Consider the following 67531-nt stretch of genomic DNA (forward strand, 5'->3'; position numbering starts at 1 on the left):
GGCAGTGTCTTCAATCCATCATGGAGAATTAATCTTCTCATTACAGCCTGCCACAAATTTAGCTGCATGGGTATTGTCTGCAACCTAGCTGGTCAATTATTTTCCTCTACTTCTACACCAGAAGAATGCAGGACCCAAGCCATTTTGGTTTTAAAGTACTTACAAGCTTTTGGTTAAGTGTACCTAAAGTTCATCAACATGCAAGACCCTGCTTTTCCTCTCCATTTTGACCATTGAGCAAATATCTGTTTCCTATATGATCAACAACATTAAATGAATATATTTGCCTAGCAGCTAGTAAGGGAAACATTCTGGTTACCCACCTCTGTAGCTTTAGATTGGACCTGAAGGCTGAAGAGAAGCTTTTGCCACATTTCAGCCCTTTGAGTGATGCTTTGTGATGCAAAGTTCCTCTTATGTCACTTTTAGGAAGTCTCTCAGGACATAATACAGAGAAGGCAGAGTGAAAGGTAACTGGAACTGTTCATTAGAACACATTCTTTTATTAATCAAGAAAGATCAGAAAAATAGCTAGAGGGATGGCAGGTGAATAGATGACACTAAACCGCACATTGTCAAAAATTGTTCAAAAGAGCTGAGCTGTTCAACAATCCAACTATAGCTGGTTACTTTGTTCTGCCAGTGTAAAGCAGCCTCAGATGTGGACATGGACCCCTAAAGAGCTTTGATCTTCTCATCAAGAAGTAGCTAAGAGGCCATTCTGTACCATCCCCATCCCAGAATTGGAGGCCAAGCAAGAGTATCACCACTTGCAAGTCTTGCAACGGTAACTAAGCACCAGACCCATTGGTCAGAGCCTCATCGTGCTACTTATCAGCCATAACCACAGAAAGACTTTCTCTGGCTTACAGAATTGTAGTCTCCTATTTTCTGATTCACAGAGCCTGTATCAGACTGAAGGAAGCAGAACATTAACCAGAGCAGTGCAAGAGCTGGACAGCCTCAGCTTATAGAACATGTGGGTGCTAGGTTCCTCCTAACTCATTCAGTTTCTCCAGGGATATTCCCCCTGGATTGTTCAAGGGAAACAAGCTACTATTTCATGACCAGCTAGGTTTCAAGAAGACTTCAAACTGAGAGATTACATTTTGCAAACTTTCTCAATCCATCAGACAAAATTTATGAAATCAAACTTCCTTGATAATCTCAAGGTGACTTCCAAGGTCTCCTCTTCAGAGAGAAAACGAGCTTTACCATTCTTGCTGTCTACCTGGTAGGGGAGATGCAGCAGCAGCTTCCTGTAAAAGAGGGCACAGAGACTTTCAGTGTCTCAGACCAGGTGAGCAATTGAGGTGGCACTGCAAGTTACTCTTACAATTTGCCAATCAGTACACCAAGGAACATTCTTTCAGTATATTTCATTCTTGTGGCAGGTTGTGGGGTTCCTGCAATACCTGGTGCATAGCCCTGGTGTACAGGCCCTGGAATATTTCCAACGCTATTCCTTTCTTTTGGCTGTGGCTATGACAACGGTTTCCAATGATAGATTGTGGGCTCTCTCCACTGTTCTTGCTTTTGCACAGTGCTGCATTTTAAATGCAGAGAAAGGGGGAGCTGCATTGATAATGATCTGGTGGTAAAAATCTGAATAATGCCTACAGCCTGAACGTGTCTTCAGGAGTTTGTCTTCTCTAGTAAAAAGAAATAAGTGTTGCAGCCTGATTAGAGATTCTGGCCAGTCCAGCTTCACAAAGGATATGTCTACACTGCAAAGCACAGTTCAGGTATGAGAATGGACTTCGAGTTATGGAGTTGCTGGGATTTTAACCTACACTGAAGATTAATGATCCCCTACCTGTGGCTCAGGCACATTATACACAAAGAAAGGCTGAATCTTGGGTTCCGGAACTATTCCACAGTCCCTTATGTTAGACATACAGCTTTTCTGGGATGGCTGACAAGACTTCCGGTTTATTTCCTCACCAGGATGTCACAGACTGGACCCATTCAACTCTTCTCATTGATGACAGTTCTAACTTAGTTGCTCATGCAGGGTCTGGACTCCTTCCCCTCTTATCCCAGGCTTATATGTTAGCAGTATGAATGATGGGCCAGTCTTGGACCTCCACTCCATTGACAGTGCAAATGGAATCAAGGGCACTGTAGAATCAAGGGATCTGCCCAGCCAAACTACATAAAGCCCAACAAGGCAACATGGTAGCATAGATGGGAATTACTTTAAACTGGGGTTTAAATCATGTTGATTCTTTTCAGCTGTCTTGTAGGAGCCGTGGCTGAAAGAGGTACAGTCAAAACACCTTTGCACCACACCTACTGAAGGCAGCCATTTGCTATAATTTGGAGAAGACCCTAAAATCAGCTTGGCTTAGAATCAGCCCCAGGACTACAGAGTTGGAAACACTTCCTTTGAGCTCTCCTGCACATCTGTGAGACTAAAGTGTTTTTCAGTATGTAGAACTTGAAATCTTGTTTGGTCCTTTCATACTGAGAAGGCTTGCACTTATATTTGTGAAGGCAGCACTGGCTTAGGCTGTACCCAAGCAACCATTAGATTTATGGCAAAATTTTTATTTGCTAGGCTTGTGACTAGAGGCAGCTGGATACTAAGAAGATTATGGCATATCTGAGGTACCAAAAAGACAGAACTGCAAAAGAAAAAGGATGCTGAGGTTTTCCTACATCTGCACCATTGCATTAAGCTACCTCTTTTACTACCTATAGGTTCTGCAAGTCATTAGCTGAATAATTATTCCTCCTGATTTTCCAGTTTCAGAGCTAGCCCTTCCAAACATTCTTCCACCTCTATAGCATCTTTGGGTTAAATCCAAGCAGGTGGTAACCGACTCAGCCTGGTTTTGTCTGTGAGAAAGGTGGCTTTTCTATAGTTAGTCCACTAGGGACAGAACTTATTCAGGCCTTAATCCATGGCCTGCGCCTTGAATTTATTTGCAGGAAGCTATTCGCATATGGATCTTCCCACATCCCATTCAATGCAGCAAGTCAGCCCAGAGAGGATTAAGCTTTCTTCTGCAAGCACTCTATTGTGAAGAAGGACTTAAAGCAAAACAGACATGGGAATTATCTGGAAATCTCATGCAAAGCAATTGCACACAGAGGGAAATATGGAGGAAGACTGAGAAGTCTGAGATTATATCAGTTAGTTTATTATCTTTGTAGGTTTGAAATAGACTTATAAAAAAGAACTCAAAGGAAATCTTTTTAGGGAAACCTGGTAACATTTTCATCTCTGCATTCATGCCTGGATATGTCCTCAATTTGGCTTTCGACTTCTGAAAATGTATCTGCACATTTTTTACCATCTTCAGTTATATATTTGTACAAATTAGTATTTAGAAAACAAACTCCCAATAAGTCCTTCAAGACCATGGGCAGTTTTTTGCCAGACATTTTGAGCCCTTGAAGCCTTGCTGTTTAAGTAGCTAAAATCTGTCTTAAAGCTGTTTTTGCTAGAACAGTATCACAGATTCAAAGCGAGCACACTATACACCTACAGATGGTCTATAGTTGTTTTTGTCTATATACCTATTTCTCATGTGCAATTAATAATCTGATCTGCATCTTTAGCTTTGCTTTCCACACAGCATTCAGTTGGAGGCTTGCTTAAATCTCCTTTCAAACAAGATATTAACTGTACTTCTATCAGTTGTGTTTCACTTACTTTTTCGGAGTTCGAAGGTCAAGAACCTTGTCCTGGATATCTAATATGATGTCCGAGTACTTTGTCTCTGGCAGCTTGATTTTAATCTGAAATGATGGGCAGAGGGAAAGCTGTGATTATTAGATATGTAGCCCTACAAGCCACAAAAGATCTCATCTTCATGTATATTTTGATGCTAGTGTCAAAGACCAACATTCTGAGTAGGTAATTTGTATCATAGAAAATATGACAGTAATAATGATTGCTTTCAATAGCTTAGTGATGTGTATTGATATCATATTTTCTTCAAAATCCTGAGCTCATAATGTACTTGACAGGTATTTTACATACAGTAAAACCTCCTGGCTTTGTGTATTCCAAGGACAGCTTGCTTCTACTAGAAAAATTGCACAGCAGTTCTACCTGTCTTGAAGTTCAGAAAGCAGGGAGGTCTTTGATCACATAATAATGGGACAAGATCTGATACCTGTAACTTTAAAGACTGTCAGTATTGTAGCATTCTGCTAACTCACATACCTTGTAATAAATGCAGGCAGATGAAAGCCATCTCCTTCCCAGCCCATCTCCCCTCCAAAATTGTGTCCAAGATGAAACTTCATCTCGGAGCTACTTTTTAGTTCCCTCAAGTCTGTATGTGGCGTATGCATTTGCATAGATTCTTTTGAGTACACTAGGTCCTTGAGGAGATACACGAGTTCCTCAGATTGGCAAGTGTAAATATCACAAATTTTGTCAATCAATTTTTGATCACAAATCACATCTACAAATACTTGAAGAACTATAAGAAATTCCTACAAGGGGCCAAAGGCAGCAATACAGCTTGGTGTTTACATTCTGTCCCTCAAGAAGGTGGCAAGATTGAAAAGGGTGGAGAAAGAGCACAAAGAAGGGATGGGAGATACAGGTTCAGCTCACCACCATATCTTCACAGCAGGCTGTGGAGGGATCTTTCCTGCTCATCCCAAAGAAGACGTCCTCTGTTCCCACACACTGTTTGAATAAAATCTGATACCTGAGGAAGAGAAGTAGTTGTCTAATAATACTGGAGAAGGGACAGGAGACTAAAGGTGACTGTATTTCTCAGAGGACAGTAAATATCCACATCGCATTGTCTCTCCCCCTTTTCAGTCTCCCTTCAAGTCTTCAACCCATCTGCACTGGGTTTCTGTTCAGAGCCATGACTGAAATAGCTAGAAGACAAGTGAAGATCATTCACTGCACCTTCCAAGGCACTCAGTTTTCTGCCTTTACTTCACTAAACAGCCTTTGCAGGATCAGGAAATGCATCCTAAGTGAACATGACAGTTATCAACTAGTCAAACACCACAAACTCTTGGGAAATGGATTTGAAAAGGATGCGGTCACAATTATATGTGTTATGTTCTGTCATTCAACAGTCTTGTAGCCTGAGCATAACTCTCTTTTGGTTAAGTTTTAATTCTTTTGCTTTTGGCAAACATTTATTTTCTACCCCTCTACATCTACAAAATGCAGAATCACATACTCCCTTGCTCTTAATACTTAATGAACTAGGAAATACAAACTAAAGATTGTATTTAGAACATACATTACTCCTACTAAATTAAGCAAAATAAGTGCAGCGAGTCACTTTAAGCTGTTGGAAAGAGTGTATGGGAAGTCTTTTTCACATCTTCACTGTTCATACGTGTATGTAAAAATTCCTAAGTCAATGAGAAATCTGTCTAATAGCTCTAGATGCACCTCTCTAGCCATCTGTTTTCCTTTTGGGCCATTTTCCTTGTTCAATTTGATGAACTGTTACAAATACTCTCTTTTCATCTGTGCAACAGAGGTCATAATTGCTTGAGGCTAGAGAAGCACTGCATTTTACCCAGCATGGACAGGAAGGGTCAAAAAATGGCATGAGAAAAGCTTTTGTTCTGCCCACAATACAAAGAGAGCTTGTTTTATACCTCACAGGTGATAGTTTCAAGAACGGCTGTATGTAAGTCTACGGGTGAATGCCAAATCATTTTCAGAATGCTGTCAAAGTTCAGGCGGGTCTCAGTCCTGTGTTTAGATCAGGAAATTGAACACCTAATGGCATGACTTATATGCAGAGAAAAATGAGAATTCTGGACTACAAACTAGTGTACAATATGCAGCTTCATGGGCTTCAGTCCATCTGCTCCAGCACTTAGCACTCCAGGATATGGTGTCAGAACACAAAGATTAGAAATGCAAAGGCTGCTTTGTGGATTGTCCCTGAAGGCTTACTGACCTCTACCAACTACAACTAACATGTGTGGTTGTATCTATTTCAATAACTTTTTGGTTTTGTTTTTCTATGAGCAAGGGAAATGGTTTTAGGCTGTCCCTTGACAGACTAAGATTGAATTACAAAATTTAAAAGTAGAAAACTGCCTGCACGTAGCCTTCCTTCCTGTAGCACTATTTGTCTCTAAAGAGCTTAATTCTTTGACATGCAAATATAAGTTGGAGTAATTTATGAATTTGTGAGTATGAAAAATGAATGTTGCAGTGGGAAAAGACAGGTATTTCACACTAATGGCATATTTGAAAGCTAGTAAATTGTTTTGCTGGCCTACTGCCCCATCTAATCTCATTTAATACAAGTATCTGACACTGCAGATAATCTTACGATGGAAAAAAACATCTCTATGTTTCTGTCATGAAATCAGAAGGTTTCCAAGGGAGAGGTTAAAATCACTCCTCACATGTTGCTTTAGATGCAACATCGATATCCTTCCTTTCTCCTTCCATGACACAAGCTTTTCAGATGGCTGTTTCACTCAAATGCAGTAGATGCTATTTAACTCATATTTCCGTTAACGCTATGTAAAGCCCATGCAGGTAATCTCAGCTCACTTACTCTGGCTGTTCTCTAGGGTCCCAGGTATCATCAAATTCAGATTCTTCTGGGACCTCCTCTGTATTCCAAATAGTTTTCCCATTTTCAGATTTCACTTGAAAAGCACCTGTAAGTGATGAGAAAAATCACTGTCATATTTTGGAACATCTATGTTCCTCTAGGTTTGCTGAAAACTTAGATTTTTCTAGGCTTTAGAAAAATCTTTGTATTAACAGCATTTTAGTTAATGACTAGAGCCTCCTTCACCTCAGTATCTTAATGAATGAAAATTTGCAGAGGGAGGACGTTTTCTCTTCACTTCCCTTAAATCTCCTTTACCCAACCTCTGTGTCAAGGAAATCCTCCTTTCAGGCATAAAATATCTTGCACTTCAAAATGGGTAACGTCTAGAAGTATGAAATATTAATCTTCCCCAAGCCCCCTGACATGAGATTTTTAAGTGAGCAGAGTAATTTACAAAAGGACCTCCTCCTCACATAGAAATCCAGTTTTTCCCATTAATTATTGAATATAGCCCAGGTAAGGTATTGAAGACACATGAAAGTTCACAGGCAGAATACTATGGTTTCTGCCTGCACTACATGGAAAAATGTATTTTCTAGTAAGCTGGTAAATCTACAGCTTGAAGGTTTTTATAGTAGAACATTTGGTTATTGTTGGAATCCCAAGCAAAAATACTCTATTTGTTATATTTGCCATGTTCCTTTCCTGCTATACTCATCCTGGTCCTTGTTGACCTTTCTTATGGCTCATAACTAAGCTACCCAATAACATGACCGCATTAGCTCCAGGAATAACTTTTCATTAACTTTGCCAAGCTTAAACTTGTCTTCCTTTCTTTCCTGAGTAGAATCCAGGGTGTTGAGACAAATCTAGCAACACTCAAGGTATTTGTTCTCACTGTCTGACAGTCTGCCTTTTTATATGATGCCAGAACACCTGGAGTCAGGTAAAGCATGTAAATGTCCAGGGTTTCCAGGCAAAGAATTAGGTGCAGGAAGGAGAATAACTGAAAAATGACTCTCATTCTGTTGAGGGCAGCACTGAAAAAAGCTTCTATTTCTTCCCATGTGTAGTCTAAATAGGGTTGTGAAACTTTTGGCGCGAATATGGTATGACTGCATTTCACGGTATACTTCATAGCTCTTCCTCCTCATAGGCACAGCCTCAGTTCCATGGTTTACTCCATGATGAGCCTTTCAGGGGATTACTTAGAAGTCCATCTTCCTTGTTTGCTCTAAGTGAGCATTAACAATTCAACGAGAGTACTTCTATGGAGCTTTTTGCTGCTCAGTTATGATTCCCATCAGCCTGTGACCAGGCTATGCTCTGTATCCTCTTTATCATCACCACTTGAGGCTGCTGTGCTCTGGAGTTACCCTTTCTGCTTCTCTTTGTGTATTCTGCAGTACAACTTTCAGGAAAAGAATTTTACAGTGTAATTATAAAAATGTAATGCTATTTCCATCTCAAAGGTCAGCGACCACTCTTTCTGAAGCAAACCCCATCATCAGTGGTTACTTACTACAGGTGTTACAGTCTGCTAACACAGGACTGAACGCCAAAACATAAAAACACTCCTCCTTACCAGTGGTCTCTTTCTTTACTGGTCCAATGCTACCAGGAGTCATGGCGCTAAAAGAACAGTGTGGCTGCAAAAAAGACAAATGGAACTTCAATAAATTTTCATAGAGCACAACTCAGTAACAACGATACTGTCAATAAATATAAAATGTTATCTGAGGTCAAACAAATCCCTGCTAGAATCCAAAAAATATTATTCCACACTTTCATGACCGAACAACTGAACATTCGCTGTTCTTCACTCTTACCCAGCAGAAAGTGACCATGACACACTGGGTTTAAGCATGACTCCCAGAAGCACAGTATTAAGACAGATGTGCTTTTTGAGTATTAGTTCCCGTGGCATTTTGGCAAAATTTCTATGCTTTGCCTGCCATGAAAATATTGCAGGAAACCAAAGGTGCTACACGAAAACCCCATCACAGCATTTGGATTCCTTTTGACAGTAGAGATCATATGAGGCAACAACATTTTCCTCTAATTATGAATCAATTTAGTGCTAATAGGCCAATGCGAGGCATTTCTCTGTATATGAAGACTCCTTGGTTTGACAGAAGTGCCTCATATGCACAGAACATTAAATTAAATCAAAATAAAGATTTCAATTTACCCAGATTGACTCAGACTTAATTGACATCCCTTGTGGCAATTTTCCATTTCTGTCTCTGGTGTCATTCCTTTTATTAATAAGATGTACACAAATTCTTTTAAAATCAGGATGTTTACTGCAAAGATATGTAGCAATAATGCTAGCTTTAAAAGGCAGGCATTAAACAGCTGAAGGGCAGTTAGAGTGTGAAGGACCACATCTACCACCTACTGAAAGTAAATTTCAAGGGATACAGACCCCTTTTACTCCAAATATTACTACCATTGCCACTACTAGTACCGAAGTGCTGGGTCAGCCAGCTGACTATTTATTGAGGAGTGATTTGGAGGAACACTAAGCATTTACCATTTTTGTTATCCATGTCGTAACATGACTTGTTCAAGATCCTAAGAGACTTGGCAAAGTTTTGAGCCTTCACAGAGGCCTTCCACATTGTGATTGTTGGCATCTGTGTCCCTCCTGGGATATTTCCCCCCAGCACACATGTGTGCCTAGATGAAAGCAACAGTTGCATTTTGCAGGAACAATGTATGTTTATCTGGTCCTGAGATGAACTGATATAGAAGAATGAAAAGATATTTCTCTCCTTAATCGTTCTACAGTCACCAACACATCTATTGTACTTTGATGATCAATTATCTCTACAGTTCTTCAACAGTACACTCAACTGCCTCTGGCTAGTTTAGTTTTTACTCAGAAGCTGAGCAGCAACTTTTTTTCCTTCATATAAAGTATTAAGATGTAACTGTCTTCATCTCTGGCACACTTCAGGGAAAAGTAGGGGGAAGTGTAAAGTATCTGAAGGTCTTCTAAATACATGTTCTCATTTCCTTCAGGCTGAAAAATTAAATCTCCCTCCCACTTTGTGGTCACAATCTCTCCTTGTTTTCCTGGGACATTTTCCTTATTCTCTCCTTCAAGTGCTAGTTACCCTAAAAGTATCTGCTAGCTGTTTCAATCAGTCCAAAACCTTCTAAGGTTTTAATTCTCTTTTTACTCACTCTGGGAAAAAGGACCTTGCTTCTCCTCAGTTAACAAGGATAGGCTATAGTAAAACGTGTAAAAGAAGCAGCATTTCACATGTAAGACTCACCACATGTTCATTATCATCATCATCATCTTCTTCTTGAGGATCACGAAGTAGTTTGGCAAGGAACTGCAGAGAAGAGCCTGAGGAAACACTGTCCATAGCAATACCCACTGCTTACCTCTGCAGAAAAAGCAAGTGACAGATGAAGACAGAGCAAAATGTGCTCTGTACAGACTGTAAAGCATAATTTTCCTGCTGCATGTATATATAACAGAAAATAATCAACCCTTCATCTCCATACCTACAGACTTGCTCCACAGGCATTAATTGCAATCACTGCCCATCCTTAGAGCGACTATTAGCTCTGGTAAACAAAGGGTGAACAAGGATTTACAGAAGCCGCAGCCAGGGCGAGGGCGGCAGAACACCTTGGCTCAGCGCTCGCCCTGAGGCGCCAGGAAGGGTCCTCGTGCAGGGTGCCTGCCCACCCGCCGTGCTCCAGGCGGGTTTAGAACAGCTCTGGCTCCGGGCCCAAGCTCGGGGCCGGCGGAAACCCGCCCTCACCGTGGCTCCCGACCCCGCGGTGGGGGCACCGGGGCGGCCGCGCCGCAGCGGCAGCGCACAGCCGCCCTGACCCGCCCGAAGGCCGCGGTGCCGCCTCACGGCCCGGAGCCGCCCGCCGGCACCGGACGCGTCCCCCGTCACCGCGGCAACGGGGCGCCGCTGCCCCGCCCCTCCTCCTGCCGCCTCGCGGGCCAATGCGGCCGCGCCGGCCGCGAGCGGCGGCGGGAGGGGCCAATAGCTGTTGAGGGCGGGAAGCCCCGGCCGGTGGCTGGGCGGTGGCGGAGAGGGGCGGGCGCGGAGCGGCGGCGGCGGCAACGTGCGTCATCGGGGAGCGCCGCGGTTCCGTGCGGTGCGGCGCGGCGGGGCCGGTCGGGGTTGGGCTGGGCCGCCGCCGTCGTCCCCTCCCGCGCCCGGGTGTCCCGGCGGTGGCCGTGCGTGCTCCTGCAGGCCGCAGCCGCCATGAACCAGTTCAGCCTCGGGTCGGGTGCGGCGGGAGGCGGCTTCACTTTCGGCACGCCGAAGACGGCCGCCACGACGGCCACGACCGGCTTCTCCTTCTCCACGCCTGCCGCGTCGGGGGGCTTCAGCTTCGGGAGCGCGGCCCAGCCGCCCGCCAGCAGCCAGCCCGCCGGGCTCTTCTCTTTCAGCACGCCGGGCGCTGCCGCGCAGCCCGCCAGCTTCAGCTTCGGGACGCCGGCCACGGGCACGGGCACGGCGGCGCCGGCAGCGAACGTGTTCCCGCTGGGGTGAGCGGCGCGGGGGCCGGCCGGGCCCGTGGTGGGGGCGCTGGCTTTCCGGAGCGGCCCTGGCCGCTGCGGGCGGGCGGGCGGGTGGGTGATGCCCCCTCGTTGCTTCGGAAGCGCTTTGCGAGAAATTCTCCAGCGAGCAAAGCTGTTGGTGTTATGCCTTAGGGTTCCCGCTGCGCTATAGCACTTTGGGAAAAGCGTTCGGTGAGACCCGTTGCTGGTCGGTGCTGACGTTTTCGGATGGGTGTTAAGAAGAAGCAGTTCCACAGTTCGGTCTGCAGTTGGGGTACAGGCGCTGGCTTGAAGAAATGATAAAGCTTTGCATCCGAGCATAAAATGTCTTGCCCTTTCCAATGGGAGCGTGGAGAGCTCGGGATGTTTCTTCAGCCGAGTGAGACCATTCTGCCCTTAGGAAAGGCTGTAGTCTCTGAAGTGATTCTTCTGAACTGCTGCTATTGAAGCTTGCCAGGTGGGAGCAGTGGGAAGGGAGCTCAGATTGGGGCTAGCAGTAGAAGTTAGTTGAAAAAAAAAAAAAAAAAGCATCTTGTGTAGAGGAAGTGAAAAGGGTGTTTAGGGGCTGAGAGAATAAGCACCTTTGCTTACGCTGCCTTGAGGGTCTTCTGGTGGCTGGATGGGTGGAGGGAATGAAGAGGGAGTCATTATCAAGAGACTTGACAGAGGGCTGCCCATGACAGGAGTTGGGGTACAGTCTTTGCCAAAACTGAGACACAAACCTGGTCAAGTGCGTCCCTTTTTGCAAGGTGGTTTCTGCTGTCAGCAAACGGTCTGCGAGAAAGGTGACTCAGTACTTGACTGGGCGTACGTCTCAAACAGATTGGCTTTTTTCTTTTCTTCTCTAGGGCAAATGCACCAAAACTGAACTTTGGAGGCAGCACTGCAACTCAAGCTACTGGAATGACAGGGGGCTTTGGATTTAGTAGCTCTGTACCGAGCAGCGTGCCCTCAAGTCAAGGAGCAGCCCCTTCTGGCTTTGTATTTGGATCTGCGGGCACCACCACCGCCGCCACCACCGCCACCACCACCTCCGCTCAGTCTGGGACAACTGGCGGGTTTACGTTCTCCAGTGGTACCACAACTCAGGCCGGAACAAACAGCTTCAACATTGGCACGGCGGCTCCACAAGCAGCGTCCACAGGGTTGACCTTTGGAACGGCACCCGCGGCTGCTGCCACCACTGCTGCCAGCTTAGGAGCTGCCACCCAGTCAGCAGCCCCCTTCAGCCTAGGGGGGCAGTCCACAGGTGGGTGCCTGGGCTTGAAATGGGAGCTGTGTTGAGGACGCTTGTCAGAGGGGAGGGAGGGCAGCCAGGGATGGTGTGGAGGTTCTGCAGCCTCCTGCTTCCGCTGGTGTGAAACAAAGCGAGTGGCTGGAGTCAGTGGTTTTTCTGACATGCTTACCCAGGCCCTTCAGTGGTGAGTTATAGTTGCTCTTTAGCCTTCAGCACGCTGCTTTCCTGGGAAGTAGATGTCTCCAACCTCATGTCTTACTGGACTTGTACCGATCATTTGTTTTTTGAGGCCAGCAGGTAACGCAGACAGAAAACCCCATCCATTAGGATCCCAGAAGGTGTGCCTGAATCCATTTGTTTCTTCACATTACAGTACTTGGCAGAGTTTGAACATGTGTTTAACTGAGCTAGAGAGTTTGTCTCTTGCCTAGGGCAGTCTGGCCAAGCAAAGCATGTGTTTGGGGAAGTGTTTCAGGACAGCACCTTGGTCTGGCTGATTTTTGTGCTAAACCACTGTTTCACTTTCCCGTGGCAAGAACCTGCCTGCCGTGGCAGAGTCTGGCAAAAGTTAGGTTTGCAGCTTTTGATTTACTTGTTGGTGTGATAGCGCTGTCCTCAGAGAGAAGGTCGTCAGCTCTGGGGTGGGTGTGATGTTCATCTGTGATAGAATCATTCTTGAAAGCCCTTGTAGGTAGTGAGCTCATCAGCCCTGGTTCATTTCCTGGGCAGCAGTTGCGGTTTAGCCCCCGTTGGCAAGTAAGCCCCACATAGCCACTTGCTCGCTCCCCCCCATTGGGATGGGGGAGAGAATCAGAAGACTACAAGTGAGAAGGCTCGTGGGTTGACATAAAGACAGTTTAATAAGTAAAGCAAAAGAAGGAATTAATTCACTGCTTCCCATGGGCAGGCAGGTGTTCAGCCATCTCCAGGAAAGCAGGGCTCCATCAAGGGTAATGGTTATTTGGGAAGACAAAGGCCATCACCCCGAATGTCCCCCTTCCTCCATCTTCCCCCAGCTTTATATGCTGAGCATGATGTCACATGGTGTGGGGTATCCTTGGGTCAGTTTGGGACAGCTGTCCTGGCTGTGTCCGCTCCCCTCACAGCTTCTTGGCCCGCGGCAGAGCATGGGAAGCTGCAAAAGTCCCTGGCTGGTGTAAGCGCAACTTAGCAGCAACTAACGCGTCTCTGCGTTATCGACACCATTTTCAACACAAATCCAAAACGTAGCCCCATACTAGCTACTGTGAAGAAAATTAACTCTATCCCAGCTGAAACCCGGCCAGTAGCGCAGAGTATTTGTTACGCTGACTATGAATGTTTTTTCTTGTTATTGCTTCTAACTTGACTGTTGCTGTGATCAGTGGAAACTACAGTAGTAGATCAGTGGAAACTCTGTAGTAGAAGGTTGGTCTTTTATTTTACTTATGTGACTCGTTCCAGGTCTAAACTTTGGGTCATTGCCTTCAACGGCAGCCACTAGTGCACCCACGGCAACACTGACTACTAGTACCAGCCAGGGACCTGCTCTGTCCTTTGGAACCAAACTGGGAGGTAGGATGTGATTTTATGCGAATTGCAGTGAATTACTCAAGACTCTGTGAGTCTGCTGTCCTTCTGGGAATAGTTTTCTAAACTGGAGTCTGGAAATGGGCTAGAAGTGTTTGTTACTGTGAATTTGCAACGGCATCGGTAATCTGTGACAGTCCATACAGCCCTTGAACTTAGTATCCTATATTTTTTATTGCGCCCCACGAGCCAGGTTCTGTTCTGTACTTCTTGCTAGAGCTCAAGGTTAAAGGGTACGTTGGGAAGGAGATAGCGTTGAGGTAGAATAAGAGGAAAAATAGTTTAAAATTCCTACATCCATATAGACCCGGTGTAGATAGGCAAATTTGTATCCCATTCTGAGCTTGACTGTACAAGATCTATGCTTTTTCTGTTTGTAGTACCATCCACAGCTGCTACAACAGCCTCCACCACCACAACCTCCGTTCTTGGTTCAGGGGGGCCTACGTTGTTTGCGTCTGTAGCGAGTTCTTCAGCATCGACGTCTTCTACCACCACGGGCCTCTCACGTAAGTCAGAATGTACGGCTTTTACCCACTGGGGGACTAAACGAGCAGCGTGGTTGGTGCTACCTGTCAGTAATGGAGCCGCAGATGCTGGGGTGATATGGGAGGGTTTTGTTCCAACCAAAGGTCGCTTTAGATTCAGAGTGGGCAAGCAGCAGTTTGAGCTGTACGTGGATTTTTTTATTTCTCTGCCTGGGTAGTATCGCCGCAGCTGAGCCTTCCAGTGATGTTTAGCTGCTGTCTTCCAGACCCCAGTGCCCTGAGTGTGGTTACGTCCGCCTTTGCCTCTTGCATTAGGTGTTCACACTTCTTTAGGAACAGTGGCCTGTGACAGTGGAGATGCAGTGTGGTTAGAGAGTAGTATTGACACAGCTGTATGTTTACAAGTTCCTCTGGTAATACCTGGCCAGTTTCTTCCTGTGAAATGATTTTTATAGTGGGAAACAGTGTCTGTTTTCTGAGCACCTACAGTTTGCAGGTACCTTGCATACCAGCCTAACAACTTGTATTTTTAGAAGCTCTACAGTGCTTGCGTTGCTACTGTAGTTCCAGAGGTGACCCTAATCTTAGTGTTTAAGAATGCTTTTAAGCTAACGGGCGTTCTCTGTTCATCACGATGTCTGAAACCTTGTCCTTAGCTGATAATAGGTGGGTTGTTTCCAGGCAACCGAGATGTATGTGAGCAGCGTTTTCCCTGTAGTATGTGCAACTGTATTGCTTTAGCAAGTAGACTCCTGCAGAGATTGCATTTCCTGCCTGCCAGCGTCCAGTACCCTTTGCTTATTTTGGCGTTTGATGGCAGTTCTATTTTGAATTATCTAACACTGGTAAGGAGGAGCGACGGTAGCTTGGCACCTGTGTTGATAACTTTCCTGGGAGAATCGCAGAGCATTCTGGCTGTTTGGTAGCTTCAGCCTGCCTTTTTTCCTGTTGTGTCTGGGTGATCCTTCCACTGAGCGGTGACCCTGCCTAATAGAAATAAAGACCAGTTGGAGGTGGGTGAGCGGGCAGGGTGGAGCTTTTCAAAGGGGCACTGTATTTAATGGGTTACACAAACTCTTTGTGTTGTCTTCTGTTTACAGTTGGTGCCCCTTCCACGGGGACGTCCAGTCTTGGAACGCTTGGATTTGGCTTAAAAGTTCCTGGAACAACAGCTGCTGCAACAAGCACTGCCACCAGTAAGAACTGGATGCTAGAAGTAGCTGAAGAGAAGGAAGCCTGACTTCATTGCTCTGTAGTAGCGTAAAGGGCCATGCTGGTGTGGTAGCACAGCAGTTCTGATTTCTGATGCCCTCCAGCAACTGAAAATAACACAGTATTTCTTTCTGTGATCCTCCTTTTCCGTCTCTCCAAATGCACAGTTCCTTGTGACTCCTGAGAGCCTGTGCACAGCAAAGGCACTTTGGCTTTGATGTTCTGGATTGGAGCAAGCGAAGTAAATGGGTTAGCTGCTCCTTCTCCAGCCTGCCTGTGCAGGTGCAGAACTGGTCTAAGAGGTGAGGGAGAGGTGTCCCGATGGGGGAAGGGAGAGGGCAAAGACTTGCAGGGAGTGTTAGGGAGAGGTGTTTTGTGTTTCATTTCTGCCCCATTAATCTGTTTCTTCCACAATCTCTTCTTTCAGGCACTACTTCTGCTTCTGGCTTTGCTTTGAATCTGAAGCCGTTAACTTCCGCTGGCGCCATTGGAGCTGGGACTTCTACAGCGGCCATAACCACAACAACCACCAGGTGGGTATTTTGTAACAACCGACTGTTTTCTCTCTGAGGCGAGAGGCAGTATTAATGCTGGTATCTGGTGGAGGAGGGGGAAATGAGTGGTGTCATGCCTATAGTTTGGTTTTTGATCTTGTGTTCTGTACTGTCTCGCACTTCCTCTCAGCGCGCCTCCAGTGATGACCTATGCCCAGCTGGAGAGTTTGATAAACAAGTGGAGCCTGGAACTGGAAGACCAAGAGAAACATTTTCTCCATCAAGCCACGCAAGTTAATGCCTGGGATCGGACGCTGATAGAGAACGGTGAGAAGGTAAGGTGACATCCAGTGTAACCTGATCTTGCTTGCTTAGCTCCTTAAAGGCCTTAACTGTTACAGAGGCAACAAGCCATCTAGCGGGACTTTCTACTTGTGAAAATCCAGATGAGAATTATGTCTGGATGCTTGTGAAAGACTCCCTGTATGCTGTGTAGGCACTGGAGCTTGGAAGTCTGTGAGTTTTCACTGTGATAACAAGTTATCTTAGGGTGTAGCTTTGAAAGCCAAACCTCCATTGTTGAATTTTTGGTCTGTAAATCCCGACGTAACTGTTCCTTGTTTCTAGTAGACGTTTGCGTGGTGCTGCTTTCTCAGTTCTACCGCTGCTCTTTTATGAGTGGACTTTTGAGTTTTCACAGTTTGACTAAGTGTCTTCTGTTTCCAGATTACTTCATTACACAGAGAAGTAGAGAAAGTGAAGCTTGATCAGAAGAGGTATGGAGCCATGAACACCTGGGATGATTTTGTTTCTTTTTGTGCATCTTGTTGCATTGTGGTATGGCCAATCTAGAATGTATGTAATCTCTAAGTGGAGGCTGTAACGTTTTCTCTTCTCAGACTGGATCAGGAGCTAGACTTCATTCTGTCCCAGCAGAAAGAGCTTGAAGACTTGTTGACCCCCCTGGAGGAGTCTGTGAAGGAACAGAGTGGGACTATCTACTTGCAGCATGCGGATGAAGAACGGGAGAGGACGTAAGAGGGAAAAATCTGCTTTGGACTTGTGATGAGCAGACTGATGTGGCGATGATCAGTCAGCAAGAAGTAGAGTTGGGATGCGTGACAGTATTGATCTACGAATGGCCCTTGTCAAACACATAGTCCTGTTTTATACACGGCAGCTTAGATTTTACGCATTAGAAATAGGGGAATTGCAACTGGAAGCCCTTGAATCAGCATGAAAACCTGTTTGGGTGTCGGTCTAATCAGCTGCCTGGGCAAAGGTTACTAATTCTGGCATAACCTCTGAAAACTAGTGACGATGTAGTGACAGAAGTGATGAGAGCAGAACGCATTATGTGTGGCTCAAGGTGTCCTTGTAAGCCTTACGTGTTGATTTGTAGCAGGGTAATTAAAATAAGTGTTTGTCTGGTTCAGGAGAGAGAAACCTTGAAGAGTCTGGACTAGCTGGTTCCCTCAGTTCTGACAAAACCTTCCAGAAGGCCCTCCATACTGTTGCTTGTCTGTCTCCCTCTGTCTGTCAAGAGAAGGAGGTTAAGGAGTTCCTTCATCTGTGTGATAGAATGCCTCTCGTGGTGCTGTTCCCACGTATCTGCCAGCCGTGGTTGAAAGGCATGGAAGCTAGTTCTGATGGCCCAAACGGGTGACTGGGAGGAGGTGTTCTGAAGTTCACGTGAAATATTCTGAGCTTGGTTCCCGTGTGTTTTGCAGCTATAAACTGGCTGAAAACATAGATGCTCAGTTGAAGCGTATGGCCCAAGATCTGAAGGACATCACTGAACACTTGAATACATCAAGAGGCCCAGCAGATACGAGTGACCCGGTAAATCCAAACTTTATTTTTTATATGTTGGTAAGAGACAAAGGTTATTTAACAGCTGTACCTCTTTGTTTGTCCGCTCGTGGATACTCTGCTGCTTGTGGTTCCAAGCTTGGAAGGGTATTATGTTTCGTCTTTGGGTTGGTTCTCTTTGTTAAACCTGCATTATAGCACAGCACGAGCCAGCCTGACTCGCATACTTACTCTGCAGTTCTGTTAATAATTTTCAGGGTATCTCATCCTGGTACGTACTCTGGATGTTTGTTATTGTCTACTTTTTGCCTAGATTACAGCTTTGTTTCAGCAGCTTTGTTTAACGTTGATCCAGCTACATGCTCCACCACTCACATCCTCCTTGTGACAAATCTAGATTTTGTTCCGAGCGCCCTCCGTAGCTGCTTTTTCCTTTTACTACTTTGGTATCCTCATGAAAACAAGATCTGAATTGTCAGCTGTTCCTGATATGTATTAAATGGATCTTCAGTACTCCTTGTGGCTTTACTTGAGAAGCTTTTTCTGAGTAAACATTTCCTTTCAGTATTGCAGACTGAGTTTTTTCCCATTCCTTTTTACTTTTGCCACCCCAGGGCTAAGGTGCTGAACGTTGCAGTGGTTCCTAGGTCTAAATTGGAATAAGCCTAAGACACAAGCGTATGTACACTCTAAACCTGTCAGTTTTGTTGATGGTAAAGAGAAGCAAAGCAACAGAGGCGCTGTGCAGGCTTCCCTGGGAAAGTGGCTGCTAAGTTAGTGGAGCTGTACGTATGAGAAATTTGACCGCATCCGTGTTCCAAAGGCAGGGACGGGCAGGCTGTTGTCTTCTGCTCTTGGTTTTTATGTAATGTAACAACTGACCTGCACCTTCTCTTTGTGCTCAGCTTCAGCAGATCTGTAAGATTTTGAATGCACACATGGATTCATTGCAGTGGATTGACCAGAACTCAGGTGAGGGTCGTCTTGCAGCTTTTGGGGAATGTAAGTTGGAAGCATGTGGCATGTGTGCAAGTGTTTCTTGATCATAAATGAGTCGCTGGAGATCCCTGAGGAAGTTTCTCCTCCGCATCTTCAATTACAGTGGTCCCTTCTGTGCTTGAATTCTCCTCATGCGCATTGAAGGCCTCTGCTGAGAAGTAATTCCCGGGAACTGCTAGTGTTCGACCAAAAAGCACTGACTGAAAAGCATCAGTGCAAAGCAGAGGACTTGAAAACGTTATGCTTTGTTCTGTCAAGCTAAGGTTAAATCTGTCAACTTCTAAACTGTTGTGGGGTTTCCCTTTGGAACGGGAGGACTGGGGGGGTTGTGCGTGTGTTTAATGTGACCATCCTCCCGCCGCCCCCAACAGGAAAGCCATATCCGGGTAAGACTGAGCAGCATGCATTTATCTACGTGCGTGGTAACTCTGGAGTGTGGGAATTTCACAGGAGCAATAACGTGAGCTGTAGTGCGGAGCGGAAGATGCACTCGGTAGTGAAAACTCGATGGCGAAGTTACTGTTGTTCTTGTCGCAGATCATCACCCTTCACTAGTATATCGTGGTAGCATACTAAAAGCAAACAGGAAAAGGAACTTTTCTCACAGGGAGTGCCTCCTTGTGAGGGGTTCAGGAATTCTACGCAGTTTTGATTTTAACTGATGTTAGCAGCCACACGGGGGCATGGCAGAATAAAGCAGTGCTCTTCTCACCAGCACCACATTGCAGTGTCTGGCTGTTGTGCTGAGAAAGTGCCCGCAGCTGGTGTCGTTGCTGGGTGAGAGCAGGCATAGTACTGTCCATGTTTTAGTAGTATATTACCGGCTTAGGTCAGGATTTAATTTGGCTTTTTGTCCCAGAACATATATGCTAATTTCTGCCTTCCAAACTTGCCTGTATCGGGAAATCGGGTGCAGCTCCTGAGGCGTCAGAAGTCTGACTTTAGAGAAGGTGTGTGAAAACAGCAGCCTGTTTCCTTTGAATTTTCCTAGACAGGAGACCCATTTGTTCCTCTGTCATTCAGTACCGATGAAACTGTCTTATCAGTTCATCACGATTCATTCTCTGTGCTGGGAAATGTACATCTGAAGAAACGGTTCATCTTCATTTCACTTTCAGACAAGAAAGAAGCAATAAGCCTAGGAAATTGCCAGTTTTAAAGCAGGTTAACGTATCTCTCTGTTTCTGTGGGGTTCTTGGTGAGGAGGAGAATTCCTGCTACTGTGTGCACTGAAGTGGTAGGGTGGTCAAATGGTGCCGTTTTGAAGTAGCCCTTCAAGTAGCCCTTGCCATTAGTAAATTGAGTAGGCCTGGGAAGGACACGTTCCTTAACATCCTTTCTGTATGGACAAAAAATAATTAACCACTCCTCCCCCCAAAACCAGAAGTAGGACGTTCGTGCTGCAGGTGATGTTATCAACTTTTGTTTCCTGTGGAACACCTCCATGACTGTTTCCCACAGCCAGTGGTCTTTTCTAGGCATACTCATGCCCAGTGGCTCTTAACTTGTCTGACTTGTTAAACAGTTATGTGCCGCTGTGGCCCTTGATTCAAATGGCTGTTAACCTACGCTGCCGCAATTAAATGGACTTGCTGAAGGTGGACGCAGGGTGGTGCTGGTTCCACAAGTGGAAGGAGCGTTTGGGCAAAGCCTTGCTCTGAGCTTCTGCCTCTTCCTGAGAGGCCAGGAAGTCTTCTCTTTTGTAGTCAGAGCCGAATTGTGAGTTGAGCGAGAGGTATCTGTGAGACAGTGAAGCAGACTGCCATTTTATGCCGTAATAATTTTTGTATGGAGGATTTTTGAAAAGTGACAAACTGAAACGTGTTGCTTAATATGTTACTGGGAGATTCTGGGTTTGGCGTGCTGTGCGAAATAAAAGCTAACCTGGAGTCTCTCTCATGAAGCCACAGGCTGACATAATGCCGCAGCCCTGTTGAATAGCTTCTGATAAGCTTCCGTGGAATGAAATGAGAAACTGCTTTGGCTTGTGCCAGGACTTTTTGTATATTGCGATGCCTGCTGCATTTAAAGTTGATGATCAATCAGTGGCTTACGTACTTCCAGATCAGTGGTCTGCAAATAACAGATGATCTGTGTTGTGGCTGCAAGTGCTCTGCAGCTCTTTATGTGCTTGTACTGTCTTTTCTGTGTTTACGTCAAAAGCTTGTAATGGCTGTGTGAGATGCTGCAGGAAAGCACGTATATACTTCTAACGGGTTGTGTGGTTTGCCTGTAACTTGCGCAGTTCAGAGCGAGTTTAGCGGGAGGTGGGTAGGGAGAGCTGGTTTCTAGAGCAATTGCTTTTTCTCCAGCTGCAGACCAGCTTGCAGTTCCTGTTCAGGGAGGGTTTGCTCTGCCCTCTGACGCAGTGCCCGGGAACTACGACAAACCGGCATGGCCAACAGTGTCAACAGCGTGTCCCAGGACTCTCCCGATCCTGGCTGCCTTTTCCCTGAATGCCTCCGAATACTTTTTCGACAGTCGTCTTTGCCTTGGAGGGTTAGCAGGGCTTTGTGTTGGGTTTTTGTCCTTCTTTGTGCACTGTCAAACCTGAGTGACTGTCAAAGTCAAAATGTTTTTCTTTCTCATTCTGCAGGCTAAGCAGTGCAGGTTTGTGTTTTAGGGTGATGGTAAGATTAATCGCTTGTTTCTCCCACAGCCGTGCTGCAGAGAAAGGTAGAAGAGGTGACAAAGGTTTGCGAGAGCCGCCGCAAGGAGCAAGAGCGCAGTTTTCGGATCACATTTGATTGAAAGACGCAAAGCTTGAAGGGTTAACCTAAAGCGTCCACAGAAAACAGAGGTGGCTGGGGACCTCGGTCTCCCAGTTGCGATCTGGGTTTGTTTCTTTTCTTTCAATAAAATTTGTTGTTTGTTCCAAAGCCTATCTTTCCAGTGTCTGACTGGAATTCAGCCCACTCCAGTCTGAGAGACCACGTGAAGTTGTGCTGGAAGCGTGCGCTCCTTGTCTCTGTTCTTTGTAACTGCATGCGGACCGGCGAGATACACAAATGCTGCCCTTGAGGGATTTAAGCAGCGTGTGACTCCATGGCTGAGCTCTCCAGTACTGAAATGTATCTTGAATATGTTGAAGCGGGACTTCATAAGCTTTTATTCAGGTCCTTACAGAGATGGTTTGATGAAGAGCTGTCCCTCAGAGGAGCTGCAGCAGCATGAGAGACTCAGATTCCTCATATCACCAGCTAGAGTTTGTGTTTAAACTAGGTAGGCTTCCACTTGTGAAAGCGGGCCTTGTCTCCTGTACTTTTGGCAATAAACTGCTTTTGTGCTGGTACCTGGAAGCAGAATTTCTACGCAATTAAAAATGAATAGATGTGCCAGTAGAAAAATGGTGTTCGTGTGGTGATTTGGGGTAGCGTTGCTTGTTCAGGTGTAAGGTTGTGGGAAAGAACGTGGTCAGGAAGGCTGCTGCGCAGAGCGCTCGAGAGAAGAGGCAGCGTTGTATCAGTGCTTTCTGATAAAGTGTGATTTGCATGTGCATTATATAATGTACCTTTACTAACGGGGCAGTGAATGATCACCTGCTTAGCAGACCGCCCCTCATGCTCCATTCTCCTTGGCCCTTTATGCTTCTATTCTGCAAAATGCTGAAGGGGTGCAGATAATGCGTAGTGGGCTTTGTCTTCCCTTCGGCTGCCTGCACCCCTCTGCCTTGTTGTGTATATTGTCCTCTGGGAAAAGGGAAGGGCCTGCTTATGGGAGTAGTTTAATGTTTTTAAAGGATGGTCTTGTTACCTTGGCTCAGCGCTCGCCCTGAGGCGCCAGGAAGGGTCCTCGTGCAGGGTGCCTGCCCACCCGCCGTGCTCCAGGCGGGTTTAGAACAGCTCTGGCTCCGGGCCCAAGCTCGGGGCCGGCGGAAACCCGCCCTCACCGTGGCTCCCGACCCCGCGGTGGGGGCACCGGGGCGGCCGCGCCGCAGCGGCAGCGCACAGCCGCCCTGACCCGCCCGAAGGCCGCGGTGCCGCCTCACGGCCCGGAGCCGCCCGCCGGCACCGGACGCGTCCCCCGTCACCGCGGCAACGGGGCGCCGCTGCCCCGCCCCTCCTCCTGCCGCCTCGCGGGCCAATGCGGCCGCGCCGGCCGCGAGCGGCGGCGGGAGGGGCCAATAGCTGTTGAGGGCGGGAAGCCCCGGCCGGTGGCTGGGCGGTGGCGGAGAGGGGCGGGCGCGGAGCGGCGGCGGCGGCAACGTGCGTCATCGGGGAGCGCCGCGGTTCCGTGCGGTGCGGCGCGGCGGGGCCGGTCGGGGTTGGGCTGGGCCGCCGCCGTCGTCCCCTCCCGCGCCCGGGTGTCCCGGCGGTGGCCGTGCGTGCTCCTGCAGGCCGCAGCCGCCATGAACCAGTTCAGCCTCGGGTCGGGTGCGGCGGGAGGCGGCTTCACTTTCGGCACGCCGAAGACGGCCGCCACGACGGCCACGACCGGCTTCTCCTTCTCCACGCCTGCCGCGTCGGGGGGCTTCAGCTTCGGGAGCGCGGCCCAGCCGCCCGCCAGCAGCCAGCCCGCCGGGCTCTTCTCTTTCAGCACGCCGGGCGCTGCCGCGCAGCCCGCCAGCTTCAGCTTCGGGACGCCGGCCACGGGCACGGGCACGGCGGCGCCGGCAGCGAACGTGTTCCCGCTGGGGTGAGCGGCGCGGGGGCCGGCCGGGCCCGTGGTGGGGGCGCTGGCTTTCCGGAGCGGCCCTGGCCGCTGCGGGCGGGCGGGCGGGTGGGTGATGCCCCCTCGTTGCTTCGGAAGCGCTTTGCGAGAAATTCTCCAGCGAGCAAAGCTGTTGGTGTTATGCCTTAGGGTTCCCGCTGCGCTATAGCACTTTGGGAAAAGCGTTCGGTGAGACCCGTTGCTGGTCGGTGCTGACGTTTTCGGATGGGTGTTAAGAAGAAGCAGTTCCACAGTTCGGTCTGCAGTTGGGGTACAGGCGCTGGCTTGAAGAAATGATAAAGCTTTGCATCCGAGCATAAAATGTCTTGCCCTTTCCAATGGGAGCGTGGAGAGCTCGGGATGTTTCTTCAGCCGAGTGAGACCATTCTGCCCTTAGGAAAGGCTGTAGTCTCTGAAGTGATTCTTCTGAACTGCTGCTATTGAAGCTTGCCAGGTGGGAGCAGTGGGAAGGGAGCTCAGATTGGGGCTAGCAGTAGAAGTTAGTTGAAAAAAAAAAAAAAAGCATCTTGTGTAGAGGAAGTGAAAAGGGTGTTTAGGGGCTGAGAGAATAAGCACCTTTGCTTACGCTGCCTTGAGGGTCTTCTGGTGGCTGGATGGGTGGAGGGAATGAAGAGGGAGTCATTATCAAGAGACTTGACAGAGGGCTGCCCATGACAGGAGTTGGGGTACAGTCTTTGCCAAAACTGAGACACAAACCTGGTCAAGTGCGTCCCTTTTTGCAAGGTGGTTTCTGCTGTCAGCAAACGGTCTGTGAGAAAGGTGACTCAGTACTTGACTGGGCGTACGTCTCAAACAGATTGGCTTTTTTCTTTTCTTCTCTAGGGCAAATGCACCAAAACTGAACTTTGGAGGCAGCACTGCAACTCAAGCTACTGGAATGACAGGGGGCTTTGGATTTAGTAGCTCTGTACCGAGCAGCGTGCCCTCAAGTCAAGGAGCAGCCCCTTCTGGCTTTGTATTTGGATCTGCGGGCACCACCACCACCGCCACCACCACCTCCGCTCAGTCTGGGACAACTGGCGGGTTTACGTTCTCCAGTGGTACCACAACTCAGGCCGGAACAAACAGCTTCAACATCGGCACGGCGGCTCCACAAGCAGCGTCCACAGGGTTGACCTTTGGAACGGCACCCGCGGCTGCTGCCACCACTGCTGCCAGCTTAGGAGCTGCCACCCAGTCAGCAGCCCCCTTCAGCCTAGGGGGGCAGTCCACAGGTGGGTGCCTGGGCTTGAAATGGGAGCTGTGTTGAGGACGCTTGTCAGAGGGGAGGGAGGGCAGCCAGGGATGGTGTGGAGGTTCTGCAGCCTCCTGCTTCCGCTGGTGTGAAACAAAGCGAGTGGCTGGAGTCAGTGGTTTTTCTGACATGCTTACCCAGGCCCTTCAGTGGTGAGTTATAGTTGCTCTTTAGCCTTCAGCACGCTGCTTTCCTGGGAAGTAGATGTCTCCAACCTCATGTCTTACTGGACTTGTACCGATCATTTGTTTTTTGAGGCCAGCAGGTAACGCAGACAGAAAACCCCATCCATTAGGATCCCAGAAGGTGTGCCTGAATCCATTTGTTTCTTCACATTACAGTACTTGGCAGAGTTTGAACATGTGTTTAACTGAGCTAGAGAGTTTGTCTCTTGCCTAGGGCAGTCTGGCCAAGCAAAGCATGTGTTTGGGGAAGTGTTTCAGGACAGCACCTTGGTCTGGCTGATTTTTGTGCTAAACCACTGTTTCACTTTCCCGTGGCAAGAACCTGCCTGCCGTGGCAGAGTCTGGCAAAAGTTAGGTTTGCAGCTTTTGATTTACTTGTTGGTGTGATAGCGCTGTCCTCAGAGAGAAGGTCGTCAGCTCTGGGGTGGGTGTGATGTTCATCTGTGATAGAATCATTCTTGAAAGCCCTTGTAGGTAGTGAGCTCATCAGCCCTGGTTCATTTCCTGGGCAGCAGTTGTGGTTTAGCCCCCGTTGGCAAGTAAGCCCCACATAGCCACTTGCTCGCTCCCCCCCATTGGGATGGGGGAGAGAATCAGAAGACTACAAGTGAGAAGGCTCGTGGGTTGACATAAAGACAGTTTAATAAGTAAAGCAAAAGAAGGAATTAATTCACTGCTTCCCATGGGCAGGCAGGTGTTCAGCCATCTCCAGGAAAGCAGGGCTCCATCAAGGGTAATGGTTATTTGGGAAGACAAAGGCCATCACCCCGAATGTCCCCCTTCCTCCATCTTCCCCCAGCTTTATATGCTGAGCATGATGTCACATGGTGTGGGGTATCCTTGGGTCAGTTTGGGACAGCTGTCCTGGCTGTGTCCGCTCCCCTCACAGCTTCTTGGCCCGCGGCAGAGCATGGGAAGCTGCAAAAGTCCCTGGCTGGTGTAAGCGCAACTTAGCAGCAACTAACGCGTCTCTGCGTTATCGACACCATTTTCAACACAAATCCAAAACGTAGCCCCATACTAGCTACTGTGAAGAAAATTAACTCTATCCCAGCTGAAACCCGGCCAGTAGCGCAGAGTATTTGTTACGCTGACTATGAATGTTTTTTCTTGTTATTGCTTCTAACTTGACTGTTGCTGTGATCAGTGGAAACTACAGTAGTAGATCAGTGGAAACTCTGTAGTAGAAGGTTGGTCTTTTATTTTACTTATGTGACTCGTTCCAGGTCTAAACTTTGGGTCATTGCCTTCAACGGCAGCCACTAGTGCACCCACGGCAACGCTGACTACTAGTACCAGCCAGGGACCTGCTCTGTCCTTTGGAACCAAACTGGGAGGTAGGATGTGATTTTATGCGAATTGCAGTGAATTACTCAAGACTCTGTGAGTCTGCTGTCCTTCTGGGAATAGTTTTCTAAACTGGAGTCTGGAAATGGGCTAGAAGTGTTTGTTACTGTGAATTTGCAACGGCATCGGTAATCTGTGACAGTCCATACAGCCCTTGAACTTAGTATCCTATATTTTTTATTGCGCCCCACGAGCCAGGTTCTGTTCTGTACTTCTTGCTAGAGCTCAAGGTTAAAGGGTACGTTGGGAAGGAGATAGCGTTGAGGTAGAATAAGAGGAAAAATAGTTTAAAATTCCTACATCCATAAAGACCCGGTGTAGATAGGCAAATTTGTATCCCATTCTGAGCTTGACTGTACAAGATCTATGCTTTTTCTGTTTGTAGTACCATCCACAGCTGCTACAACAGCCTCCACCACCACAACCTCCGTTCTTGGTTCAGGGGGGCCTACGTTGTTTGCGTCTGTAGCGAGTTCTTCAGCATCGACGTCTTCTACCACCACGGGCCTCTCACGTAAGTCAGAATGTACGGCTTTTACCCACTGGGGGACTAAACGAGCAGCGTGGTTGGTGCTACCTGTCAGTAATGGAGCCGCAGATGCTGGGGTGATATGGGAGGGTTTTGTTCCAACCAAAGGTCGCTTTAGATTCAGAGTGGGCAAGCAGCAGTTTGAGCTGTACGTGGATTTTTTTATTTCTCTGCCTGGGTAGTATCGCCGCAGCTGAGCCTTCCAGTGATGTTTAGCTGCTGTCTTCCAGACCCCAGTGCCCTGAGTGTGGTTACGTCCGCCTTTGCCTCTTGCATTAGGTGTTCACACTTCTTTAGGAACAGTGGCCTGTGACAGTGGAGATGCAGTGTGGTTAGAGAGTAGTATTGACACAGCTGTATGTTTACAAGTTCCTCTGGTAATACCTGGCCAGTTTCTTCCTGTGAAATGATTTTTATAGTGGGAAACAGTGTCTGTTTTCTGAGCACCTACAGTTTGCAGGTACCTTGCATACCAGCCTAACAACTTGTATTTTTAGAAGCTCTACAGTGCTTGCGTTGCTACTGTAGTTCCAGAGGTGACCCTAATCTTAGTGTTTAAGAATGCTTTTAAGCTAACGGGCGTTCTCTGTTCATCACGATGTCTGAAACCTTGTCCTTAGCTGATAATAGGTGGGTTGTTTCCAGGCAACCGAGATGTATGTGAGCAGCGTTTTCCCTGTAGTATGTGCAACTGTATTGCTTTAGCAAGTAGACTCCTGCAGAGATTGCATTTCCTGCCTGCCAGCGTCCAGTACCCTTTGCTTATTTTGGCGTTTGATGGCAGTTCTATTTTGAATTATCTAACACTGGTAAGGAGGAGCGACGGTAGCTTGGCACCTGTGTTGATAACTTTCCTGGGAGAATCGCAGAGCATTCTGGCTGTTTGGTAGCTTCAGCCTGCCTTTTTTCCTGTTGTGTCTGGGTGATCCTTCCACTGAGCGGTGACCCTGCCTAATAGAAATAAAGACCAGTTGGAGGTGGGTGAGCGGGCAGGGTGGAGCTTTTCAAAGGGGCACTGTATTTAATGGGTTACGCAAACTCTTTGTGTTGTCTTCTGTTTACAGTTGGTGCCCCTTCCACGGGGACGTCCAGTCTTGGAACGCTTGGATTTGGCTTAAAAGTTCCTGGAACAACAGCTGCTGCAACAAGCACTGCCACCAGTAAGAACTGGATGCTGGAAGTAGCTGAAGAGAAGGAAGCCTGACTTCATTGCTCTGTAGTAGTGTAAAGGGCCACGCTGGTGTGGTAGCACAGCAGTTCTGATTTCTGATGCCCTCCAGCAACTGAAAATAACACAGTATTTCTTTCTGTGATCCTCCTTTTCCGTCTCTCCAAATGCACAGTTCCTTGTGACTCCTGAGAGCCTGTGCACAGCAAAGGCACTTTGGCTTTGATGTTCTGGATTGGAGCAAGCGAAGTAAATGGGTTAGCTGCTCCTTCTCCAGCCTGCCTGTGCAGGTGCCGAACTGGTCTAAGAGGTGAGGGAGAGGTGTCCCGATGGGGGAAGGGAGAGGGCAAAGACTTGCAGGGAGTGTTAGGGAGAGGTGTTTTGTGTTTCATTTCTGCCCCATCAATCTGTTTCTTCCACAATCTCTTCTTTCAGGCACTACTACTGCTTCTGGCTTTGCTTTGAATCTGAAGCCGTTAACTTCCGCTGGCGCCATTGGAGCTGGGACTTCTACAGCGGCCATAACCACAACAACCACCAGGTGGGTATTTTGTAACAACCGACTGTTTTCTCTCTGAGGCGAGAGGCAGTATTAATGCTGGTATCTGGTGGAGGAGGGGGAAATGAGTGGTGTCATGCCTATAGTTTGGTTTTTGATCTTGTGTTCTGTACTGTCTCGCACTTCCTCTCAGCGCGCCTCCAGTGATGACCTATGCCCAGCTGGAGAGTTTGATAAACAAGTGGAGCCTGGAACTGGAAGACCAAGAGAAACATTTTCTCCATCAAGCCACGCAAGTTAATGCCTGGGATCGGATGCTGATAGAGAACGGTGAGAAGGTAAGGTGACATCCAGTGTAACCTGATCTTGCTTGCTTAGCTCCTTAAAGGCCTTAACTGTTACAGAGGCAACAAGCCATCTAGCGGGACTTTCTACTTGTGAAAATCCAGATGAGAATTATGTCTGGATGCTTGTGAAAGACTCCCTGTATGCTGTGTAGGCACTGGAGCTTGGAAATCTGTGAGTTTTCACTGTGATAACAAGTTATCTTAGGGTGTAGCTTTGAAAGCCAAACCTCCATTGTTGAATTTTTGGTCTGTAAATCCCGACGTAACTGTTCCTTGTTTCTAGTAGACGTTTGCGTGGTGCTGCTTTCTCAGTTCTACCGCTGCTCTTTTATGAGTGGACTTTTGAGTTTTCACAGTTTGACTAAGTGTCTTCTGTTTCCAGATTACTTCATTACACAGAGAAGTAGAGAAAGTGAAGCTTGATCAGAAGAGGTATGGAGCCATGAACACCTGGGATGATTTTGTTTCTTTTTGTGCATCTTGTTGCATTGTGGTATGGCCAATCTAGAATGTATGTAATCTCTAAGTGGAGGCTGTAACGTTTTCTCTTCTCAGACTGGATCAGGAGCTAGACTTCATTCTGTCCCAGCAGAAAGAGCTTGAAGACTTGTTGACCCCCCTGGAGGAGTCTGTGAAGGAACAGAGTGGGACTATCTACTTGCAGCATGCGGATGAAGAACGGGAGAGGACGTAAGAGGGAAAAATCTGCTTTGGACTTATGATGAGCAGACTGATGTGGTGATGATCAGTCAGCAAGAAGTAGAGTTGGGATGCGTGACAGTATTGATCTACGAATGGCCCTTGTCAAACACATAGTCCTGTTTTATACATGGCAGCTTAGATTTTACGCATTAGAAATAGGGGAATTGCAACTGGAAGCCCTTGAATCAGCATGAAAACCTGTTTGGGTGTCGGTCTAATCAGCTGCCTGGGCAAAGGTTACTAATTCTGGCATAACCTCTGAAAACTAGTGACGATGTAGTGACAGAAGTGATGAGAGCAGAACGCATTATGTGTGGCTCAAGGTGTCCTTGTAAGCCTTACGTGTTGATTTGTAGCAGGGTAATTAAAATAAGTGTTTGTCTGGTTCAGGAGAGAGAAACCTTGAAGAGTCTGGACTAGCTGGTTCCCTCAGTTCTGACAAAACCTTCCAGAAGGCCCTCCATACTGTTGCTTGTCTGTCTCCCTCTGTCTGTCAAGAGAAGGAGGTTAAGGAGTTCCTTCATCTGTGTGATAGAATGCCTCTCGTGGTGCTGTTCCCACGTATCTGCCAGCCGTGGTTGAAAGGCATGGAAGCTAGTTCTGATGGCCCAAACTGGGGTGACTGGGAGGAGGTGTTCTGAAGTTCACGTGAAATATTCTGAGCTTGGTTCCCGTGTGTTTTGCAGCTATAAACTGGCTGAAAACATAGATGCTCAGTTGAAGCGTATGGCCCAAGATCTGAAGGACATCATTGAACACTTGAATACATCTGGAGGCCCAGCAGATACGAGTGACCCGGTAAATCCAAACTTTATTTTTTATATGTTGGTAAGAGACAAAGGTTATTTAACAGCTGTACCTCTTTGTTTGTCCGCTCGTGGATACTCTGCTGCTTGTGGTTCCAAGCTTGGAAGGGTATTATGTTTCGTCTTTGGGTTGGTTCTCTTTGTTAAACCTGCATTATAGCACAGCACGAGCCAGCCTGACTCGCATACTTACTCTGCAGTTCTGTTAATAATTTTCAGAGTATGTCATCCTGGTACGTACTCTGGATGTTTGTTATTGTCTACTTTTTGCCTAGATTACAGCTTTGTTTCAGCAGCTTTGTTTAACGTTGATCCAGCTACATGCTCCACCACTCACATCCTCCTTGTGACAAATCTAGATTTTGTTCCGAGCGCCCTCCGTAGCTGCTTTTTCCTTTTACTACTTTGGTATCCTCATGAAAACAAGATCTGAATTGTCAGCTGTTCCTGATACGTATTAAATGGATCTTCAGTACTCCTTGTGGCTTTACTTGAGAAGCTTTTTCTGAGTAAACATTTCCTTTCAGTATTGCAGACTGAGTTTTTTCCCATTCCTTTTTACTTTTGCCACCCCGGGGCTAAGGTGCTGAACGTTGCAGTGGTTCCTAGGTCTAAATTGGAATAAGCCTAAGACACAAGCGTATGTACACTCTAAACCTGTCAGTTTTGTTGATGGTAAAGAGAAGCAAAGCAACAGAGGCGCTGTGCAGGCTTCCCTGGGAAAGTGGCTGCTAAGTTAGTGGAGCTGTACGTATGAGAAATTTGACCGCATCCGTGTTCCAAAGGCAGGGACGGGCAGGCTGTTGTCTTCTGCTCTTGGTTTTTATGTAATGTAACAACTGACCTGCACCTTCTCTTTGTTCTCAGCTTCAGCAGATCTGTAAGATTTTGAATGCACACATGGATTCATTGCAGTGGATTGACCAGAACTCAGGTGAGGGTCGTCTTGCAGCTTTTGGGGAATGTAAGTTGGAAGCATGTGGCATGTGTGCAAGTGTTTCTTGATCATAAATGAGTCGCTGGAGATCCCTGAGGAAGTTTCTCCTCCGCATCTTCAATTACAGTGGTCCCTTCTGTGCTTGAATTCTCCTCCTGCGCATTGAAGGCCTCTGCTGAGAAGTAATTCCCGGGAACTGCTAGTGTTCGACCAAAAAGCACTGACTGAAAAGCATCAGTGCAAAGCAGAGGACTTGAAAACGTTATGCTTTGTTCTGTCAAGCTAAGGTTAAATCTGTCAACTTCTAAACTGTTGTGGGGTTTCCCTTTGGAACGGGAGGACTGGGGGGGTTGTGCGTGTGTTTAATGTGACCATCCTCCCGCCGCCCCCAACAGGAAAGCCATATCCGGGTAAGACTGAGCAGCATGCATTTATCTACGTGCGTGGTAACTCTGGAGTGTGGGAATTTCACAGGAGCAATAACGTGAGCTGTAGTGCGGAGCGGAAGATGCACTCGGTAGTGAAAACTCGATGGCGAAGTTACTGTTGTTCTTGTCGCAGATCATCACCCTTCACTAGTATATCGTGGTAGCATACTAAAAGCAAACAGGAAAAGGAACTTTTCTCACAGGGAGTGCCTCCTTGTGAGGGGTTCAGGAATTCTACGCAGTTTTGATTTTAACTGATGTTAGCAGCCACACGGGGGCATGGCAGAATAAAGCAGTGCTCTTCTCACCAGCACCACATTGCAGTGTCTGGCTGTTGTGCTGAGAAAGTGCCCGCAGCTGGTGTCGTTGCTGGGTGAGAGCAGGCATAGTACTGTCCATGTTTTAGTAGTATATTACCGGCTTAGGTCAGGATTTAATTTGGCTTTTTGTCCCAGAACATATATGCTAATTTCTGCCTTCCAAACTTGCCTGTATCGGGAAATCGGGTGCAGCTCCTGAGGCGTCAGAAGTCTGACTTTAGAGAAGGTGTGTGAAAACAGCAGCCTGTTTCCTTTGAATTTTCCTAGACAGGAGACCCATTTGTTCCTCTGTCATTCAGTACCGATGAAACTGTCTTATCAGTTCATCACGATTCATTCTCTGTGCTGGGAAATGTACATCTGAAGAAACGGTTCATCTTCATTTCACTTTCAGACAAGAAAGAAGCAATAAGCCTAGGAAATTGCCAGTTTTAAAGCAGGTTAACGTATCTCTCTGTTTCTGTGGGGTTCTTGGTGAGGAGGAGAATTCCTGCTACTGTGTGCACTGAAGTGGTAGGGTGGTCAAATGGTGCCGTTTTGAAGTAGCCCTTCAAGTAGCCCTTGCCATTAGTAAATTGAGTAGGCCTGGGAAGGACACGTTCCTTAACATCCTTTCTGTATGGACAAAAAATAATTAACCACTCCTCCCCCCAAAACCAGAAGTAGGACGTTCGTGCTGCAGGTGATGTTATCAACTTTTGTTTCCTGTGGAACACCTCCATGACTGTTTCCCACAGCCAGTGGTCTTTTCTAGGCATACTCATGCCCAGTGGCTCTTAACTTGTCTGACTTGTTAAACAGTTATGTGCCGCTGTGGCCCTTGATTCAAATGGCTGTTAACCTACGCTGCCGCAATTAAATGGACTTGCTGAAGGTGGACGCAGGGTGGTGCTGGTTCCACAAGTGGAAGGAGCGTTTGGGCAAAGCCTTGCTCTGAGCTTCTGCCTCTTCCTGAGAGGCCAGGAAGTCTTCTCTTTTGTAGTCAGAGCCGAATTGTGAGTTGAGCGAGAGGTATCTGTGAGACAGTGAAGCAGACTGCCATTTTATGCCGTAATAATTTTTGTATGGAGGATTTTTGAAAAGTGACAAACTGAAACGTGTTGCTTAATATGTTACTGGGAGATTCTGGGTTTGGCGTGCTGTGCGAAATAAAAGCTAACCTGGAGTCTCTCTCATGAAGCCACAGGCTGACATAATGCTGCAGCCCTGTTGAATAGCTTCTGATAAGCTTCCGTGGAATGAAATGAGAAACTGCTTTGGCTTGTGCCAGGACTTTTTGTATATTGCGATGCCTGCTGCATTTAAAGTTGATGATCAATCAGTGGCTTACGTACTTCCAGATCAGTGGTCTGCAAATAACAGATGATCTGTGTTGTGGCTGCAAGTGCTCTGCAGCTCTTTATGTGCTTGTACTGTCTTTTCTGTGTTTACGTCAAAAGCTTGTAATGGCTGTGTGAGATGCTGCAGGAAAGCACGTATATACTTCTAACGGGTTGTGTGGTTTGCCTGTAACTTGCGCAGTTCAGAGCGAGTTTAGCGGGAGGTGGGTAGGGAGAGCTGGTTTCTAGAGCAATTGCTTTTTCTCCAGCTGCAGACCAGCTTGCAGTTCCTGTTCAGGGAGGGTTTGCTCTGCCCTCTGACGCAGTGCCCGGGAACTACGACAAACCGGCATGGCCAACAGTGTCAACAGCGTGTCCCAGGACTCTCCCGATCCTGGCTGCCTTTTCCCTGAATGCCTCCGAATACTTTTTCGACAGTCGTCTTTGCCTTGGAGGGTTAGCAGGGCTTTGTGTTGGGTTTTTGTCCTTCTTTGTGCACTGTCAAACCTGAGTGACTGTCAAAGTCAAAATGTTTTTCTTTCTCATTCTGCAGGCTAAGCAGTGCAGGTTTGTGTTTTAGGGTGATGGTAAGATTAATCGCTTGTTTCTCCCACAGCCGTGCTGCAGAGAAAGGTAGAAGAGGTGACAAAGGTTTGCGAGAGCCGCCGCAAGGAGCAAGAGCGCAGTTTTCGGATCACATTTGATTGAAAGACGCAAAGCTTGAAGGGTTAACCTAAAGCGTCCACAGAAAACAGAGGTGGCTGGGGACCTCGGTCTCCCAGTTGCGATCTGGGTTTGTTTCTTTTCTTTCAATAAAATTTGTTGTTTGTTCCAAAGCCTATCTTTCCAGTGTCTGACTGGAATTCAGCCACTCCAGTCTGAGAGACCACGTGAAGTTGTGCTGGAAGCGTGCGCTCCTTGTCTCTGTTCTTTGTAACTGCATGCGGACCGGCGAGATACACAAATGCTGCCCTTGAGGGATTTAAGCAGCGTGTGACTCCATGGCTGAGCTCTCCAGTACTGAAATGTATCTTGAATATGTTGAAGCGGGACTTCATAAGCTTTTATTCAGGTCCTTACAGAGATGGTTTGATGAAGAGCTGTCCCTCAGAGGAGCTGCAGCAGCGTGAGAGACTCAGATTCCTCATATCACCAGCTAGAGTTTGTGTTTAAACTAGGTAGGCTTCCACTTGTGAAAGCGGGCCTTGTCTCCTGTACTTTTGGCAATAAACTGCTTTTGTGCTGGTACCTGGAAGCAGAATTTCTACGCAATTAAAAATGAATAGATGTGCCAGTAGAAAAATGGTGTTCGTGTGGTGATTTGGAGTAGCGTTGCTTGTTCAGGTGTAAGGTTGTGGGAAAGAACGTGGTCAGGAAGGCTGCTGCGCAGAGTGCTCGAGAGAAGAGGCAGCGTTGTATCAGTGCTTTCTGATAAAGTGTGATTTGCATGTGCATTATATAATGTACCTTTACTAACGGGGCAGTGAATGATCACCTGCTTAGCAGACCGCCCCTCATGCTCCATTCTCCTTGGCCCTTTATGCTTCTATTCTGCAAAATGCTGAAGGGGTGCAGATAATGCGTAGTGGGCTTTGTCTTCCCTTCGGCTGCCTGCACCCCTCTGCCTTGTTGTGTATATTGTCCTCTGGGAAAAGGGAAGGGCCTGCTTATGGGAGTAGTTTATTGAGTTGGTTGTTAGCTTCCCCCCTCCCCGGAGGTGGGGGGGGCTGTCTCAGAGAGGCTCTCGATGACATTTGGGGGACATGGGAAAAACCCTTGCAGGGGGCTCCGGGCGCTTCGCTGTGGGTTTCAGCTGGGAGCGGAGCCATTTCACCGGGGCCGCTGCCGCCAGCTGCACCGTACCTGGCGGCTGCCGCTGCGCTGGCCCAGCGCCCTGCCCCGGCCCCGCCCGGGCCCCGCCGCCCTCGGCTCCCTGCGGCCCCTGCGCGGCGGCGGGCGGCGCTCGCGGGCGCTGCTGGGAGCTGGAGTCGCCGCGGCGGCGGCGGGGAGGGCCGCGGCCATGCGGAGGTGAGCGCCGGGGCCGGGCTGGCCTCCGCCGGCTGCGGGCGAGGTTTCCCCGTGTCTCAGAACAGCTGGCGCGGGGCTCCCGCCAGCCGGTCCTGCGGGGACCGCCCGGCCCGGGTGCTCCTCTGGCGCCTCACCGGGCGCGACCTTCCGGCGGAGACGGCGATGCCTGGAAACCTGCTTTTTGGGTGGCCCGCCGGGGCCGTCAGCCCCTCCTGGAGCTGCCGTGGGCCCCGCAGCGCTGTTCCGCTGGCGCTGGGCCGCGGGCCCTCCCGTCGCCGTGCGGAGCGGGGCTCTGCCCCACCACGGAGAGGCTGAGCCGCGCTGGTGCCGGCGGGCGCGTCGGGGGCGCCCGGCGGTGTAGGGGAACCTCCAAAAAAGCAGGGCCCCCGCCGCCACGCGGAGATGGGTGCTCTCTGCGGGGCGACGGTGGGCGGAGTCCGTCCGTCCGTCCGTCCGTCCGTCCGCCCGCAAGCGAGTGACCCCCGGGAGGGAAGTAGGAGCTTTACATAGAATGCCGCTCGAATTCGCTGTTTCTCCTCTCCCCCCACAATTTTCTCATTTGAAACTAGCAATGTCTGTTTAGATGCTGATACAAAACAACTTTCCAACAATAAAAATAAGATTGCGCTTGTGTGTTTGTTTTTTTTAAAAAAAGAAAAGCGCCCTGGGTTATTTTTAATGTTCTCAAAGTAGTCCCAAATATGTTGGCTTTTCTAGGTAATGTTAGTGGGAACTTTAATCAAGTAGTTTTGGTTCCTTGCTGTGCTTTAAATCCCATAAAAACAAGAAGGTAGAGAGGCTGTAGTGGTGTGCATTTTGAGCAAATGTTTTTGCTGTTGCCTTACTGACCACCTCTGTGCTGTACTTGCATGCCCCAGGGTCAACAGCAGCCTGTCCAGCAATGAGCTTCTCCTGGAAGACTTGGAGACGGAAGGAGAGAGGCAGCTGAAGAGCCTCCTTCACCACCAGCTCGATACCACTGTCTCCATTGAGCAGTAAGCCCTGATCTGGCCCCCGGGGGAGCTGCCGGAGGGGCCAGTGAGCGGACTCTGGCCCTGTTAGCATTGCAGCAGTGTTGCCTCACTGGGCCTCCTCCTTGGGGAGGTGTTTGGTGCAGGCTGTTGTCTGCCAAAACAGCTGTGCAAACCCTCCCTCCCTTGCTGGGTCTCCTGCCTGGACATCCCAGTAGGAGATAAGCACTCCTTGTCTCCTGGAGCAAATGCTGGTCATAACTTGTTTTCACCTATTGAAAATAACCGATTTGCCTGGGCCAGATGCAGGGGTGAGTTTCCAGGCTGGCGAGCTCATCCCCAGCAGGCTGGCCTGTGTTTGCAGCTGTGGGGGGCTTGGTGTTAGAGTGTCACGAGGTGCCTCCTGCCTATGCTGGGGCAGCATTCTGCCCCGTGGAAACTTGTGGGCTTTGAAAAGGGTTGGGAAAGCATGGCTGAGTTGTGTTTTGGAAACGTTATCTCTGCCTAGGTACAGCAGGACCAAGCGTGGCTGGGGGGAGAGGCCAGCCCCTACCTATTGCCCCAGTTTCTTAGTGCTAAGGTGTTTCTGCTGTTCTGTTGCTTTGGGTTACAGGTGCAAGTCAAAGCGGAGATGCTTTGCCCCTGCAGCTTTTTACAAGCCTTTTGGGGAAGAGGCTGCAGGGGCTTTGACCTTGTCGCAGTTCCAGGCCCTGCAGGAGAATAACAAGGAAACTGCCTCTCTCCGGGAACTGGGTCTCTCTGATGCTGAGATCCTGCTCTGGAAGAACAAGGCTTCGACAGGGAAGGTAGGCATGCTCAGCTCTGGCATGAGCATGGTCAAGTCCCTCTAACCACATGGCCTGTGGCACCCTGGTAGACAACTCAAGTCTTTTGTAAGCCCTCTGGAAAAGAATGGATGCTCCATGCATATCTGGCCTTTAGGCCAGCACAATCCCACACTTTTTCTAGCCAGTTTTCTTTGGTGGAATGGTCTGTGCAAAAAGACCATTTTTGTGGTGGAGAGAAGAGTTGGTCCTTTGGAACACAGCAGGACCTGACTATATTCCTGCCTCTGTCTTGATGGTCTCAAGTAAATCATTTCACCAGTTTATACCTGTGTAAGAAGGATTGAAGGGCTGGAGGCGAAAAAGGAGGAAACATTTCAAAGCACTTCAGCCTCTTCCTTTCTGTATTCTGACATGTCCCTGGATCCCATGGCTGGCTTGGGATAGCTGTCTGTAAGGAGGGTTTTGTACGTTCTCCTCAGGAGAGTGAGGAGTGTGTGATTGCAGTGATGTGCTCCTCTTTGGTGCAGTTTGTGGCAGAGCAGTGCCAAAGCAGATTTTTCTCCTTCCCATACCATCACCCTTTTCTTTCATGTTCCAGAGACAAGGGGCTTTCGAGGCTGTCGTGTGTCAGGTGCACTGGAGTCTCCTGCTCTTAATTTGGTAAACCAGAAGGTGCAAAACAGGACGTGGGCTGCCCCTTGGCTTCTCTGTCTCTCCTCTTCCTGAGCAATAACTGTGTGCAGGAGGAAGCTGTCTGTGGTAATCGTGGGTTTACCACTCTTCAGCTGAAGTCATTCCTTGCTTTGGTGTTTAAATGCAAACCCAGCCCTGGTGTGGCCTGCATTAAAGTTTGGGTTAAGAGAGGAGTGGTGTTAATTTAAGAATGGAAATTAATGTCAACAGTACCAGCTGGTGTATTTGTTACGAAATAAGTTCTGGGATGTTTAGAAATAAAGATTAGCTTGGAAAACACTACTCTGGCAGAAGGAATCAGTGGTATTAGGTAACATTTTCTACAGCTCATGGGAGAAGAAGAAAAATTAGAGAGAAAGCCCAAGTCAGGTAGCGATGTGCAGCTTTGTATGTGGAGGCCCCAAGTGAAAGATTCCACCAAGGAGGAGTCAGCTGAGACAGAGAGGACTTCAGATTGCCCATGGACCTCTTGGCAAAGTACTGAGTGCAGGCTTCTGCTATTTTCAGCTGCTAAGTTGCAGCTTTTTGGAAAACAAAGTACTACAAATGATTTCCCAGAATTGCTTTTCCATGTAAACAGCCTTTTGTTCCCCAGGGAAGCTGTGAAATGGTGAACGCAAGCCGTGCAGATGTGGGCCCATGCAGACAGGCAGGAAGGGAGAGGTACCCATGGGAGAGTCTTTGTTAGATTGTGCTCAGTGCAGGGAGAAAGCCTGGTTTCTTGCCTGAGGCAGAAGGATCTGCCACAGTAATTCTTGAACTGAATTTGAGAATAGAGAGTCTACGTACAGCCCCATAAAAACGTGCTGTCTGAATTCTGATAGAGGTGGATGGAGGAACAGAAATGCCCCTCCAGAAGTTGTGGTATGTGCTTTGGCAGCATGAGTCTGGTGAATCTTAGCAGTACCCTGGCCCTGTGCAGTGAGGTTTATTTATACAGGAATGTTCACTTGTAGGCAGGTTAGCTAGGAGGTCTGTGCTGTAGTACCTGGGTGGTTTCTGGGAGCTGGCTCATGTTAAGTTCCTCAGGGGTTTAGGCCTCAGCCTGAACCTACCCTTGGTGCCAAGTGGCAGCCTGGGGTCCACTTTTCAGCAAGTAAGGTTCTCTCAGTAATGCTGGGGTCGTAGACCAAAAGCTTGGTGGAAACTTGAGCTCAGGGGTGCTACCAGTGTGGCACAAGAAACGTCAAAGGGGATTTGTGCAGTTACTGTATGTGTCCTTAGAAAATGGCTATAGCTGGCAGAGGCTGGGATGCTGAGACAGAGGGACACAGGCACCACCAGGCAGTGAGGCCAGGGGAAGGAAAGCAGCACAGAAAGGTCAGGAGAAAGGGGCTGTTTCTCCACTTCTCTCGAGAACTGAGGCTTGCTGAGTGGTTTTATTTCTGTCCTACCCTTGCAGTAACAGGACCTCTTGGTGACCTGCTCTTTGGGGGATGGTTCCTAGTTGCACCCACTACAGGGCTGGAGAATGTGAAGTTTGACTGCTGGATGTGTCTCCTAAAGGAGGTACAGGCCCTATCTGAGCAAAGCTGTGCCTGTTTTCCAGGGCTCTGGGCTGGGAGCAGCCCCAGAGGCCACACAGGACCGACTCCATGCCATCCAGGAGAAGATGGAAGAGCGTCAGCGCATACTTGCTCTGCCCCAGAGGTTTGCTGGCAGCAAGCAGCTGAGCCGTCGGGAGATGGAGATTGAAAATGCCCTCTTCCAGGGAACAGACCGCCACTCCTTCCTCCGGGCGCTCTACCACCAAGGTTTGTGGGCTAAAGGCTGTTTATGCCTTTGCTCCAGCACAGAGCCAGGGTGTGTGGGAGTACAACACGTTTCTGTCTGGCCTTCTGTCCCCAAAGACATGGCTCTGTTTTGGCACTGTGTGGGAGGAGATATTTTCTTCTCTTACATGAGCAGATAGAGAGTGGGCTGTCTGAAGGATTTAATATAGAGGCTTGTAAAGCTCTCCAAACAGACGGACATGGATCTTGTTGATGTGCTGCATGTACTGCAGAGCCCAGCTTGGTATGTGGAAGAGCAGTCAGGATTATGCTTTGGTAGAGCCCAGAGGTTCCCACTGAGCTATACTGAGTGACAAGAGGTGCCTGTGTGGGGCTAGAGATTGTCCTTTGTCTGATTTAACTGCAGTCGAACAAGGGTGGGAGGCAAACACAGAGCAGGAAAGAGTAAGTGACTTCTTGAAAGCCCAGTAGCCAAATTGGAAACGGAGCCCAGCTACTGATTCCCAGTACTGTGTCCACAGGATGACAGCGCTTCTCACCCCGGCAGTGTTGTCTCTGAGCCTGTGGCTTAATGTGACTTTTCTGGACAGAGAGTCAAGTGTTGCCCAGAGATGGCAAAAAACGTTCCAGTCTGCTTTAGCTGGAGAACACGTGGGCATGAAGCTCCAGCCCAGGCTGATTTTTTTGTGTAAGACAGTATTAAATAGAAGATGAGGAGGAACTTCTAAACTCCAACTCCTAAGGCATCACTTTGATCAGTGTTGATGCTGTTCAAGCTATAATGTCCAGCTGACCTAGTGTCCTCTGGCCCCTGCTTCCTCCTTTGGTGTCAGTGTTGTGGCATTTAGCAAAAGCAAGAGGCGGCAAGGTTAAGGCTCACAGGCTGGGAGATGCCCTTCTCACTTCTGTCTTTCCATTAAATAGAATAAAGGAGATATGATTGGTCAGTCTGTGCCATGGACCTTCTTAAACCCAGGAGCTTAATCTGATGTCCCTGGAAGCAAAAAGCTTATATTCCATGTAGTGGTCTAAAAGGACAGTGTGGCACATCCTGGCTGTCCATGCAGGAGGAGGAAGGTGTGTTGAAGGAGTCACTAGAATGTGCTGAAATGTGGCTGCAGATAAGCTAGTGAGGATTTGTTTGGAAGAAATGAGCTCTATACAAAGCAGTGGTGGAGCTGCTGCTCTCTGTAGGTTCATCATGAGTTGGGACACCAGCACTTGCTGGGTGCTGGGGCTACTCTTCTTGTTCCAAATAACGTGGAGGGCCTAGTTGGCAGATGCATGGAGGATGGGTTGGAACAGGGTTTCTCCTGTCTGTGTCTCTTCCTGCAGCCTGTGCATTTTCCAGGTTCTTGGTGGTAGTCACATTACCATGTTTCTCTGTTGTGGATTAGATGACACGCAGAAGAGGATAACAGATGGAAGGGACCCCATGGTTCATTTGGAGAGTGTTTACCAAGAGCTGCTGAGCAAGAAGTGGCCTGAAGAAGTCCAGCCTACCAAGAGTGACCCATGTTTGTGCCCTTCCCTGGCCCCGCAGGGGCCTGTAGCTGAAGAGTCATCGTGTCCAGACCAGGAAGGGCAGGCAGAACAGGCAAGAAGTCCCAGCCTTCCTGCAACAAGGCCCAACCAGTTCCCTCCAAACCCTGTCATTATCAAAGAGCCTGTAGAGTTTGTTCCAGAAGAGGAGATCTGCAAGAATCGTCTCTCAGAGGAAGAACTCCGGACTATACCCAGGTTCTCATCCTACCATCCTGGGGAGCCCAACAAGGTATGTTGAGGTGAACAAGGATTTATTCTTCTTCCTCACTAGCATGCCCTGAAGCTGCTTCAGCAGGCAAAGGCTCCTCTTTGCTATTGACTGGCTGTTGCCTGGAGGGTGCTTGGTTGGTCCTCCTGGCCAAGGGAGGGACCTTGGGATCTATTGGGAAGTTGCCAGGACTGGCATAGAGCTGCACTTCAGACCTCAGCCCTTCCTGGCTCTGGCAGGTCACTAGTCAAGATGCCCTCTCCCTGTTTGGGCTTGACTTGAGACCAGCTGTGACTTTACTCAAACTGTGCTTAACTGGTAGCTGGAGCTTGCTGCGTTTTATAAATAACTGGCACTTGGTGCTGGCAAGCATGATGATGATTTGACTCCAGAGCTGCCTTTCCAAACACCCACCTGTCTTCCAAACTCCACCATTAGCATGTGTGCAGGAGGAGGACTCTGGGATGGAAGAGGGGCTGAACTAATTCATACCTTTGAGGTGTATGGACTTGGGGCCATGTAGAAAGGTGTCTGTTAGCATGGCACAGGCCAGCTGACCCTCTGTCTCTCTGGAACAGGTGCTGTATTTGAAGAACCTGAGCCCTCGAGTGACGATGAAGGACCTAGTGTCCTTGTTTGCTCGGTTCCAGAAAGAGGACAGCCCACCGATCCAGTTCCGCCTTCTGAGTGGCCGTATGAGGGGTCAGGCTTTCATCACCTTCCCTGGTGAGTTGCTGCATCATGACTCTCGGTTCTTCCCTAACCCACGAAGGTGCCACATCTTCCTGCAGGGCACTGGGCTGGCATCAAGCCTGCTCTCCAAGGAGAAGGAGGGGAGTTCACTCCCTCTCTTTCCTATCATGCCATAGCCTTTTCCCTGGACTGGAAGAGGATTCTTCAAAACAGAAGGAATGCGGTCTGTTACGTGCTGTATTTGTATTCAGTACGTTGCTCTGGCTGGAGGGTCCCGGTGCTGCACTGGATTGTGGTGCAGGCTGAGGGTCCATGAGTCAGGAACATCTGTGTGAACACCACGTATGTCTGTGCCAGAACTTGCCATGTAACCTGCGCCCATTTTGCTCTCTTGTTGCAGATATTCAGTTGGCCCAGGATGCCATGCTGTTGGTGAATGGGTACAAACTGCAGGGGAAGCCACTGGTGATTGAATTTGGGAAAAGCAAGGGACATTTGCAAGAGGCTGACGCTGCCATCCCCTGCTCCTCTGCTGGAGAGAACCCCCCTGCCAAGTAAGGGATGGATAACCGGCAACCTCGTGGATTTGCATGGGCGATGGGAGCTCCTTGGTTGTAACTGGGGCAGTGAAGGACTGTTGGAAGTTAACATGCAGGTCCATAAATCTCAGAGTGGGGAAGGGTGAGAGCTGGGGACTAGGCTCTTCCCTGAGACAGATGGGGACTGTCTTTGTACTGTGGGAGTGTACTGACTTTTTCCTCCTGTTCTACATGTGTGTCAGCCTTCTCAGCCCTTTGTGGCAAGGAGGGAGAGAGGAAGATATGTAAATAAATGTATTTATTATGGTATTTCTTTAGTGTGTGTTTATTCACCTTTGTCCTGCACAGGTCTTCTAGAGCCAAGTATGCTGCACTCTGCTGATGCAGGACTGTGTCAGCAGAGTTCAGTCCTGGCTTCTGTGCTGGCAGCTGGAGTACCTGACTGATGCAGGGACTGATGGCGCTGCTGCCTCATCTCTGGTGGCAGCAGATACACTGCTTTAGGACAAGAGAAAAGACTGCCCCTTTTCTTCCAGACACTTTGGCTGCACGGATATCTAATTACAGAAGTGCTTTACGATTGCAAATCTGTCTTGGCTCTTCACTATTGATCCCCATAAAGCCCTGTGGCATGGAGGGTGGTTGCTCTGGTGTGGTACCATTGTGGCAGATGCCATGTTTTGTCTGCTGACCTGTTTTAGCACTTTTTGTGAACAAGACAAGCTAATGTCTTATGCTTCCCACAGTATCCCAGTGTTCCTGGGAGAGCAATATCCGAGCTCTTGGTGACAGGGGCTGAGGGAACCCAGGCTTTCCCAGCAGAGCCGAGTTGCAGGCTTTCTCTGCGTATCTACATACAGCCATGCGGAGAAGAGGAATGTTCCCGAGATCTACTTTTTTTTTTTTTCCCTGTTGTCATCTTCTCCAGGCTGTGTGACTCCCCTCGCAACTGTCCTTCTGGCAAATGCACTTGCAACAACACACATGTATACCGATTTGGCCAAGGCTGCACAGTCTCTACAAGAGGAAACTGAAAAATTGAAAGAGAAAAGTGGCCGTGGTGTTGCGGAGCACCATGTTTGCCCTGGTGCCGGCAGGCCTTGCCCTGTCTGAGCTCCAGGAGCCGGTGTTGCCATGGGGTGGTTCTGGGCCCCAGTGCCACAGAGCTGTGAGCAGACCATGCTCTGCCCACCCTGGCCCAGCAGAGGTAGGTCCCAGGGGCTGCTTTCAACCCCGTCCCCGGAGGGTCTCCCAGGCCCGGGCCTGTCCATACTCACACGCCCCCGGAAGCCTGTGCCCAGGCCGAGGCTGCTGCCAGGCACTCGCCCAGGCTGGGGTTTGCGGGCACAGCCCGGGCCACCGGGACCGCCGCTGGCCTCTGGTTTCTGGCACCTTCATCCCCTGCTGCGAGAGGCTGGGGCCTCCCCGCGCTGTCCCTCTGACGCTGCCGGCTCTCCCCAAGAGCGGCTCAGCCCGGAGCGCCGCCATCTTCTTGTACGGCCCCGGGCGCCGCCATCTCGCCGCGCCCGGCGAGGGAAGCCGGGAGGGGCGTTAACGCTTTCAGCCGCCCACCCGCGTGGGAGCCGCTGTGGCGCCGCGGGGCGCCGCCGCGGAGGGGCTGCCTTGCGGTGGCAGGCGGCGGGCTGAGGGAGCGGGGCGCGGCTGTCGCCAGGCAGGCCGGCACCGAGGGGACATCTGCCTCCGCGCCGTGACTGCGGGCCGTGCCCTCCCCGCCGCCGCTGACCGCCGCCGTCTGTGTCCCCACGGATAAGCCCCCGCCACCTGCAGAGCTGCAGCAGCATCGACGCACGGCCCCTAGTGCCGTGGCGGAGCTGCTCGGTGAGCTCCGAGCACCGTGAGGAGACGGGCGCCGGCGGCCTCGCCCCCCGGCAGGGCTCGGTGCACCTGACAGCCGGTCTGTGGCCTACACGCAGGCCTCAGCCCCCACCCCAGGCTGGCTGGGGTGCCGGAGGTGACAGCGCAAGCTCTGGTGTTTTAAAAAAAATCCGCACGGATTTACGAAGCAGGCTCTCTCTAATGTGCGTGGTGCATCGAGGGGAGGTCACGGAGGTTTTGTTAGTAGTTGCTGCGGTGATTGCTGGGTGGATCCACGCAGCTTGCCTGCAACTCCCCCAGCCCTGGCGGCAGTGGTCCCTGGTCGCCGTCGCCCAGCCCTGGCGGCAGTGGTCCCTGGTCACCGTCGCCCAGCCCTGGCGGCAGTGGTCCCTGGTCGCCGTCGCCCAGCCCTGGCGGCAGTGGTCCCTGGTCGCCGTCGCCCAGCCCTGGCGGCAGTGGTCCCTGGTCGCCGTCGCCCAGCCCTGGCGGCAGTGGTCCCTGGTCGCTGTTGCCCAGCCCTGGCGGCAGTGGTCCCTGGTCACCGTCGCCCAGCCCTGGCGGCAGTGGTCCCTGGTCGCTGTTGCCCAGCCCTGGCGGCAGTGGTCCCTGGTCGCTGTTGCCCAGCCCTGGCGGCAGTGGTCCCTGGTCACCGTCGCCCAGCCCTGGCGGCAGTGGTCCCTGGTCGCCGTCGCCCAGTCCTGGCGGCAGTGGTCCCTGGTCGCTGTTGCCCAGCCCTGGCGGCCATGGTCCCAGATTGCCATCGCCCAGCCCTGGTGGCAGTGGTCCCTGGTTGCTATTGTTACTGAAAAATGTGGTAAAATCAGAAACAACTCTTTAACACCGATTTAGTATTAAAGAGCAGGCATTCTTTATTCACGGCGCCGGATGCATGCTCCTCCTAACGTGCATACCTTACGCACCTTTCCCATACGATTTATAGATCAACAATTTACATATTCTTACATATTCATTATTGTCCTTTCTACTGATTGGTACAAACTTGCTCGTTCCGTATGTAAATTATTGCGCAGGCTCAGTTGTCCTCTTCTATTGTTCTCTTTTGAGTAGGTGGTATTACTTGGGTCAGTGGTCCGTGAGTCGGTGGTCGCGATCTCCCCCTGCCGGAATTGCCTTTTACCTACTTGGCTCTTAATCTTGGCAGTCCTGGCCAGTTTTCTCAGTCCACTACACGAAACCACGCTTTGTCATCCTTTTCTGACAGAAGCACATTGACTATTGTTTCGTTCACATCAATGATTACCTAGGGACTAAAATACAGATCAAAGAATAGACTGATTGGCATACTCCATGTCCCCAGACTTAACATCCAGTTGGGTAGGGCTGTACAAGGAGTATAGCAACATCCATGGTTGGTTAATTCTATCGCTCTGGTTACACCGTCGCCCAGCCCTGGTGGCAGTGGTCCCTGGTTGCCGACGCCCACCCCTGGCGGCAGTGGTCCCAGATTGTTGGCACCCAGACTATGTCGTGGTGTGTCCCCGCATGCTTCGTGCTTCCTGGCTCCGACACGCCCGCTCCACCTCACCGCTGGGAAGGGCGTTCCATGCCGCTGGGAAGTCTAGCCAGCATGCCGCCTCCCTTCCCAGACACAACCTCCTGATTTGGAAGAGAGGAGGTTTGGGGTTTCCCTTTCTGGGTAGGGTATCCCTATCTGGGTAGCAGACTTCCTTGCAGGTAACACAGATTCCCAGCAGAAGGGTTCTGTACTCTTAGAAAATGGTGACAGTTTCCTGGCCTGGAAATGGAGTAAGTTGATGAAAGATGGAAGGGAGCAGGATGGCCCTTCCCCAGCTTTGTTCTGTGCATGACTCACAGGAGATAAAGACATTAAATCCAAACTAGATTTTGTGTTACTGGCATCTAGAATTCTCCTGCCTGATCTATTGTGCTGACTCCTCTCCCAGGCACAGTGCAGTATCTTGCACCTAAAGCCTCGTATGCAGATTGTCCCGTGACAGAAGAAGGTGAACTCAGCTGATTGCCAAGAGCCTGGCCAATGTTGAGTATGATGTTCACAAGCCAAGATTCATTGTATCCTCCCTGCCACCTCTTGGCACTCTGCTCCCACAGCAGCCTCAGCACACTGCAGGGTTCCAGACCAACCTCACAGCTGGCCTCAGGCTCATCTGGTCTGATGCATAGAGAAACCCAGGATTTAAATGAATAGAGAGGCTGAATTATCTTCTCCTTCCTATCTTCTGGTCACCTTTAAGAAGGCAAATCCTGATGTGAAGCTTAGAAGGGAGCCATCAAAGCTGCTTCTGCTGGAGCAGTGGGTGATAGGGCTGTGAAGCTCACCCTGTACGTGAACCAATTTCTGCCATAGCCCAAGGCTGATGTGCTGTGTCAGGGGACAATGAGGTGAAGAAAGGCTTGAGGCTTTTGCTGACTGGTTGGTTTTGCTTGGGAAGATATCTGCTGTATTTTAAATGACAGCATTATTCAATTCAGTGGAAAAAACACTTCATCAAAATGTATAACAAGACCAGAAAAGCCTTTCTTCCCCTCTGACCTGTTTATCAGCAGCTGGTTGCTGACTTTTCCCATCTTACTAGAAGCTGGTCATTTGAGTTCCTGGAGCATGTTGGTTCTCATCCCCAACACCTGCTCCTAGGCCGCCCCAGCTCTTTGGAAATAAAATGACTTTTTTGGCTTACCTGCTGACATGTGCTTTTGGAGAGCAGTGTCCACAGAACAGAAACCGGTATCCCCAAGTAAAGTCAAGTGCAAAGAACACTCTACCCTTCAGCTCTCTTCCAGAAAGAACTTTCCTTAAGTTGTTTTGAACTGCGCCTAAGCATCTTTTATCCCCGCCTCCTCCTAATGTGCTTTAAAGGTCATTTTGTGTCATGAATTTCTGTGCTTATGTTAATATGAAAAGATTGACCAAAGGTGAAAAGGTGTAACTTAAATTCTGTACTTACGTACTTAGTCAGGATTTGGAGAACCAAAAAAGCTGCTTTCCTGCTTTTGTAGCTTCACAGTATTTCATGTGTGTGTGCTAGTGCTCTCTCCAGGATTGCACAGCAGCTGTGTTTTGAGATGATTTACAGAAATGCAGCAGGTTAGAAACCTGTAGTAGTAGTGCCCAAGCAGTAGTGGTTTCCCACTTACTTTCAAAGGTGCTTTGGCCTTGCATAGCTGGTGTATATAAAATAACAGATCCTTGAGATTTGGAGTTTAGCACCTGTTGTGTTCAGGTAAAGTAACATTGCATTGGAAAGCATGTGATGACTATGTACACTGCAAGTGCATGAGCTCTGACTTAGAATTAAGCAAATTAAAATATATTTAGACAAAAAGTGGTTAATGAAATATTTTAATCCTAAACCCATCTATAATAGTGGTCTGTCTAGAACTGAACTTGTGAAACTGGAGTCTGCTGGAGGAGAGCTTGCTATTCTTTGATGGACCTTAGTGTCATTGTTAGTTGTTAAGATTTATTCAGCCCTTACTGGATGTGCTTGATTTGGTTTTGTAAACATTTGTCATTTATCTTTTAATCACAAGTAAAATTATTAGTCATTAGTTATCTCATTTGTGATGTACTCCAAGTCAGTTTTCTTTGGCCAGATCTTGCCTGTTCTATTATCAGAGTAATATAAATGCATATCAGATTTTTTATTAAAGCTGTAACCAACACATATTTTGACTTGGCAGTGACACACTGGCTCCGCTCAGTACAGCTGTATCCAACTCCCCTCCAGTCAGTTATGTGTGTTCTTATCTGTGGTTGTTGGCTGCATGTACGGGGTTGTTGTTAGCAGGCCAAGGCTGAGCACTTTTTTCCTGCTGAAGAGGCAAGGTGGTGTGCTGAGGAATGCAGCATGGGCTGCTTGATGCTGCAGCCTCTTTGGAGTGTTTCACTCCTTCCTGTGGAACTTGGGCATCTCCCCCTCTCCTCCTCTGGAGCTTGTTGTTTATTTCTTCCTTGACACATTTTCCCTCAGAGCAAAAGGGTAAAAATCACCTTTGGATTCACCTGCGAAAACAAAAGCCACTACAGGATCATGATGTACCTCAACAACCAGCTCATCAGATCCTATCAGAAGGTGGGCTGTCAAAGGAAGGTGAATAGTTGGACTTGTCTTTTACCGCTTTTTATCTGGGAGAGGGGAGAATGGGGCTTTGCAAAAACCAGACTTGTCTTAGGTCCTTACTTCTACATTTCGCAGTGTCCAGGCTTGAACAAGGAGACCTGGTGTGTCCCTAGGATCAGATCAGAGTGTGCATCTGCACAATTGGTGCCTGTCAAGAGTTTTAGGTAACTAGAGATGTCCAGCTACTGTTTAATACTGCTGTGCACTGGAGGTGCTACCAGAGGATGGGCAGCCTGCCTCTCCTCCAGGGTGATTTCCAGAAGGGGATCTGCTCTGGCAGGAGCCTGGACTCTGGTGCCAGAATACTCAGACTGAGCATTGGTTTTTGCAGAGAGAGACCAGACCAGACCAGATGTGGGTACAATGTGAAGAGTGCCTGAAGTGGAGGAAGCTCCCTGACCAGGTTGACCCTACGTTGTTACTAGAAAGCTGGTTTTGTCATCTCTGTCCCCTCCCCAGATAACGGTAGATGACTCATGAATTGAGGCCTGGATGACTTTTTTCCATCCCATCTCACATCCTTGAAATACAAATGGTTTCTGTCAAATGCTTGATTTCCTGCTTTCCTTCCAAATACCTGTGAATATGGATTTTCATTAAAATAGGCAGTGTTAAAATAGGAACATGTTTCAGTGCATGCTTGCTTTGGTCACTGCCTGACCCCTTTTTTCCTGATGCCTTTAAAATAACAGCCTTTGATCTAGAGGAATCTGTCTGTTTAAATTATAGTGCTTCTGAAGGATTGGATGGGTTTTAGTTAAATGTGCTGATTGAATTACAGTCAAATGGCAAAACTGCTAATAACAAAATACAGTTTCTTGTTGAGATCTTTTGACCTGTTGGAGATTAAAAAAGCTTTACTTCCTTACCAAAAATATCAGCTGAAATGCTAAGCAGAAAGAACTGGTAGAGTTGGGACTAAGACCAACCATCTGGATGTTACTGAAGGAGAATCCTTTTCTGTGATCAACAAATTCCAGGGTGCAACCAGTTTATACGGCTGAATTGCCATTACCTGTTGAAGTTCAACATTCCACAAAGATAGATAAGATAGCCTTCATGATAAACTATTGAGGAATTCAGTTGGCTCCGGAGGCTGAGTTTTTGTAGCCTAGGAACCAGATAGTAAAGCTGCTTTTCAACAGAGGAGGAAGCTAATACAGGACTGCCTCCATTTAAAGCTCTTTGACATTAAAGGTCAGTGATCTGGAAGAGGAAGGAGCACTGATTACACATGGGAGACAATTCTTTGTCAAACCAGACAAATGGACTGTGGGGTTCATGAGTACCTTCGGGCTGACCTGGTTCAACTGAGCAATCAGCAAGGTGGTGGCAGACCAGAGCAAGCAAGTAAAGTACTGTAGAAGGAGTAATTAGGATTGCCTAGGTGAACAGATAATTTCTAAGTTAGCAGTATTGTCTGAGGACAGAGACCTAAGAATGTGTTGGACAGTTCAGTGAAAACACCTGTGCAGTACTTGTGGCTACCAGGAAAGTAATAGTTACATTTCTGTTTTAAACCTGTATATGCAGGATTTATCTTGTGCTTCAGGACACCCCTGCAAATGTATAGTGGCGTGTAGAGGGAACTTTTCCTATAGACTGTTTCCGTGTAACTCATGACTGACAGCTTCAAAGCAGCTGGTATTAGTGGTCTATGCTGCCCACATTGGTTATGATGCATTTCTCTGTCAACTCAAAACAGAAGGAGAAATGACTGGCATAATATGCGGTGTGCTGAACTCTGTCTCATAGTCTGTACTTTATTTCATCTATGTTATTTTGGGATTCAAGTGGCTCTTTTTCCCTTTAGCCCTTAAGCACAATGTTAGATTCTTCAGCTGTTCTCTCGATCTTCTTTTATCTGAAATCCTAAAAATTAGAGACATTGCATAGATGTCCAGACTATGGATATTTTTATTGTGAGAGGGGAGTCAAAGTGTTTTTTCACACACTGAGGCACGGTTGACTGCTCTTGCTGCAGAAGCTGTTGCGCATCCAAGGAGTGGGAATGAGGATAAGGAGCGATGAGGAGAAGAGACCCAGATACAGACAGAAATGCCAGCAGGGGTAAGCATATCCAGTTCCAGTTTGCAGCTGGGTGTCCTCCATACAGATGTCTGCTGCTTTTCTCTTGTTGTTCTCTTGTTCTCCAGGCAAAAGAACATTTTACCCCTTGGTAAGCTGGAAAGGAGAAACTTGCGCTTTTTTCCCTTTTGTTCATTTAGGGAGAGAGGAACAGGAGGCTGTCACTATCATCCAGGGAGAGCGTGGCATAGCAAGGGAGGCAGGAGGGAGAAGGCTGCAGGAGCCAACACAAAGAAAGCCTTGATGCTTGATGCTGCAGGGCTTGGCAGGTTCTCAGCCCTGCCTCACTGTTGTTCATGTTCCCTCCTGCCAAGAGAGATGCCAACACATGAAGATGTTGGAGCATCATATAAAATGAGACTTTGATCTTATTCGTGTACAGCTTGGACGTGCTTAAAACTCTTAACAGTAACTGGGATCTGGGCAGTTCCAGTCCCTGTGCTCAATCCTACCCTGTCCTGCCTAGTTCTAGTGTGTTCCTTCCTGTCTCTCCTGGCTAGAAGAGGATGCAGAAAGCTTCATGCTTCCTCTCTTGGAGTTGCAGCACTGGTCCTGTGTGGCCTCTTTCCCCATTTTCAGGTTAACTGGTTGTATTAAAGACTCTGATGTTTTGAATTTTCAGGAGAAGTGTCTTTCAGACATGGCTGCCAGGATGGGTTCTGCTGGGAGCTCTGTGACACTGCAGCAAGGGTCCCTTTGTGGCAGTTGGTGTTTTGAAGACTGCTGCAAATGGTGAAGCTCCTGTTTGGCTCTTCCCTTTTGGATGGAAGGCAAGAAGAGGTGGGCAGCGCTGGTGCTGGCACGACCTGCAGTGGAGCGCTCTGTTGCAGTGTACCAGAGGGTGTCCTGAACTGGGGAAACTTCAGGAGAGAGGAGAAACCTGCCAGGAGCTGGCAGCTCATGGTGAGAGTGGCTGATGAGACCTAGGTGGTGCCAGGAGCAGCTGTGGCCAAGCCCCGACAGCTATAGAGGAAACCTCTGGGGAGCATCAGCCAGGGCATGGTGCAGCAGGGTGCAAAGGAAGGGCACTGTAACTCTGCCTGCTTGATCAGGGAGCCATGGTCTCTACTGGGCAGAAGGCTACCTCTGCAACTGACACAGCTTCCCAGACAGAGCTGCAATGGGAACATGCTGCTTCCCAGGTGCCAGGCTGCAGGGTGAGCCCTGCTCTTACAGCAGTGTGGGATGGCTGCAGTGAGCACACCTGTGGGAGGTGCACCTGGGCAGAGGAACTCCTCAGCTTAGTGGCAGAGCTCTGAGAGGAGGTGATTAGGTTGAGGAGTATCAGGGAGTCCAAGAGAGAACTGATCCCTGCCTTCCCTGGGACAGGCCTGTCAGGCAGACAGGACACATGATGCAGAGGATTCCCTGTCCTTCTCTCTCCACTTGGCAGAAGATGGTGACTTAAGAGATGGAGGGGAATGGCAACAAGTTCCTGCCTGACACAGCAGGTGCATCTCCTCTGTGACCACTCCAGCTTCTCAGGTGCCCTTGTGTAATAGGTATGAGGCTCTGCAAGTGGAACGAAACAGTGATGAGGATGATGGTCCATCTAGGTTGGAGGTGTTACCAAGGTCAAGCTGGCCTGTGCCACACATTCAAAACCATTTCCATTAAGAAAAAAAGACAGGTTATTGTCACAGGAGACTCTCTTCCAAGGGAAACAGATGGTCCAGTATGCTGGCCAGTTAATAAGGTCACCTGGGAATCTGCTTTTGAAGGTACTGGGGTCCATGAATGCTGGTCACTTTTTAAGAGCTGTCTCTTAAGAGTGCAGAAGGTGACAATTCCAAAGTGTAGGTCAAGCAAACAGGGCAGAAGGCTGGCTTGGATGAGCAGGGATCTTCATCTAGAACTTAGGTGGAAAAGTGTATGGACATTGGAAGCAAGGACAGGTGACACAGGAGTACTACAGAGATGCTGTTTGCCATTGTAGGGAGAAAATTCATGTGGCCAAAGCTCGATTAGAGTTTAAGCTAGTCAGTACTGTGAAGAAAAACAAGAAGGGCTTTTAACATGTGTTAACAGTAAAAGGACGATCAGAGATAACACTGGTCTGTTATTTGATGAGGTTGGTCACCTCACAAATAGGGACATAGACAAAGCGGAGACATTTAATGCCTTCTTTGCCTGTCTTCAACACCAATGATGGGCCCTGGGACTCCTGGAGCCTTGTGTCGGAAGACTGTGACTGGGGGAATGATAAACTCACAGCCGAACATGAACTTGTTTGAGACTTGCTGCTCCAGCTGGATGCACATAAGTCTGTGGGGCCTGACGGGATTCATCCCAGGGTACTGAAAGAGCTGGCTGATGTCATCACAGGGCCTCTCTCCATTATTTTTCAACAGTCTTGGAGCCTGTATCCTTCTGGACAAAATGTCCAGTACACAGACAAGTCCATAATAAGATGGGTGAGCAATTGGCTGACAGGTCAGGCTCAAAGGGTTATGCTAAATGGGGCCAGTCACCAGCGGTGTTCCCCAGGGCTCAATTTTAGGGCCAATGCTCTTTAATGTTTTTATAAATGATCTGGATGCAGGAATCGAGTGCACATTAAATAAGTTTGCTGATAATACCAAACTAGGAGGAACTGTGGAGTCCCTTGAGGACAGAGAGGCCTTAGAGAGAGATCTGGATAGACTAGAGGGCTGGGCAATCACCAGCCATATGAATCTGAACAAAAGAAAGTGCAGGATTCTGCACCTAGAACAGAGTAATCCTGGTTATACATACAAACTGGGGGACCAGAGGCTGGAGAGCAGCCCCACAGAAAGAAATCTGGGGATTTGTGTTGATGACAAGTTGAATATGAGTCAACAGTGTGCCCTGGCAGCCAAAAGGGCCAATAGTGCCCTGTGGTGCATCAAGCACAGCATAGCTAGGTGGTCAAGGGAGGTGATTGCTCCAATCTACACTGCACTGGTGTAGCCCCACCTTGAGTACTGTGTGCAGTTTTGGGTGCCTCAATATAAGAAGGACATCAAACTACGTGTCCAAAAAAGTGTGTCCAGAGGAGGGTGACCAAGATGGTGAAAGGCCTCCAGGGCAAGACTTAGGAGGAGTGGCTGCAGTCACTTGGTTTGTTCAGGTTGGAGAAGAGAAGGCTGAGGGGGGACCTCATCCCAGTCTACAGTTTCCTCAAGGAGGGCAATGGAGGGGGAGGTGCTGACCTTCTCTCTCTTGTGACCAGTGATAGGACACGAGGGAATAGAATGAAGCTGTGTCAGGGGAAGTTCAGATTGGACATTAGGAAAAGGTTCTTCACTGAGAGGGTGGTCAGTCACTGGGACAAGTTCCCCAGGGAAGTGGTCATGGCCCCAAGCCTGTCAGAGTTCAGGGAACCTCTGGATGATGTTCATAGTCAAATGGTTTACCTTTAGCTAGTCCTGTGAGGAGCAGAGAGGTGGACTTGATGATCCTATGGGTCCCTTCCAACTCAAGATATGCTATGATTCTACTTGACAGATCAAAGGTGGAGAAAGCCCCATGCCTCAGTGGTGGAGCCAGAGGAGGAAGAGAATTGCAGGTGCTTAACACACAGCAGCAGGAGGCTGTAATGGAGTGGGAGAATGTGAGAAGACCAGTGGAGAATATCTTTGTGGAACTGAAGACTGTTTCAGCAGACTGGGATTTGCTCCGGTGCAAGGTAATGAATTTGTGGCTGTGCACCCCTGCTGGTATGGAGGGTTTTGGAGAGAGCAGGTCGAAGTGGGTTGAGGAGGAGTGAATTCTCTGTAAAGAACGTAGTGGGCTTCTTCCTTGATCTGTTGACTTAACTTCTTCAGGCCTTGCAAAGCTCTTTTTATCTTGCTAATTGATATAATTCCTGTGCACGCACCATCTTCCCATTTCAGGTGGAGAAATCTAAGCGTGAGAAGTGTTGCCTGAAGACAGAGTTCTTGAAATGCCAACAGGAACTGGCACTGCTCAGAACTCAGAAGATGGAAGGCTTGCCCTGCAGCAAGAAATACACGCGTTACTGCCGTACTGTGTGACAGGAGCGGAAAGCAAAGCTGGCGAGGCCTGCAGAAGAGAAGGCTGAACTGACAGAGAGACTCAAGAATACAGAGAGGCACTTAGGGGTGTTGAGGGAGGCACAGGTTTCCTGCATGGGCCCAGAGAAAGAATATGTGAAGAGGTCAGAGCTGTGGGTTGGCTGGTTGGCAGTCCCTGTCATTCCTGAGGTGCGGGGAGAGGGCAGAAGTCATTGTGGCTGCTATTTCCATAGTACACTGCTTCCCTGGTATCCATCACTTGCTGCATAGGTAACTGGGCCATAAGTGAGGATCCTGCTGTTGTGTCTCTCTTTCACACCCTCCTGAAACTGTTACTACCCATGTCATGAGAGAGCAACGTGGGCTGCTCCCACACGGTGGCACTACTTGCCTGGCTGAGGGGCCGCTGGCTGTGTCCCGCACGTGTCCCTTCTGCCTGGCCACGGGCTCTGCCCACCCAGGGAAAGGCCTGCAGTGGGGCCGCTGTGTGTCATGAGAGCAGTCGAGTGGACCTTGGCATCTCTCTCTCTGTGGCCCTCTGCACATCATGCAGCAGGTTGGTGGATCACAGATCTGGTTGACCTTCTGCTCCGGCCTGCAGGATCTTGGGGAGGGAGAAGGCCACTGGGTTACACCAGCTTTGAAAACATTGTGTGATAGGAACAGTCCTGCTCATCCCTACCTGGCTCAGGATGGTAATTCTCAAAGGTGCTTCTCTCATTGTGATGGTGGGGCCAAACACCTTCAGTTCCTCCTGTTTTCCCTGCCTCAGCTCCTCTCCAGGCGTCTCTTGTTTCTCTTCACTGCTGCCATGCTGAACTACTTTTTCCAAATACGAGCTCCATCCAACGAGCTCCATCCAACAAGCTTCATCAACAACTTTGCCTTCCAACCCTGTTCATCTCTCCCAACTTCCCCATAACTCCCCCATGCTCTGCTTTTTCCTATGCTCCTCCTTCTGCCCATGTTCCTTGTCCTGTTTGCCCAGTACTGTTGGGAATCCATCCGAGGCCCTGGGCCATAACATAGACTTGCAGATGCACTGGCCTTTCCCTTCCTGAAGTCAGACTTTTGATTGTGTTACAAATGGGTGAGGTATCTAGGGCTCTGACAGGCACAAGGTCTGGTTGGGTTTGTGGACAAACACACTCCAAATTATTTTATAGCTGAAGAAGCTTGGAATGGAAGCCTATTGGAAACATGCCGGCCTGCCATGTTTAGTGAAATGTGTCAGGCAGATGTGTTTCAGTCAGGACATTTAGCAAATTTCTGTGGGTTTTTTCTTCGGGGACTGCAGTTCAACCCTGTTGCTCTCTTAGATGAGAGACAGGCAGTGGGGCTGGGTAGGTAAGGAGCCAGGGTCTCTGGGCTTTGTAGCTCTGCTACAGACATGTCCCCTGCATGAAGTGAACATGATAGCTGCTTGTCCTAAAATGAGAGCGAGCATCAGGAGTGTTATGCTGTAGGGAGAGGCTGATGTCATGGGTTTCCCTCAGCAGCAATCCTCTGTGCTAGGGCAGCAAATGCCTGGCCAGGAGGAGGATTGATCCCCACAGTCAAGGGATTGATAGTTTGCTACAACTGCAGCAGGTATTGAGGTCTGAGGCCAGCTGTGCTGTGAACTGGGGCACTCCAGCCTGCACACCCTCTGTTTTTCTTTTTCCTTTTTCTTTTTTTTTTTTTTTTCCCCAGCAAGCCCAAGTTGACCATAAAAGAAGAAATACTGGAAAAGCATGGGGACGTAGTGGTAGTTTCACCCCCAGACCTGATTTTCCCTGCCCCCCTACTTCTCCCCTTCAGAAGAGCTTTGCAGTACCTTACCAAGAAAGGGAAAAACTCCTGCACATAAAACAGGAGGGTATGAATGTAGGTGGCAGGTTGCACACCTGTCTGCTCAAAGGGCAGCTGGGCACTCTGAGCAGCACCAGCTCTGCTAACAGTGTATCACACTGCCTCAAGGCAGAGGCACCAGCATTGCCCAGTAGCTCAGCAGGAGATCAGAAGGAGACTGGTGTGGTCCAGGGGAAGCTGAAAAAGCAAATGACAAACTTAATAGCAGAAAGACAGGCTACAGACTTGACTGTATGTGTAAATCCTTACAGGAGCACAAAAGATGAAAACAGGGATTCTTTGTGGCAGTTTTGTGTTTTGAAGACTGCTACAAGTGGTGAAGCTCCCATTTGGCTCTTCCATTTTGGATGGAAGGCAAGAGTTGACGGATCAAAGGTGGAGAAAGCCCCATGCCTCAGTGGTGGAGCCAGAGGAGGAAGAGAATTGCAGGTGCTTAACACACAGCAGCAGGAGGCTGTAATGGAGTGGGAGAATGTGAGAAGACCAGTGGAGAATATCTTTGTGGAACTGAAGACTATTTCAGCAGACTGGGATTTGCTCCGGTGCAAGGTAATGAATTTGTGGCTGTGCACCCCTGCTGGTATGGAGGGTTTTGGAGAGAGCAGGTCGAAGTGGGTTGAGGAGGAGTGAATTCTCTGTAAAGAACATAGTGGGCTTCTTCCTTGATCTGTTGACTTAACTTCTTCAGGCCTTGCAAAGCTCTTTTTATCTTGCTAATTATGCTGGTTTTGGCTGGCATAGAGTTCATTTTCTTCATAGTGGCTTGTATGGTGTTATGTTTTAGTGTTGTGACTAAACCAGCCTTGATAACACACCCATGTTTTAGCTATTGCTGAGCAGTGCTTACACAGTGTCAAGGCCTTTTCTGCTCCTCACCCCACCCCACCAGTGAGGAGGCTGGGGGTGCACAAGAAGCTGGAGGGGACACAGCTAGGACAGCTGACCCCAACTGACCAAAGCAATATTCCATACCATATGGAATATTTTTATATTTTTAGACTGGATATAAGGAAAAAATTTTTTACCTTGAAGGTGGTGAAACACCGGCCCAGGTTGCCCAGAGAGGTGGTAGATGCCCCATTCCTTAAAGCATTCCAGGTCAGGTTGGACTGGGCTCTGAGCAACCCGGTCTAGTTGAAGATGTCCCTGCTCGCTGCAGAGGGGTTGGACTAGATGGCCTCTGAAGGACCCTTCCAACCTAAACCATTCTATGATTCTATGATATGACATCGTCCTCAGCAATAAAAGCTGGGGAAGAAGAAGAAAAGGGAGACATTTGGAGTTATGGCATTTTTCTTCCCAAGTAACTGTTATGCAAGATGGAGCCCTGCTCTCCTGGAGATGGCTGAACACCTGCCTGCCAATGGGAATCAATGAACAAATTCTTTATTTTGCTTTGCGTGTGTGTGCAGCTTTTGCTTTACTTATTAAACTGTATTTATCTTAACCCATGAGTTTTCTTCCTTTTACCCTTCCAATTCTCTCCCCCATCCCACTTGGGGGGAGTGAGCGAGTGGCTGTGTGGGGCTTTGTTGCTGGCCAGTGTTAAACCATGACTGTCCTTTCTGGCACCCAACACGGGGCATGAAGGGTTCAAGATAATGACATGTTCGACTAGAATGTGCTAGATTGAATTAATAGCTGTTATTGCTGTTTAGCTATTAATTGACAAGCTCCTGTGCTTGCCTTGGGGCTTCCTTGTCTTACCGTATATGACAGTCTAGTGCTTGTTAGTGGCTTTTGCTGCTTGTTTTACTGCTTATCGTCTTCCTGTGCTGTGCCTGGGATCATTCTGATAACAGCAATGGTGATGTGCCTGGGCTGGCAGATGGCCAGGACATCGCTGCTCTTTCTGTGCTGTTGCACTGGACAGGCTGGAACTCCGGTGTGAACTCGAGTCGAAGGGACTGTGACCTGTGCATGAGTCCACATGGGAGCAGGACACCCTGAAGTGTCGGTGACTGTGGATAAGTCGACACCAGAGCATGTACATCTCAAGGCATTGGTGGCCGTGGTTATGTCTGTGCCACAGCAAGTATAACTCTGAAGGGATTGTGGCCCACGGGTAAGTCCATGCTGCAGCAGGTATATCTTGAAGCATCAGTGGTGGTGCATGAGGTCATGCTGGAACACCTCAAAGTCCACAACACTGCTGTTACACCCCTGAAGGGACTGTGGCTGTGGGTAAGGCCACGCTGGAGCAGGTATTATCTCTGAACACATCGTGGCCACACTGGAACAGGTACACCTCAAAGCAACTCTCTGGTTGTGGATAAGTCTATGCCGCAGCAGATAGACCCCTGGAAAGACTGTGGCTCTTTGATAACACTCCACTTGGAGCAGGTACACCCCTAAGGGACCGCAGTCTGTGGATAAATCCAAGCCAGAGCAGGGGCAAGGGGAGGAGTTCATTGCAGTGTTAAACCCTGTAACATGACTAACGGGACCAAGGGTGCAGTTCATAATGGATACATCTTTAAATTGCTGTAACCCCAGATTTAAGTTGCATGTTACAGGAATTACTATAGCAGGAACCACATGAACCAATGGAAAACAAGCCTTACAAGAAGTCGTGCATGTGCAGTAGTGACCTGACCTGAGCTGGGTTTAGTGCCCAATAACTCCATGTGGTCTCTAAACACTTGCCTGCCAATGGGAAGTATTAAATGAATTCCTTATTTTTCTTTGCTTGCACTCATGGCTTTTTCTTTACCTACTAAACTGTCTTTATCTCAACCTGTGACTTTTCTTACTTTTACGCTTCTAATTTCTCTCCCCCATCCCATTTTGGGGGGAGTGAGTGGCTGTGTGGGGCTGTGCTGGCTGAGGTTAAACCATGGCACCAATTAATATAATTCCTGTGCACGCACCATCTTCCCATTTCAGGTGGAGAAATCTAAGCGTGAGAAGTGTTGCCTGAAAACAGAGTTCTTGAAATGCCAACAGGAACTGGCACTGCTCAGAACTCAGAAGATGGAAGGCTTGCCCTGCAGCAAGAAATACACGCGTTACTGCCGTACTGTGTGACAGGAGCGGAAAGCAAAGCTGGCGAGGCCTGCAGAAGAGAAGGCTGAACTGACAGAGAGACTCAAGAATACAGAGAGGCACTTAGGGGTGCTGAGGGAGGCACAGGTTTCCTGCATGGGCCCAGAGAAAGAATATGTGAAGAGGTCAGAGCTGTGGGTTGGCTGGTTGGCAGTCCCTGTCATTCCTGAGGTGTGGGGAGAGGGCAGAAGTCATTGTGGCTGCTATTTCCATAGTACACTGCTTCCCTGGTATCCATCACTTGCTGCATAGGTAACTGGGCTATAAGTGAGGATCCTGCTGTTGTGAGGAGGTGGAATCACCAGGTGAATCCAAATAATTGATCTGGCTTCAAAGATGCCCTACAGAAAGCCTCTTTGTCCATACTGTGTCTGTCCTCTACTGTGGCACCTTGTTGCTGGATCCCTTGCACTGTGTTGCAAGGGATTGTAATGGAGATGGGATGGAGCAAGGAACCCCAGTGCACATAGTACGCCTGGTAGGAAGGAGGATAGCAGCTGGTGTGTGATGGGAGGTATCGGATCCAGGCTCTTGCCACTGACTCTCTTCTTGGCTTTTACCCTCTTACCCACAGTGTTATGGAGAAACTTAACCCGTGTATGAATGTGAGCTTGCTTCTCTTGTTCATCCTCCCCCACTTGGAGCTCCAGAATATTAACTTTGAGTTGGATCAGGTGGATGAGATCTTGCAGACCGTACTGGGGGAGACAGACCTCATGTTGGAGTAGTTCCCTCTCTCCTGCCACTGTGCCATTTGCACATGATCATTAATAAAACCTGGGTTTTTTTACTTGTGCTTTGGTGGGGCAGGGGGTTCTCCTCACCCTCATCTGGTCTTGCAGCACTGGCATGGCTTTTTTGCTCCCCATTGCTGGGGGCTGGGGTTCCCCGGGCAGTGGAAACCCAGAGGTAGTGTGAGCAGAGGGGACTGCAGCATGGGCATGGCTCCAAGCACAGACAGGCTGGGTCATGCCTGGCCAGCAGACACCCCCAGCAGCCTCTTTGCTGTGCTCCTTAGCAGTCTGGGTTGAGTAGCAGAGAGGCAGGGAGACCCTGACAGTGGCTGCCCAGCTCCTGGTGCAAGTGTGCATTGCAGGAGAGTGCAGCCTGGGCACTCCTCTGTGGCCGTGCTGGAGTTGTCTTGTGACTAACACAGCTGACTGGCTCGGGCCAGAGCAGCATGGTGCTGAGGTTCAGGATCTGGGCCCTTTCACTCCAGGAAGCAGTCTTGAGTCCATAGGTTTGACCAGCCCACGCAGCAGCTAAACTGGGTCCCTGCCTGTGTTTTCCTCTTGAGTGCATCTGTTTGTTTGTTAAATAATGTAGCAACACAAGGTTCCTTGAACTAAATTTATCTTCCTGTGTAGTTATGGGAACAGTCAGTGGTACGGTGATGCTGGGGCTTGCAATCAGATCTGCTGCAAGGCTCTGGGCTAGTGTGGCCAAGCCTAGATTCTTTCAACAGATGCTGTCCTGCGAGGGAGCTTCACCTTTAACCTTTCTTTTACGCTTATTTTCTTAGATTCTCAGTAGCATGACCATCCTTTTAACCTGGGAAATGTTGAGGGTGATGAGGTGTTTGGAGGAAGACGTGGGGTTTGAGAGCAGCCAGACATGACAAAGGGGACCGATCGCACTCAGACCAAAGGATGCTGCCCTGTCCTGCCTCCAGCATGGTTCATGGGAAGAAACTAAGGGCAAGGGCAAATGCATATAGTTCAATATTGTCCAAGCCTGTACTTATTTCCAGCTCAGAAGCTTCCTGAATCAAATATGGTTTCCTACAGGTATAAAATGACTAGTTTATAGGAGCTGAGGAGAAGCTGCCCTTACAGTCATGCATTCACTGTCCTTTCTGAAGCGCATTCTCTTGCCCAGATGGTGGGTATGGAGGAGAGGGTGTGTGGGTGGCCAGCACAGCATTGCTCCGTTGACTCAAACATTTAATTTATTCTGCAAAGGCATGAGACCATGTGATAGAAACCAGCGGCTTAGGTGGTATCACCAAATGTGTAGCATGTGTTGCCTGAAAGTCAGAGTTGAGCAACACAGCTATGTGGACAGAGAGTGCCCCATCCTGCGTGGCAAGGACTTTGCCACGTCCTTTCCCCCATGGCTGGACTTACACACGTTACCACATAAGTTACTTTCACTGTTGCTAGTGGAGATAGAAAGGACGACTATAAAACTGTTTTTTCTGCAGTCTGTAGGTGCTGTCTCTGTTTCCTGTCTGGTTGAATCCTGTTTCATTTTCAGCTTGTGCTTCTAGATCTCAGAGCTGTTTCTGTGGCCTCCCTTGACATTTTCAGATTGTGGTGTTTACTGTGTTTTCAGGTCAATACTGCAGGTGGTAACACTTGAGCTTGAAGGTAGCTCCCTTATCTCCCTCCATTCATGGCTTGAAGGTAGCGTTTCTTACCTCAATTCATGATTGTTTTTTTGCTTTTGACATCTTGCCTGTGGTCATCAAACCACAGGACTATGCCCACATTGCATTTAATTTTCAGTAGAGCTGTTGAGGAGGTTGATTCTGCACCAGGATATCCCAATGAGTCGAAACTTCCTTTCACAATGTCTGGGACACTTGCATTAGTTTTTATGGTTGTGTGAAATATGGTTTCTGAGGTGCCAAGTAGCCAGTAAGCTTGGGGAGCTGTCATGTTTCTGATAATGCTAGGAAATTTTAACCCAAAAGTCAGTCATTATTTGAAGCATCTACCCTGGGCAGGAGAAGAGATAGACCTTTATTTTCTTCTCCAAAGCTCTTTCTAAAGCAGGAAATGCCCACACTTTCTTCAGGCTTAATCTCAATGCTCTTCACAGCTCATATATGTTGAGCTAGTAATCTTAGCTGCTGCTGCTCCTCTTTGCATCTTGTTTATTCCATGCTGTTATAACTAGCTCTGGGATCTGAAGTTTATCTCTGATCCTACTTGACCTTACTTCTTTAGAAGATTATTCACAGACATCCCCAATGTTTGTCATGTCATGAGTGGAGCCCTCGGGCTAGATCCCATCTCCAGGAGGGAGCCATGGCAGAGCCTGCACAACTCAGAGCTCCTCCTGGTTAATTTCTGCCACCCAGGGAAAGGAGAAGGTGTCTGCGCGATTTACAGAAAACAGATGCTCAGGCATTAGTGATAGGAATGGGCTTTGCTGAATGAGGAGGTGGTGAGCAAAGGGCAGCTTTGATGCAAGCAAGCATCAAACGGCACAGAACTGTGAGCCTATGGAAGTGTCTAACAGCTTGTGAACAGTTAGCAGGCTTCATACTCTCACCTCTCTGTGTCTTGCATTACCACCATGGCAAAATATATGCTCCTTATGCAATACGTGGGTCTTCTGACATTTCCTGAGCTGGCTTGTTTTCCTCAGTGAAAAGAAATAACACACAAAGTAGTTCTGTGATAGAGTGTTTCCTAAAAGGATGTAACTTGGGAAACAGTGTAGCTATTAATTTTCCTTAGATAAGCTGGTATCAAAGTACCTGGTTTTGAAACTTGGCACTTCTCTGCTGCATCTTTCAAAGCTTGCTCAACAGTGCCCATGTGCCCATGCCAGAAGGTTGATGCCATAGTAGTTTGGGGGGATTAAGTTGTATAGTGAAGATAAATACTTGTTGCAGGTGAGGAGGTCAGAAAAAGCGTCTCAAAGATAAGGCTGTTTGGCAAAGCTCTCTCCTCCCAGAGCTCTCCATGTCCTCCCTGACTCTACCGTGCTGTGCCTCATGAAGTCCTGGCACTGTAGCTGGCAGCCCTGGCAAAGCTCGGGGGGGGAAACCTATCCTGTCTTGCCCTTGCTTTCCAGCACTGTGCAGGAGCAGGCAGGCGGTGTGAGGAGACAGGGGAGAGCAGGGCTGCAATTTCCCCTTGGCTTAGGCTGCCATGGGTGGTGCAGCTCTCTTCATCCCTCCGGTGCGCTGGGAGCTTTAGCACTGCATTTTGTGGGCAGCCTCCCCCTGCTTTTCAAAAATCTCCCATGAGAAAGGGTAGCTGCACTGAGGGAAAGCTGAGTATAAACTTCTCTCTTCGTAAAAGATTGGGCTGCCTTCACAGCGTATTTTGCCCTGGTTACTCCTTTTTTTCCCCTGAGGCTTTTACCCAGCCAGCAGTACTGAAGTTGGGTGGATTAGCTGCATCTGCCTGTGACCCATGTGGTAAAACTTACCTATTTTCAGCTGCAGACTTACAAGCCAGAAGTCAGCCCGTGGTGCTTACGTGGGATGCTAGTCATCCTAGCACATCTGGGAGAGGGGGTGTTTTGGTTTTGGGAAGGAGGCCATAACTCACAGCAAGACCCTTGTTTGTGAGCAGGCCCTGGGATGTCAGCTTCAGGGACAGGTCTCCTGTAGCCAGCTCTGCCTGGGAAGGTGGAAATTTAATGTGTGTTAACAGGCTCCTGGCAGCCACCTCTTACTCCCTGGGGCTGAGCTATGGGGGGCTTTGTGCTGGCAGCTGCTTTCCCCTTCAAGGGGCTTTGCTTCACAGCAAAGAGGTCCTTCCCCTTGCCGAGGAATGTCCCTGGTCCTGAAGTGCCCCCTCTCCTCACCTTGAAAACAAGGAGGTAATTGGTTTTTTCCATCTGCTGTCTCTTACCCACTGGCCTCCCCTGGGCACAGGTAGCCTGTGCCTCTGCCTCCATAGAGATGGAGAGAGCAGCCTTGTGCAGGCCAGTGGCCAGACCTGGTGTGAAATGACCTGCCAGTTGGCAATCTGGAAACACCATTAAAATACAGGGGGGCTGGAAAGAGCAGAAGGCCAATGAGGAATCATTCAGTCGTGGGGAAGAGCAGAGGTGAATTGCCTCCTTGCCTACCCACGCTCTGCAAGGTGCGGTGCCTGGCCTCCACTGCAGCGAGGGGAAAATCCAAAGGCAAAGGGCAGCACCCTTGTTCCTGTAAAAGCGTACTGGAATAGCTCAAAGGGCACAGGAGCATCATGGTCATGGAGTCAGCAAGGACTGCGGTCTGCCTTTAGCTCTGTAATGCCTGCAGACCCCCTGGACTGCTCTATGCCTTGGAAAATACTGAAGGCTGGAATTGCTCCCACCCCCCAAAAGGAAAAGGCTAAAAATGTGGGTAATGAAAATGCATCTGTTGGAGCAATCTTGGGAGTACCTGCCAGGTATAGCCAGTGGTTTGGCACTTTGCTCCAGTGACCTGAGAAACCTAGAGAGACAGCTTTTCTAGGAAAGTGAGTTCAAGGCAATCACGCTGTTTGTGACGTGGGTCTTGTCCTGTTTTAAGCATTTTTTAGCAGGCTGGTCATCCCAGAAATAGAGGATGTTGTAAGTTCTGTGAAAAAAAGCACCTGCGTTGAGGAAAGATTAGTTCTCCAGTGTGGGAAAAGCTTCGTCAAAGCACACCCTTCCTCTGAAATCCTGAGTGGAGGTAAGAGGCAGCCCCAGAGCTGGTGAAGCCTCCGGGGCTTCTCTGGTTACGGGGTGACTTCTTGTTTCTTCCAGACTCCCATTGCACAGCAGAGAGCTTGGAGGGACTCAGCTGTGCCTGGGGTCTGAGTGTCTTCTAGGTATGAACCTAGGTTAGCAGCTGCTGAAATACTGGTGCCCTCAAGTGTACCCTGAGCATGGAGATGACAAGCTGTTAGACTGGATTGCTTGGGATGACTCTGTGAACTGGTTCATGTGATCGCAGCTCAGTTTGTCCATGAAAGGTGTTTGGGATTCTCTGGTCTTCATCTCTTCTGTGCAGGTGGTGCTTTTTAACCATCAATTGTCAGTGGAGCTGCTGAGGGTGCAGGACAATTTCTTTTCAATTCTCTAGGCCAGTTCTCCTGGGCAGATTTTGGCTAGAGATGTAGCCTGTTTTCAGTGATATTTCTGTAAATACCCTGGAAGAGCTTATGTTTACACCACTATAAAAAGTGTCTTGCAGATAAAGCTTATTTTGGTCACTGAATTGTTGTAGGTTCTACTGATAAAACCTGCTTTCACTGCTACAGATTGCATGTATGCTAGGTTTGCTGAGATCGCTATCCTGAAGCTCCTCTAGTGTAGATTACACTCAAATTACGGAGAAATCTCATTGGGATGTTAATAAAATGCCTGGAAGATCAAACCTCTGTGTCCTCTTCACAGGTATCATGGTTTTCTGAGATAAAGACTTTTTATAACTCTCCTGATAGATTTCCAAGCTGTTGTTCAAACCCAGCCAGCAAGGTGCTTTCTAGCAATCTCCTCTGGTTCACCCAAAGGTCTCTGTCCCCTGCGGTGCCATGGAGTTCATTCTGCCCTGTTTCCCTCATATCTTTCTTTAAAGACCAAAAGATCCTTTAAAGCACCTTTAAACCAGTCTCTCCCAGGAGGCTATAGAAATCCATGAGTTTGTGGACTGGTATTTTCTGAAAAGGAGCTGGTTTCTCACTACCCCTCACCTTCATTGCAAAGTGTCCCATTAAAACCAGAAAAGCCAGGCACCAATGGTCTCATGGCAGTGTCTCAGCTGTGTGACTCCAGATGGGGCCATCCCCAAGGCTTTGGGAGGGCAGGAAGCCTTTGGAGGTAAAGTGTGAGTGCATTTGCCAGCCAAGTATCATAGATGCCCTGAGGTGAAACGATGAGGCTTTGTCCTGGGCTAGAGCGTGGCCACCAGCAGGGATATCAGGTGGGGCCTGGGTCATGGCTGGGCCAGGGGGTGCATCCCCCATTCCAACCAGCACAGTCCATGACTTGAGCTGTTGCTTTGCCCAGCCTGGGAGTCAGGATTTGTAGTGCCTGAGAGCAGTCCCCCTCTATTGCACACCCTCTGCTGCTCCCGACAAGGCTGCTGTAACACCACGGGTAGGAAGAGTTTGTCCTCTTCCACACCAGCCCTGGCTTGCTGAGGGCCCAGGAGGCTCTGGTGTGGTGTGGGAGGCAGCTGGGAGTGTGCTGTGGCTGGGAGGAGGGTGGAGGAATGTGGAGGCCCTTTCCAAGTGCCTTGGCCCATCAGGAACTTGGCCTGAATGTTCTTCTCCCTCCTGCCTCTCCTATCTGAGCAATTCCCTGGGGGCTGTGGGCAGAGAAGACCTCTCCCAGCACCTGGCCTGATAATTCTCAGAGAGTTTGCATGGATTATTTGCTGCTGTTTCAGATCAGTTGTGCTAGGCAGGCACAAGAGGCAGGTAGGGGATGCCAGAAAGTACTAAGCTCTGCTTGCCTGGAGGGCTCCAGGGAGGCAGGAGGCATGGGATCTGGTTGAGTCTGGGACAAACCTGTGCCCTTTTCCCCCCGGGCATCACTACCCAGTGCTCTGCATGAGAAGAGGCTCTGCTTGCATGGGGCAGTGGCCAGGTGCTGCTGAGCCAGGGAAGCAGGAGGGTGCTTTGGCCAGGGCACCACTAGGAGTGCTGTGGGTAGGGGTGCCCGGTAGGCAAGAGCTGGCTGCAAAGGCCTTGGTGACAAGCATGTGTTGTTCCCTCTTTGGAAGGAGAAGTTGGGACTTTTTGCATGTTTCTCATGACCATCCAATGAGGTTACAGCCCCCAGCCCAGGTGCAGCTGTGGGTTTGGACGTGCTGGGTGTTTATAGTGCCTCTATTGCTTTTGAAGATAAGGGCATGTTAGTATTTTATTGCCTCCTTTCTTCATCTGAGGCAGCATCCAGAGCAAGAAGAGAGGGGGAAGGACTTGTTCCCTTACGACAGGGGATTAGTCATCACAGCCTGGCCCTCCAGCAAGGGGCTGCAAGGTGCTCTGCTTCACCATGCCGTCCTGCGAGGTGAGGGCTTCAGCCTGGGAGCTCAGAGGAAGGAGCTGTTCCCCACCCAGCCTTCTTCCCACCCCTCCTCTACTTCCCTGGCTGCCTGTCCCCCTTGCATCCCACTCCTCTCCTTGGCTGGGGCTGTGCTCCTCTATGGCTTTCTTGCAGGAAAACCCGAAGCACCTTCAACTTTTCCCACTGAGCTGGTGAGGGGCAAGAGGTGACCCAAGGGGCTGGCTCTGCACCATGCTGGCTGGCGTGGCTCCATCGCTTTGCTCACGCTTGCTGTTGGCTGAGGTGGCTCCCAGGGCAGCCTGGGCTCCTGTCCTCTC

At 48.9% G+C, this 67531-nt stretch overlaps 4 protein-coding genes across 7 annotated transcripts; 3 read left to right on the top strand and 1 right to left on the bottom strand.

The window, feature by feature from the left end:
- Positions 1 to 483: 483 nt before the first annotated feature.
- DNAAF6 (dynein axonemal assembly factor 6) lies at positions 484 to 10587 on the bottom strand. Of its 2 annotated transcripts, none has more exons than XM_064463140.1 (7): positions 10304 to 10587; positions 9803 to 9919; positions 8104 to 8167; positions 6516 to 6621; positions 4577 to 4673; positions 3662 to 3747; positions 484 to 1259 (listed from the first exon to the last, which is right to left on the bottom strand). In XM_064463140.1, exons 2-7 carry the CDS (start codon positions 9896 to 9898, stop codon positions 1130 to 1132), a joined length of 579 nt encoding a protein of 192 aa, XP_064319210.1. In that variant the 5' UTR covers positions 9899 to 9919; positions 10304 to 10587; the 3' UTR covers positions 484 to 1129. The 2 variants fall into 2 exon arrangements, with proteins under 2 accessions (XP_064319210.1, XP_064319212.1); XM_064463142.1 differs by lacking the exon at positions 10304 to 10587 and adding an exon at positions 10041 to 10291.
- Positions 10588 to 10631: 44 nt separating this feature from the next.
- On the top strand, positions 10632 to 21751 carry LOC135315362 (nuclear pore glycoprotein p62-like). Of its 2 annotated transcripts, XM_064463138.1 has the most exons (12): positions 10632 to 11049; positions 11910 to 12310; positions 13742 to 13852; positions 14248 to 14376; positions 15456 to 15551; positions 15995 to 16100; positions 16252 to 16396; positions 16788 to 16837; positions 16961 to 17095; positions 17792 to 17903; positions 18779 to 18845; positions 21532 to 21751. In XM_064463138.1, the coding sequence occupies exons 1-12, from the start codon at positions 10763 to 10765 to the stop codon at positions 21621 to 21623; spliced, it is 1731 nt and encodes a 576-aa protein (XP_064319208.1). In that variant the 5' UTR covers positions 10632 to 10762; the 3' UTR covers positions 21624 to 21751. The 2 variants fall into 2 exon arrangements, with proteins under 2 accessions (XP_064319208.1, XP_064319209.1); XM_064463139.1 differs by lacking the exon at positions 13742 to 13852.
- A 1303-nt stretch (positions 21752 to 23054) lies between these two features.
- Positions 23055 to 34200, top strand: LOC104040940 (nuclear pore glycoprotein p62-like). Its single transcript, XM_064463143.1, has 12 exons — positions 23055 to 23507; positions 24366 to 24757; positions 26189 to 26299; positions 26695 to 26823; positions 27903 to 27998; positions 28442 to 28547; positions 28699 to 28843; positions 29235 to 29284; positions 29408 to 29542; positions 30241 to 30352; positions 31228 to 31294; positions 33981 to 34200. The coding sequence occupies exons 1-12, from the start codon at positions 23221 to 23223 to the stop codon at positions 34070 to 34072; spliced, it is 1722 nt and encodes a 573-aa protein (XP_064319213.1). The 5' UTR covers positions 23055 to 23220; the 3' UTR covers positions 34073 to 34200.
- Positions 34201 to 35288: 1088 nt separating this feature from the next.
- RBM41 (RNA binding motif protein 41) lies at positions 35289 to 42871 on the top strand. 2 transcript variants are annotated; one of them, XM_064463144.1, is made up of 7 exons: positions 35289 to 35392; positions 36271 to 36387; positions 36977 to 37169; positions 39394 to 39598; positions 40975 to 41351; positions 41909 to 42056; positions 42424 to 42871. In XM_064463144.1, the coding sequence occupies exons 1-7, from the start codon at positions 35385 to 35387 to the stop codon at positions 42579 to 42581; spliced, it is 1206 nt and encodes a 401-aa protein (XP_064319214.1). In that variant the 5' UTR covers positions 35289 to 35384; the 3' UTR covers positions 42582 to 42871. The 2 variants fall into 2 exon arrangements, with proteins under 2 accessions (XP_064319214.1, XP_064319215.1); XM_064463145.1 differs by lacking the exons at positions 35289 to 35392; positions 36271 to 36387 and adding an exon at positions 36527 to 36674.
- Positions 42872 to 67531: the final 24660 nt, after the last annotated feature.

This window comes from Phalacrocorax carbo, chromosome 11 (genome assembly GCF_963921805.1).
Source record: "Phalacrocorax carbo chromosome 11, bPhaCar2.1, whole genome shotgun sequence".
NCBI lineage: Eukaryota > Metazoa > Chordata > Aves > Suliformes > Phalacrocoracidae > Phalacrocorax > Phalacrocorax carbo.

What these genes read in the sequence shown, in the direction of transcription:
- DNAAF6 (XM_064463140.1), bottom strand. Translation starts at nt 9,898, where the DNA reads ATGGACAGTGTTTCCTCAGGCTCTTCTCTGCAGTTCCTTGCCAAACTA. An exon ending in AGTAAAGAAAGAGACCACTG is followed by an intron (nt 6,622 to 8,103) that starts GTAAGGAGGAGT and finishes CATCACTTACAG; the next exon opens with GTGCTTTTCAAGTGAAATCT. An exon ending in GACCCTAGAGAACAGCCAGA is followed by an intron (nt 4,674 to 6,515) that starts GTAAGTGAGCTG and finishes TCTCTTCCTCAG; the next exon opens with GTATCAGATTTTATTCAAAC.
- LOC135315362 (XM_064463138.1), top strand. Translation starts at nt 10,763, where the DNA reads ATGAACCAGTTCAGCCTCGGGTCGGGTGCGGCGGGAGGCGGCTTCACT. An exon ending in CTTTGGAACCAAACTGGGAG is followed by an intron (nt 13,853 to 14,247) that starts GTAGGATGTGAT and finishes TTCTGTTTGTAG; the next exon opens with TACCATCCACAGCTGCTACA. An exon ending in GATGAAGAACGGGAGAGGAC is followed by an intron (nt 17,096 to 17,791) that starts GTAAGAGGGAAA and finishes TGTGTTTTGCAG; the next exon opens with CTATAAACTGGCTGAAAACA.
- LOC104040940 (XM_064463143.1), top strand. Translation starts at nt 23,221, where the DNA reads ATGAACCAGTTCAGCCTCGGGTCGGGTGCGGCGGGAGGCGGCTTCACT. An exon ending in GCGAACGTGTTCCCGCTGGG is followed by an intron (nt 23,508 to 24,365) that starts GTGAGCGGCGCG and finishes TTTCTTCTCTAG; the next exon opens with GGCAAATGCACCAAAACTGA. An exon ending in CTTTGGAACCAAACTGGGAG is followed by an intron (nt 26,300 to 26,694) that starts GTAGGATGTGAT and finishes TTCTGTTTGTAG; the next exon opens with TACCATCCACAGCTGCTACA.
- RBM41 (XM_064463144.1), top strand. An exon ending in ACCACTGTCTCCATTGAGCA is followed by an intron (nt 36,388 to 36,976) that starts GTAAGCCCTGAT and finishes TTTGGGTTACAG; the next exon opens with GTGCAAGTCAAAGCGGAGAT. An exon ending in ACAAGGCTTCGACAGGGAAG is followed by an intron (nt 37,170 to 39,393) that starts GTAGGCATGCTC and finishes CCTGTTTTCCAG; the next exon opens with GGCTCTGGGCTGGGAGCAGC.